Source organism: Dipodomys merriami, unplaced genomic scaffold, assembly GCF_024711535.1.
Source record: "Dipodomys merriami isolate MVZ:Mamm:240054 unplaced genomic scaffold, mDipMer1.0.p SCAF_17, whole genome shotgun sequence".
Classification (NCBI taxonomy): Eukaryota; Metazoa; Chordata; class Mammalia; order Rodentia; family Heteromyidae; genus Dipodomys; species Dipodomys merriami.
This window is the reverse complement of record NW_027203048.1, coordinates 3,244,123-3,316,211: the sequence shown is the minus strand read 5'-3', so window position 1 is coordinate 3,316,211 and position 72,089 is coordinate 3,244,123. Positions and strand designations below refer to the sequence as shown.

At 42.2% G+C, this 72,089-nt stretch overlaps 1 protein-coding gene and 1 long non-coding RNA gene across 2 annotated transcripts in view; one reads left to right on the top strand and one right to left on the bottom strand.

The window, feature by feature from the left end:
* Nucleotides 1–727, top strand: part of Osr1 (odd-skipped related transcription factor 1) — a 1,678-nt gene extending 951 nt beyond the window's left edge. Inside the window, exon 2 of the mRNA XM_070025044.1 lies at nucleotides 458–727. Coding sequence (XP_069881145.1) covers nucleotides 458–593 — 136 coding nt within the window. The 3' untranslated portion in view covers nucleotides 594–727. The remainder of the gene's footprint in view (nucleotides 1–457) is intronic.
* A 42,078-nt stretch (nucleotides 728–42,805) lies between these two features.
* On the bottom strand, nucleotides 42,806–47,486 carry LOC138828997 (uncharacterized). The gene is made up of 4 exons (XR_011372461.1): nucleotides 47,386–47,486; nucleotides 45,039–45,214; nucleotides 43,981–44,324; nucleotides 42,806–43,087 (listed from the first exon to the last, which is right to left on the bottom strand). It is a non-coding gene; the product is annotated as an uncharacterized lncRNA (long non-coding RNA).
* Between the last annotated feature and the right edge of the window lie 24,603 nt (nucleotides 47,487–72,089).

Here is a 72,089-nt window from a genome sequence, read left to right as displayed (position 1 = left end):
ATTGGATCATGGAAAATGTGCCATTTGAATCCTCCAAATGGGTTTTCAGCTTGTCAGAGAGTGTTACTTTCTTTTTAGTTTTATTTTTGTGAAATCTTAATTTTAACAACCATATGTGCTAGTGTTTCCAATCCCGGACATCAATGTTAGGAATTGTTGGTCTTCGGGTCTCTGTATTGACTCAGGCCTTATAAGGAGACAGAGGTGGACCCACAGGAGAGCAGGCAAAAGAGCAGGTGGTCTCTTCCCTTCCCCTGTCTAGGGATCAAAGGCTCAGCGATCATCTCCTTCATCTAGGTCGGTACAAACTGTATTTTGCCTGGCGCACATTGTGTACAACCCCTTTTCCTTTGCTGACAAGCACCTTTGTAGCAGGGGAGGGATCTCGGGTCAGCCTGGGGTAAATAAACAGCGTCACATCGCTTTGCAAGGATTAACTAACTGTTTCTGTCTTTAGATATATTCACTCCAAAGAGAAGCCTTTTAAGTGTCAAGAGTGTGGGAAAGGATTCTGCCAGTCCAGGACTCTAGCTGTCCACAAGACGCTACACTCACAGGTGAAGGAGCTCAAAAGCTCCAAGATCAAATGCTAAACAGAGCCTCCGGGGACACCCCCAGGACCCTGGGACATCGCCACCCCCTCCTCCAGAGGGACCCAAAGCTGCAGACCACTCGGGCTCGGCCGGCAGCAGGAGGGGCGCTCGCGATCTTCCCCTCACCCCAACCATGTCCCCCGGGTCTCCAGCACACGCGGCACTCCAGATCCCGCCCGGGGCCTTGACCCCGACCGCCGCGGGGGAGGGGGGGCGGCTCCCCCAGGACCAGGCTAAACTCTTGGCCAAAAGGCGGTACTCTCGTGGCAGAAGAGAGACTGTATTCAAAACAGAAAAGAAAAAAAAAAAAAGGAAAAGAATGAAAGCTCCACGGAGCCGCCGCGGCGCCTCTCCCAGAAGTATTACTTTTTCTATTGTTATTTTATACATTTCATTATTTCCCCCCTCCCTCCCTTTGACCATATAAGCTTGTAAAACTGTGACTGCAGTGGGGTGGGTGCGGGGAGGAAAAAGAAGTGCTCACCAGCCGCTTCCAGTCCTCCTCGGGGCCGCGTCCCCACCTCTCCCACCCCCCCCAAACACCTTGGGAGCCTGCGAAAAGTGTAATCCGTGTATCTGCTTCAGCCGCCGGCCCCAGGAAGCGCGGGGTCCCGGGCGCGCCCCCGACCCTGCGCTCCGACGCTCCAGGACACGGACAGCGGGCGGGACCCGGAGCGCAGGGACCCGGGCTAGCGGCCGGGCTCGGGTCCCCCTCGCTCCGCCGCGGCGTCCCCGCGAGCCACCAGCCCGCCAGGAGCCGGGCGTTGTATTGCGACTGGCACTTTATGCTGACCATCGGTAATGGACATTTATCACTGGAGGTTTTTTTTTTTTTTTTAACTAATAAACGGTCATTTTACAGGACTTGAAGGATGGGTCATTTCCCTCCCGCACTGCGGCAAATCCGCCCTTTTGCTTGGAAAGGCCACACACGAATCTCTAGGAGACTCCAGCTAGTCTGACACCCCTGGCCTCGGTGTCTTCGGGCGGTAGAGCTGGGGTGGTGGAGAAACCCTTCACCTCTCAGCATTCCTCGGTCCAGCCCCCACTGCGTAATTCTGGTTTTGCTTGTCTCCTTCTGCTTCCCCCCTGGCCAGGTAAGGGCTGCGAGTTTCACGTCTGATGCCTTGGGAGGAGTGGGATTGTTTAGGGATCGGAATGTCCCCGCCCCCCCTCCACCAAGGAGCAGTCTCCCCAGGGACCCATGGCAGGCTTTGGCTCAGGCGTCTGCCGATCAGCCGTCCTGCGCCGAGTCCCGCCCCTCAACACTCCAGTACATTCTCCTGCGCCCCTCAAAGGCCCTCCCTCCCTTCAGAACTCCCCAACGATTCTCCTACCCCCGGGCATCAAGGCTCCCCCCCCCCACCAGATCATCATGCCCCACCCCTCATCAAGATCATCTGCATTTCTAAAGTGTAGTGTTGGAGTGGTGGGCGCCCTGGGAGGAAAACGCCCCGCCCTCCCAGGGCCGCTAGTGTTCCCACAATTGCACTCCAGGCCTCGTAGCGCCTTCTTACTTAGGGGCGGACGGGGCTCCTCCCCCCCCCCCCCCAGCTCCGGTGCCCGGACTGAGGAACCTCGCAGAGGGTGGCGCCCTCGGCCTTGCCTTGCTCTCCGGGAGCGCACGGTGGCCAGGCTTTTTAGAGCCCCGTGTGCCTCGGACACGTAGAACGGTCGGTGGAGCTTCCATGCAGGACGGGACCTCCAACCCCAGCCTCCTGCAGGGCCAGGCCGGCTGAGAAAATTGGCCAGCGATGCACAAGTTCCAAATGCTCTTGTCTTTTAAAGCCAGACTCATCTCCCACCCCATCCCGCACCGCAGTGAACGAGCCCACGCCGTGAGGGCTAGAACTCCAAAGCCTAGCCTGGCACCACAGCCTTGGAGGGGGTCAGTCCAGAGGAACCCCATTTTCTGCGTTCCAAGCCGCGCTGCCCTCTGCTGGACAGAACTGGAGGGACCACCCGGGACCGGGGACCCTCCCTGTGTCCTGCCCACATTCCTGCTTAACTGTCTGTCACTCATTTTTGAATCTGGTGTCGCCCTCCAAAATCTTGAATGCTACCAGGAACCCCTCGAATGAGGGGTGTGGCGCTTCCAGCCTAGGCTTTGCCCTTGGGCTCTTCCAACCTGAGTCCATGAGGATGAGGCCCAAGAAAGAATGAAGTTCCTCTCTTGGAGATGGGGCTTCTGGCTTGTGTGGAAGGAAGGCAGTCAATGGATGGGTTTTCATCCTCCATGGCTTGGGCCAGCCACCCCAGGGTATGAAGAGCTTTGTGCTTGGCCTTGGCTTAGCAATGGACATATGGGTTTCTTTATTGGGCCTAGCCAGGTTGAGGGCCCTGGTTGGTCTAACAGAATTAGAGTGTCCGGATGTGCCCACAAGCACACCCATCCACCCACACATCCCCCCTCTCACACACACACCAGCTAAGGAGGGTGTTGGGTACTTCTGAAGACATGGAAGGGAACAAAAAAAGAACTGCCACCTAGTACCTTTGGTCTTATGAATTCTGTATTTCTTATTTACCACTGGGGGTTCCTCACTCCTTTCAGGACCACAGAGCCTCTGCAATTTTAGTTGTAGCTGGGACTCTGGAGACCATAAATACTGTGAAATGGGGAGGTTTTCTTCTCCACCCACTCAACCATTGGCTTGGTGAATCCTGGCCTGCCTTAAGTCCTAACACAGAACTTTTCAGTAGAGCTTTGGAAACAATGGCTTTCCAGGCCAGAATTTTTAGTAGGAGGTAAGCAATGAGGAAGGGGGCTAGGCAAAGGCCTCTCAGCCTGAGAAGACCTCAGCTTGCCCCATCTGGGTTTGCTGTCTCCAGAGTGGCCCCACAAATTCATTACTGCAGCTTGGAACAGAGATGCATAGACTGCACAGGTGCTGCAACTGCAGGCCAAAAGACAGGCGATAGGCACCGCCCATCAGGCCACTTCGAGGCTGCAATTCCCAGTGTGTTGGAGGGTAGCTTCCTGCTTGTTCCCAGGGTAGGCCCCACAAAACATGCAACTGAGAGGTCTGGAAATCAGTGGCTTTTTTTAAAGGCTCAAATTCTTCCTCTATGCTCCCAGAAACCTCCCTGCTTCTCCCTTCCCTTCCCCCACCTCCGAACTCTCTGTTCAAACCCTAACTATATAATCAGCTTCTCTGCTCTGAGTGTTTGTCTTTAAATCCCAGCTCAGCTGGGACAGGTTTTCAGGAGCAAAAGAAGACTTTGGTGCTAGACAGGTGGGGTTGAACTCCGCCTGTCCCAAAGCTGGTGGACCTGCAGGTCTCCTGTGGAGTGTCGGTGAGCTCCTCAGCCGTGGCTGGGGGTAGATGGCACAAGAGACTATGGAACTTGCTCTGGGAAGAGAGCTGAGGCTCTGCAGGGGAAAGAACAGCTTTCAAGGAGCTCTTGCTGCAGGCTCAGGTCTCACTCCCCCTTTCAGAATGTAGCTGCTTAAGGATCTGAAGCTCATTACAACAACGTTCTCCCCGCCCCCCCCCCTCGGCCAAGCCCGCACACGGCACACTTCCTCGCTGCTGGGTTTCTGTTCACAGGGGGATGGGAAGGATGCTGTGGGATGACCCGAGGGAGGGTCCTCGATGTCACTTCAGCTGCAAGGACGTGGGACCCGGGATGGCCCGATCCCCCTGGAGTCTGAGTGTCCAGCTCAAAGGCAAGTCTCATCCCGCCTTCCGGAATACCCGGGCGCTGTGACGTCACACGTGCCTCCTCCCTCAGACTCCAGGCAAGAAGGCCAGCCACCAGGTCACCTGCAACAGCCGTGACGTTGCTTTGTGACGTCACAGACCCGCTCCTCTCAGAGCAGGGGCACCCACACCTCCCAGCCCCCGCCCCGAGGATCCTGCCTCTTGTTGGGTCCCCATCCGTTACACCCGCAGACCCGAAGCGTTGGCCGATGTCATGGATGAGGGGCGGTGGCGGCAGCATCCTCCTCCCGAATTTGGGGATTCGCGATGGACTCGGTCCGCGGTGTTTCCAGCGGAGCTGGGCTGGGCAAATCGCCCACCGCTCAGTCCCCGCCTCCGCCCCGCCCACTGGCTGCCCTGGCCCCGCCCACTCCTTAGGCCTCCGGACCCGCTTTCAGCACCGCGCGCAAGCGCGCAAGCTGCTCGGCGGGCCTAGAGGCCGGTGTGGGGGTACGGCGTCCCCCGGAGATCCTGGGGGGGGGGTGTTGTTCGCTGCTGAATTCTGTGTTTTAGGGATTCTGGATTATGTTTCGAGAGATCGAAGTCTCAGGGAGACACTGGCCAATGTGAGCGCTAGAGTTGCCGACCCCGGAGCCGGTGATGTCCGCAGTGCGCTCGCCCGGGGTCAGACGGAAGCCTGCGGGCCCGGGTCCGCAGGGAGGGCGTGCGGGGCTCGGCCTGGCGACGCCGAGTCCGCTTCCATCCCGGACGCTCGGACCGCGGCTCCGAGGCTGAGCCCTCCCAGCCGATCTTTGGCCTTCTTCAGAGGCAAAACAGATCCAATTTGCATGTTTTGGATAAAAACCTCAAGGACTCGAGATCATAGGGTGGGATCAGATTTCGTGTCCGGGCTGAGAAAGGATTGGAAGCTGTGTTTTCTTTGGGGCCGCGAGACTGGGTTCTGGCTTTTCCCTGAGCACAGAACGAGCTTTTGGTCAAGCCCTGGCACCACTGTCCTGCGGATTAAGCTCTTTCTGCTTCCTGGATCAGCTGATGCAGAGGGCAAAGCCTTACACATTTCTTACTGTGTTCCTTACTTGAGCCGGAGCTCTGGGCCCTGGTGTGCTTAGAACGGCCGTTGACTTTTCTGCGTTATGTCGATGTATTCATCAGAAGTTCTTCAGCCAGCACTTTACGATAGTAAAATATAGTACCATCTTCACTTTCTCATAACCCAGGGGGCCTGCAATGAATGGGATGAGACAAGAAGACCATTTGGACAGACGGCCGCCTTGCAGCCTTTGAGGAAACTGAGAAACGTCCTTTTCAGGCTTAGAAGTACCAGTGGATTATCAACAGACAAATTATATTTGGTTGGCAAGGAGTCCTACCCATTACTAGCATTTGGCATATGCCCAGGGATTACAGATGAGCCTGGACAGGTGTGGGGTAAAGAGAGAGTTTATGCAGAGGGCAAAAGTGACTGCCTAGATAGATAGATACATTCTGCCTGCAGAGTGAAAGACCCCTGGGTTTGTACTTTAGCTTGTGCAAGAACACCCTCTCTTACAAAGAAACAACCACAGAAATCTTGATCCCAGTTACCCAATCTAACCCTAGCCCTAGCTATTCGCTACCATTGTGGGTCATTTTTCTTGGATGAACCAAAGAAATTCTCACGGATGGATGGATGGATGGATGGGTGGATGGAGGATTGAGAGGGTTCTCCCGCGCCTTTTCAAATGCTCTCAGCAGCTCAGCTCTCTCTGGGGATGTATAAAGTACAATTAATTTCTTTTTAAATGTTTGCTTTGATTAAACTATTCTACTAGTGAGATAAGATAAGGAGGTTTTTTTTTTGTCACGATAAGGGCAGTGATAGATTGCTTTCTGTCACTTGCAAGAGCGCAAGAGCGCGTGCAAGAGTGGTAGGGGATGGTATGGATGAGAAGCGATAGTGACATTTGAGAATGCCAGAAGAGATGGACCAGGGATGGCTAGGTTCTAACACTCAAGTAATTGTCACATGTATTTAACTGGGCCAAAGAGAATTGGAAGTGCCAGGCGAAGGGACTGTATTTTGGTACATCCTACCAACATCCCCTGCTCTGTTATATATATATATATATATATATATATATATGAAATTTATTTTTTGTCGGTCATGGGGCTTGAACTCTGGGCCTGGGTGCTGTCCCTCAGCTCTTCAGCTCAAGGCGAGCACTCTACCACTTGAGCTACAGCGCCACTTCCGGTTTTCTGGTGGTTTATTGGAAATAGGAGTCTCACGGTCTCTACTGCCTGGGCTGGCTTTGAACCATGATCCTCAGATCTCAGCCTCCTGAGTAGTTAGGATTACAGGCGTGAGCCACCAGCGCCCGGCTCCTGCTCTGATATTTTAAAGCATGTTTGAACCTGCAGAAAGACTGAATTTCATAGTGAATACTCTTACCCATAGTCTACAGCTTGCAATCAACATTACACTATAGTTGTTATGTCATATATACATCCACCAATCCATCCTTTCAACTTAAAAAAAAAGAAACTGACAAGCATATAGAATAATTGAAAGAATTGTACAAGAGGAAGGAATAATAATGGAAAGGAAAACACCTCTAGACCTTCCTCATACAGCCAATAGTTGACAATATTCTATTTAGGTTTGTCTCTTTGTAACTTTCTGAACTCTTTGAAAGTTCCAGAACTCATTATATTTCACCCCTAACACTTTAGTATATATGTTATGATTTGCCTTAGGTTGGTTCCCCAAAAGTTCATGTGATAGAAGAATGAACCCCAATGTGATAATCAAGGTAGTCTAGATAAGATTGAAATATGCAGTGTGGGCAGAAGGAAATGGGAGCAGAAAATTTTGGCCTATATATACATTTTATTGCAGAATTTTTCTGGGCTATCTTAACTCTAACAAACCTAAATCAAATCTGATAGCATCTCAGGGCCTCAAATCTCACCTTTGGTGAGAATAATAATACATTTCTTTCTAACTTCATCAATTTTAACCAGGAAAAATAAAGTTGCATCATAAATTTAGATAGTATTTCTAAAAAGTCTTTTTATGTAGTCTTAAAAATATCTGCAAACACTACCAGCTTTTAAGCTGCATTTGGTCCTTTAAAATATCTTGGGAGATAGATATAACAAAGAGAAAAGTTGGGATGGGTATAAAAAGTTTTTCAGATTTCATTTCCATGATTGGCTATGTCCATTTTGGCCATCAGCAAGAAATAATTTTGTTTTTCCCTCTTAGACCCTCTGGTTCTTTACCTCTCCTGAGGTAAGTTATATTACCCACGAGGACTTAGGCAGAAAGAAGCCTTGTACAGAGCTGAGACAATAGTGTAGCAAACAGACATGGATGAAAACATCTGTGATTTGTAATTCAATTTCACACTTAGGCACGTGGATCTTCTGCGTTGTCTCAGAAAAACAATAATGCCAAACCAACTGCCTTTAAACTAAGAACAATGGCAAACACAAAAAACAAATTTTGCAACAATTAACACAAAATTGGAAGTGAAAATGTTTCTAGAAAGACAAATGAAGCCTTGGTCATTTCAATTTCTGGAGTGAAAGGACTCATGGTAGTGAGGATGTACCCACTATACGTTAAAATGGAAATGCTTAATGTCAGACTGAGGAAATAGCTTCCCCTCCCCCACATTGGTGATGGCAGGGACTCTTCTCCATCTCTGGACTCCTTAAGAAAGGCTGCAGATTTGATCTTTGCTCATATTCTTCAGAAGTCAAAATTAGGCATTGAGACAAAGCCAAGGATCACATGGGCTTCAGCTGTGGATATTACAGGCATCTTACAATTGGTTGCTAAACATACTGGTAGGAAAAAATGGAATGGCTAGAGTTTTCTTTATGTGTTTAATATTGATTGACCTCCCTGCTATATCAATAATTCGAACAGTAAGATAAGGATGGGCCTGAAAGGGATGCAGAGCGAATTATCAACATGGGCCTGTGGAACACAAGGATGTCATCTTTAGAACAGAGAATGCCCCACCTGAAGAGGCCAAGTGAAACCCATTCAGGTGGTGTCCAGCTCATTTGTTTCACTTTCTGCAATGGGTTGACTGTCCTTGGCTACCTGGTTGATACTTTGGGCCTTTTGAGGTGCCAAGAACCTTTTTGGCAAACACACAGCAAGAGAATTGGGGTATAGCTGGTCTTGTGCCTTGGTTGACCCTCAAAGCACACTTACTTCTGGTCTGAGAGTGTGTCTCTGTAGTCTGTTGATAGGACAAGGCAATTTCACAAGCACTGAGAGGCTCTCTTCCTCTGAACATCAACTAGCCAACCAGCTCACAAGCTTCCTTTCCCTCCTCCACTGTTGCTTAGCATCCTTCACTTTCTCACCAGCTCCTCCCACTCAGTGAGAGATGCCAGTAAGACACATGGGGAAGGGGTGTCCTATGTGTAAAAGGTTGTCTCTTTACCCTCCCTCTCATTCTTTGTTTTGTTGGTATTGAGGATTAAACTCAAGGTTTCACATTTGTTAGTCAAGCACTCTACCCTTTGAGCCATGGCCCTCATTTCACTTCATTTTGTTTCTCGGGTAGGATCTTGTTCTTTTACCCAGGCCACAATTGAACTCCAGCCCTCCTACTTCTCACTCCTGAGTAGTGAGATTTACAAGGTTGTGCCAAGATGCCTGATTTGTTTGAGATAGGTTCTCACTAATTTTGGTTGGGTTGGCTACAATCCTATCTCTGCCTCCAAATAGCTAGGAATAGAGTTATGTAGCATCATGCTGGGCCCTCTCTCTCTCTCTCTCTCTCTTTCTCTCTCTCTCTCTCCCTCCCTCCCTCCCTCCCTCCCTCCCTCCCTTCCTTCCTTCCTTCCTTCCCTCTTTCTTTCCTCTTCCTCTCTTCCTTCCTCCCTCCCTCCCTCCCTCCCTCCCTCCCTCCCTCCCTCCCTCCCTTCCTTCCTTCCTTCCTTCCTTCCTTCCTTCCTTCCTTCCTTCCTTCCTTCCTTCTTTCCTCTTCCTCTCCTCCTCCCTCCTCCCTCTCCTCCCTCTCCTCTTCCTTCTCTTCCTCCTTCTCCTCCTCTTCTTTCTTCTGGCAGGGGAGAATTTGGTTTGGTAAAGAAATAGGCTCAGTCTACATTCACAAAAGGTGTAAATGTGCTCTGGAACGGATCCTATAGTGCTTTTTCAATTGTAAGGTTATCATGAAGGCTATACCTGCCATTTCCAGCCTGCCTTACTTAAAATGAAACAGGTGAAAGGATTCTGTTGACCATTTAGAAGCCAAATAGAGCAATCTTGTTAATTTGATGAAGCTGAAGTATAAACGTGGCTGTTGGCACTTGGAAGAAGAAATAAAGGAGGAGGAGATGTGACATCACCCGCGAAAGGGGTGGAGCCTCCCTCTTCTAGGGTCTATAGAGGAAAGGAGCAGGCTCTACTATTAAGGAATAATCCCACTCCCTTAACTCTGGGGGGCTTCTCCTTCAGTTTGCTTTCTTCTCTCATGACACAGAAGTGGTTTGACCAGCCCTTGGGGTAAGTGAACTTCTTTCTCTTGGCACCTCTGTGCTGAGGGGGTGGGTGCTGAAGACAAGCCTCTTTGATGCCCTCTGTGGTATGTGCTATCTCTGCAAAGCTGGTCAGAAGGTACTAGAGCGAGGGCACTGTCCTCCTGAGCAGTCTCCCAGTAATCCCCTCATCACTGCCACCTCCCAAGGCTGTTGCCCTCACTAGGTTTCGTGATGGGCAGCGTGACAGAGAGATTGTGAGCACATTAGCAGGATTAGAGCAAAGGCAAGTCCTGCAGTGTTTTCAAAGTTCAATGATAACAGCAGAGACCTGGCTGCCTGGATGCCAAATGGGGCAGGCTTCAGAATTAATATCACATTTGGGACGGGTCCTGAAGTGGTCGGAAGGCTCAGCGGTACCATTGTGTTTGACTCATGTTTATTCCATATCAGAGTTTAATGTATAATTTCAGTAGAAAGATGCTAAGCATTCTCCTCCATCTCACTGATAAATTAGCTGAAATTCTTCCATAGCCCTCAAAACCCAGATGCATTGTTCTTGGCAGTTGTTTTAAACATGGCTGATTTTATTTCTTCATGTTTGAATAATATATTCTTGTTTGGGAAAACTGGGTCAAAAAAAGTCTAAGGAAGAAATTTAAAATACTTAGAACTTTGGCCAAACATTACCTCTGCTGCCACTTTGATATATCTCCATCGTATTTCTTCTGTGCTTATATAATAAGGGAAAAATTGTAATCATACAATACATTCGGGCTTTTTTCACTTAGAAAGTTATTGTGTCAAACATCATTCAGTTTTCTTTTATGTTAGTGAAATATATTTAATCACTATGGAATATTTTCTGTCTATATTTGAAATAGTAGTCTATTCATGTTCAACAAATTACCATCCACCGATCCACTTAGAGCCATGCCCATTGCTTAACTCCCAGTTCTGTAGGTCACTAGAGTAGTGGACACTGTTCAGAGGCTCATAAGCCAGAAGCAAAGTGTCATCTCAGTGGACTTCCTATCTGAAGACTCTGGGAAGAATCTGCTTCCAAGATGATTTTCTTCACAGAATAAGTTCCTTGAGGGTATAGGTCTGAGGTCTTTGACACTTTGCCAGTTGTGTACTGGAAACTGCTTTGAGCAGGATCCCTGTCTTCCTTGCCATGTGAACCCTCTCTCTTGATGACTCACTGCTGAATTCTGATTCTTCATGTTCCTTCTTTGTGATATTCTGGAGAGAACTTTCTACTTCAAGGGGTTCAAACAATTAGGTCAGTCCCTGGAGCAATCTGCCATCTCTTTTAAAGGTTTACTCTGTAAGTGGATGTTAATAGGAGACTAAAATCCATCTCATTGATAGTTGCCAATATTAGACAGGGCATGTATGTAAGGGACAAGACATCTTGGAGGGCCATCTTCTACTTCTGCCTACTAGGACATTATAATTTGTTAAAAGTTTGCATGTTAAAAATTGTTTATTTCTATTTTTATTGGTATTTAAGTAATGTGTTTGGGTAGATATATAATCACTATTAACTTGATAGGTAGAAATTAAGTTCAACATTAATGGTATTATCTTTAAGTAGTTGCACAAAGAAGTTTCAATTCAATATCAGTTCAGGAGGCATAGACATTGGTCAAGGTGCTTGAACTCAACACTAATTTTTATATGATGATTGGCCATTTGTATTTTTTTTTTGGGTCTGGTCGTGGGGCCTGAACTCTGGGCCTGGGCGCTGTCCCTCAGCTTTTCAGCTCAAGGCTAGCACTCTACCTCTTGAGCCACAGCGCCACTTCTGGCTTTTTTCTTTTTGCTTATGTGGTGCTGAGGAATCGAACCCAGGGCCTCATGCATGCAAGGCAAGCGCTCTACCACTGAGCCACCTTCCCAGCCCCATTTGTATTTCTTATATGAATCATTCCTTGCTGTATATGTTGAGAGTATACTCTCTTTTCTACTTGATACACAATTTTCTTCCATTACTAAGGACTTGCATTAGATACATCGGCATTATTGTGACTAAAATATCCAAGGGAACAATTAAAGGAGAAAGCATTTATTTTGGCCATTGGTTCCAGAGAGGTCTCCCCACGGTCACTTGGATCCACATTTCCAGGTCTGCAGTGGGAAGAACATCATGGCAGCAAGAGGATTTGCAGGAGGAGTTTTTTCATCTTATGGTTGGCAGGAAGCAGAGATGAGACAGGAAGTGATCATGGCAAGATATTCCCTTCAGAGACACATCCTCAACCACCTCCCATTCTCCACAGTACTACCACCTATCAATAGTCTACATCGTATATTTGTTGGTGTGTGTATGTGTCAATACCTAGACTTGAACTTGTGCTTTCATTAAACTTGCTTGCTCATGGCTAGTGTTCTACTATTTCAGCCATGCCTCCAGTCCAGCCTTTTATTGGTTAATTGGAGATGGAATCTCACAAAGTTTACTGCTTGAGCTGGCTTTAAATTGTAATCCTGCAGATCTCATCTTCTGAAGTAGCTAGGATTAAAAGTGTGATCTTCTGGTACCCAGCTGTATTACAGTTTTGAAATCATGAATTAAGATATTTCTTCATTATGAGGGCCCTCATGAGCTAGTCCTCTTTGGAAATACTGTTTCAAGCATACCTAGGAATTTGATTTACCACTCTCTTAAGCATTTCTCAGTCCAGACTAGTTGACAGTCAAAATTAACCAGCCTAGGCTCCCCTAATGTGTGTGTGTGTGTGTGTGTGTGTGTGTGTGTGTGTGTGTGTGTGTGTGTGTGTGTGTGTTTGGTTTTCAGAAGTTACAGAAGTTTTCCAAACATATATACACAACTTTACCTGTACTTCCTTTTTTTGATTTCTGCCTTTGGTGTCATAGTTAGAAAGTCCTTTTTTTTACCCCAAGATTTTAGAAATACTGATTCACATTTCTGCTGCTTTGACAGGTTTTGTTATGTGTACTTAAACATGTTCATAGAAATTTAATATATAATATTACATACATTCTTAATTTCCCCTATTCTCAATTATTAATGGTTCTGCTATTTATTAAGTAACTCATCTCTTGTCCTTAGATTTTCCAACATTAATTTTCACATGACTTTTTTCTGGTGATTTTTATTCTGCTCAAGTGTTATATTTTATAGTCTAGTCTAAGTACCTTGCTATTAAGATTATTATAACTTTGAAATGCATTTAAATACCTTATGCAAACTTCTTGCTATCCTTAGTTTTTAGTATTTGATCATTCTTTCACTTTTATGCCTTCAAGAAGTTTAGAATGAATTCCAATTTCAGATGGTATTTTTGTGTCAAATTGTGTAAAAGTTTTTTAATGTCAAAGTATGTAAAAGTTAATTTGAAGAAATGAAATTTTTGCAATGGGTAGTTTAGTATGATGATTCTCCATTTATTTAAAAAACTGTGTGTTTCCCAGTAAAATTTTATTTCTTGTTTAGGAAGATTTCATGTTTGAAGCAAAGTTGCTAGAATAATAGAAATACTTTCTCCGAACCACTTGCCAATATGATGTTCTGCCATCAATGAATATTTTCATGTGTCTGAGAAACACGACCCTTGAGTACAACTATCCAAATTGAAATCAGGAAGTTAACATTGCTACATGACTTCTAGATAGAGCCAGAGAGCTCATTCAAGTTTTTGAAAGATGTGCTCTGTTCTCTTCCCTTGGGGATACAGTTCTGAGAACTGGAGTTCTAAACCATAATTTGGCTAATCTTAGATTTAGCATCTGTAACACCTTTAAGTAGTATTTAGTATTATGACATTCAATATTAGCTATTTTTCTATCATGAAGACATTACAAGTTAATTCTATAATCTGTAGTGAATGGAGACTACCTTCTCCAATGACCTGTAGAAGATATGGAAATCTCTAGCAAGTGGCAGAAGGAGATCTGCAATCTCACAAGGTGGAGGTTATGGGCTGCACAAGAGGCTCCGATTTTCCCAGAGCTCCCTGACGTGGAGAAGCGATTCTCTTCCTCCAGTTGACATGCTGCTTGGTGAGATAAGGTGGGCAATAAGCCCAGCTCCTGGTAGGGCTCAGAAAAATTGTTTACCCTTTTCTAAAATGTCCTCCTGTATGAATGCAGACCCCTTTGGTATTTTTTTAAACAAGTATAAATTAGGACACATTGGTTTTTTATCCATAGCTGGAAGGCCTGGTCCATGGACAGTAACAGAGGGAATCTGTAGGATGGATCGTTTGTGGTGTCTGGTGCAGAGCTATTTCCTGCCCATGTCCAGAGCAGGTGGTAGTAGAGAGTGGGTTTGGAGAGCTGTGCTGTCTCCTAAAAGCAGCTCACTCTGACAGGTTAGATTCTTCCTGAGGAACCATCATGTGAACTTATTCTCCTCTCAATATTTGGGTTATTTTGGACACATGCTGTCTTCTAATCCATTTTTCTAGTACTTGGCCTTACACTCAGCACCTGGAATTTAGGGATTCAGGAAAGAATTAGACACAGCCACTATTCCTAGGAAGACAGCTTTCAAATGATCAGAGAAGATGTCCTGTACATGCACATGCACCCATGTATGTGTATACATCTGCATATATGTAAACATAAGTGTGCATATACATATGGAAATGATATCCTAAGACAGGTGAAACACAATGAGATCTAAAGGGTAGAGTAATGGCTGTGTTAAAATAGAGACTCATGGTCCCACATGAGCACTAAGGACGTGGTTGTCCCAGAGCTGAAGCTGTCTCCTTAAGAGATGGTTCTTGTCCTAAATTCTCCACCTAGTTAGACAGTTTTTTGCCTATATGCTGATTAAAGAGAGTAATCTTTTTGTATGCCATAGAGGAGGGAAGAGGTCTGAGCAGACGGGAAGGCTGACCATAGCTGCAGAAGATGAGGAACCGGAGGGAGAGGCCTTGATGTCCCTAAACAGGGAAGGGATCAGGAGCAGGGGAATGCTGGGTTTGGAAGGGCCTTGTACAAAGTTCTGGCTACAACCTTATCCAAGACAAGGGATCAAAGATTTTTTTCCTGCTAGATTTAAGATGAGGTCCCCATCCTTGAGAGCCAGGGCTGCCAAGATCTTTGTAGCTTGTCTGGCTGGCTCTCAGACAAATGGTTGAGAATGGACATGTGGGACTTGTTAGGAAACTGCCATGCTTGGAGAAAAGGTAGACATTAGAGACATAAAAACACAAATATTTAAATGTTTGTAAATGGAAATTTGCCTGTCACTGTGGTTTACATGCCAGGTAGACCTGGTGGGCGTCCTGTAGTTTGCCTGGGAGGACGTGTGTTTAGAAGTCCCTCTCTGTCCATCCCACAGTGATACCTTTGCTCACATGCCCTGGGTGGCTGTGATGTTGTTACCACCACAAGACTTTCCTCCTTCTCATTCACTGGCTGTTGTACAAAAGTGAGCTAGAGGCTCAGGATGACTCGCTGGAGGAAAGTGTGTGTGTGTGTGTGTGTGTGTATGTGTATGTATGTGTATGTGCATGTGTAAAAAGGTAAAGGCCCCACAATCTAGTTTTATTAGTTTTTCATGTTTGGCAAGTTACTCTCTAATCTTAGATGTGTGACTCTTAGGGAAATAATGTATATTTTAGAGAGATATTGAAAGCTCTAAGCATACTAACAAATATATTAGTACAATGCTTAGCTTATAGTAAGATATATATATATATAAAATAGACTATATTATATAATATATTTTATTGTGTATTAATATATGGCTATATATGTAATATAATTATATATCATATAATAATATATTATAAAAATAATATATATATAATTATATTAAACCTTATATATTAGTATATATATTAATATATATATATATACATATATCTCACCTGTTATTTATCATTGCTAGTTTTTAACACACCCAGAGATATATTCTGGGTATTAGTATACTTGAGGTCTTCTGGGGGTGGGGGCACAAGGCCTACATATTGCTGTCCATAGTGCTGAACTCTGAGAGTAGACAAGGCTTGGCTGTTGCTCTGAGCCGCAGGCCCCACTGTTGACAGCTGATAAAGCTCACATTTGTGCCCTGTGTTGGAAAATTGGCCAAATGCTAATGTGAGTAATGAATTTGAGAAGTTTGCAGAACCTGGAGTTGGACATGTTGTTTAAGTAAGATGTCATTATCCATTGGATTAAACTGTTTAATGGATATTTAAAACTTCATGCCTAATAAAACCTTTGTGGCTTTCACTTTGTCAAAGGACAAATAAAACCATAACTTTACAATGTGTGGTCAACTTCATGTAGTATTAAAAATTCATCGGTGGTGTCAGTGGCTCACACTTATAATCCTAGCTACTCAGGAGGCTGAGATCTAAGGATCACAGTTTGAAGCCAGCCCAGATAGGAAAGTCAATGAGATTCTTATTTCCAATTAACTACCAGCAAACCAGAAGTGAATCTGTGGATCAATTGGTAGAATGCTTGCTCATGGAAAATGACTTAAACTGAGAGCACTCACCTTTCCCCTGTCCCTGAGAGCTCTATGTTAGAACTGTCTTTGCTGCCGACCCTTGGATTCCTGCTTCCTCCCTTTCCTGCTGAACAAATGCACCATGTACCATGTGGCTGTGGAAGAGAGCTTGAGGTCAAGGCCACGTCTGGTACAGATGCCCCTGGAGGACACAGATGCTGTTGGCCTTGCTCACTCACTCCACTACCTCTGTGTCAGCCCACTTCCACCTACCCTGCCTGACTTTTCTTCTTAATATTTAAAGAGACCCTAGTTGTAAGTCGATTGCCCCTTGTTAGGCTTTTCTCTGGAATAAAACCTGTTGGATTTTTTTTCTTTTTCTTTTCTTATACTAGCCTTGAGCAAAAAAAGCTCAGGGATAGTCCAGACCCTGAGTTCAAGCCACAGGACTGGCCTAGACACACACAATCAAAAACATTTCTGAGAATGGTAAATTTTATCTTGAGAGCTTGTAATCTTTGAAGGATGGGTGTTTTTCCTAGCTGTTACTGTCCTTTTCTTCTTTCTCCTCATCCTTGACCTCCTCCTCCTCCTCTTCTCTTTCTTCTCCTTCTTTTCCTCTTCTTCTTTCTTCTTTGCAAACTTCTCATTTTCCTCTTCCTCCCCTTCCCCTTCTCCGATTTGTCTTCTGACTCCCCTGTTCTCCTTCTTTTTCTTTACAGCGCTAGTGCTTGAGCTCAGAGCCACACACTTGCTAGGCAAGTGCTGTACCTCTTGAGCTACACTCCTAGTAATGAAAATTCCCTAACCTACTTCATGATTTTCAGAGAGCAGGCTAAGGGTAAACTATGGATATTTCCATTAGTGCTATGTTTTCCAAATACTGTATTAGCCCAAAGAGAACCAGGTATCAAGGTGTGAGAATCTCTTAAAAAAACTAGCTAGGAAGGTGTTAAGTCAGTCAAAAGCTGTTTGTGCCATTCCCAGTTCCTCTAGAAGTAACCAAGGTAGCAAAGACTCCTTAAAACAACAGTGACAACAGTGGAAACCAACAGTGAGTTCCAGTTCTTTACTGCTAAGCATCCATGGATTTTCTCATTTCATGGTCACAATTCAGCCAAATTAGTTTCACTGTCGTTTCTATGCTACAGACATAGATGCCTGCAGGCAGAGCTGTAGTCCTGAAAATTAGATGAGATGTTGAGTTTAGAAACAGTTTTTCATATGGCATTATTTGAAATTCCTGTCAAACAGCAAGGATGTGTAATGATTCTTCACATGTGGATAAGCAAAGGCTGCTTTTCCTCCCAGGACTACAAAGATAAGTAAGTCTAGTAAGATCATACTCTATGGGATTTGAACTCAAGGTCTGGCCTTGCTGGAAACTTGCTTTACCCATGGTCCCATTTGCCTATATGTATGATCTTTGCTCTGGACTGGCCTCAGACAGCACTTCTCCTTACGCCCCTTAAATAGCTGGAATGACAGGCATCCACCAACATACCTTGTTTGTTTGTTGATATGGGGCCTCACTAACTTTTTGCTTTGGCCAGCCAGTCGTAAACCAGGTCTCAAATCAATCTCTGTCTGCTGATGAGCTGGCACTACAGGTGTGAGTTACCATGCTTGGCTTAGATGTCATTTTAATGGAGGTTGCTAGACCATCAATAGACAAAACAGGGTATCGTCAAGGGCCTGAACTGGATTTGATCCTCATTGCGGTCTGACTCTCTGAGCCCCCTCTTTGATGCCCATCGTCCTTCCTGTCCCTCAGTGAAGGACTTCCTTTACTGAGGAGGAAGTGAGTTGAAATGTGGGCTCAGTCTTCTGTTCTTGCTAACACTGTGGACCTTAACTTCCAGAAACATTTCAGAAATATTTCCTTAGCATTTACAAGAGACAAGAGGTATTTTGATAGGCATATAAATGATATTCACTTTTCACAAATACTGAAGTTACTGCTTTATGATGCCAATAGGAATTGCATGTTGTGCTATAAAATCAAAGGGCGAAATAGTTCAAGACAGCTAAGATTGTAATTAAGGCTTCAGCGCACATGGGAGTGTGGGGAAAGGACAGCTACCTGTTGTTTTCAGAAACAGTTGAACTCCTCAAGTTCCACCTAAACAAACAAACAAACAAACAAACAAACAAGAGCCCTTTATGGAAAGCATAGAAAAGGCCAACTTCTTTAACACAAATTGTAGGTTTCCATGAAAAGCAGACAAACTTGTTGGAAAGGCCAACAAACAAGAACGGAAGACGATCTTCAGAAGTTAGGGGTTGAAGTCTGTGAGTGTGTGATTAATTCAAAAGCTTGAATCCTTGCATGGAATTATGTTCTCACGTTCTCACCTTAATTCTTGATTTCCCCTTATCTCCTACTTGCATGCACACATTTATACTCAGCATTTCACCTGTGGTCCTACAGTAAAATTGTCTCTTTACTACTGATATTATTGCCTTTATTATAGTGCCAGGGATTAATTGAATCCAGAGCCTTGTGCATCCTAGGAAACTGCTCTACCACTGAGCTATATCTCAGTCCTCTTCACTTGTCTCTCAACATATGGTTTGTTTCCTCTATCTTGTTGTTATTGGTATCAATAGTAATGGAACCGTGTCTTTGGGGAGACTGTCTTCTCCCAGTCCTCCTAATGCCTACCCGAGACTTCAGATTCCATCTAACTCAGCAGGAACAACACTGGAGCGTCACTAAGATGGATAAGGGGGTTCTCTGTATTTCTTCTCATGGTGAAAACTTTCCCAAGATTAAACTAATTACAATCATTGAGGAAATAAATAAAGGCTTGAGAGATAATAGTTTCCTGTTATGGAATCCTTAGGGATTTCCAGCAGTTAAGAGATGCTCATTATGAAAATAATGGAATAAATATTCTTTTTCTGCCTTTTCTTTCTACTCTTTCTTTTCTCCTTTGCTTCACAGCCATGTGAAACTAACATGCTGTGGCTCTTTGACTTCAGTTTTATGAAGATTTTTTTTGGTCTTTGTTGTTGATTAAACACATTTCCTTTGCCTTTAATAACTTTAAAAACTTTAATAACTGTAGCCCCTTCTTGTGTGTTTCCACTTCCCTTAGCTCCCAGTAATGGATGCACTTTATTTAGTTCCTTATTTATTGATTTGATGCTGTTATTGGGGCTTGAATGCAGGGCCTTAAACTCTTCCTTACATTTTTGGCTCAAGGCTGATGATCTACTGCTAGAGCCACACCTCCACTTCCAGTCTTTTGCTTGTTTATTGCAAATAAAACTCTCTCTGATTCATTTGCCCCCACTGTCTTAAAATCAGAATCCTCAGATCTGAGTAGTTAGGATTATAAGCATGAGTCACCGGTGCCTAGTTGTATATTACTGTTTTGAAAATGTTCTGAGGCTCAAGAAGGTGTGAGGTCTTGGTTATTAGTTACCTAATCTTATTAGGCATCTAGTATTAACTAATTCATTTGACCTTGCTTAGTGTTTTTCTTTATCTATAAAATGGGGTTAATAATCTCTCATATATTTAAATTGATTACATGAGATAGATTTGACATGAGCAAAACTTATTAAATGTGGAGCCCTAGTTAATAGTAACATATAGCTTATACTAATAACAGGAATTATATTTGAAAGGAAAACCATCTCTATGTACAATAGGGCTTTTTGTCTTAATGTGACAAAGGCTATTTGAAGTGAGATGATACAGTGAGACCACAATTTCTTAACCCCTTTCAAAACTTGGGCAACTATGTCATTTTAGATTTGGGGCTCTAAAGCCCTGTAATTGCTTCTGCAACGATGATTTATCTCCATTTCTGAATCTGTTTTGGAGCTTGGTCACAGAAGGCCAGTTGCTTTCTTGCAGGGCTGACCTCTGCTCTGTTCTCTGGAAGCTCTTGCTTCTCCCTTCATTTCTTTTTGAACTCCACCAGGTTCCACAGAAAGCCCCTGCTATGTGAGTGGCGTTGCAGTGGACATGTGAATTTCGTGATTGCTTACTGGATGGTTAAGTAGGATCACAAATTCCCTTTTGCTTGGGAACTTGGTGTATGGAAAGAGTAGGAAGGAGAGCTAGATGGGCCAAGGGGAGAACTCCAGGTGAGGCTACTTAGAGTCTTTATATACTTGTTCCTGCTTGGAGGCTGTTGGGGTCCCCTGAGCTCTCCACAGTGGAGGGGGAGTGTGGAGAGGGGAGGGGAGTTTATAGGATTAGACTTGAATTCTTCACTCAGTCTCAGCCCAAGAGGGATTCTGTCTACACCCTCAAAAGCCCCCAATGTTGTCTCTGAAGTGAGGAACAGGGAAAGCAACTCTCCAGGCTGGTAGCAGCTCTATCTTTGAGTGGATGGTCTGTGAAATGTTCGAGAAGACCCGAAACCTTCCTCCCCTGGTGGGTATCACCTTCTTCCTTTGGATTTTATAAAGAATCTGATCCTCTTTGCCTGAACTGAGCCAAATAAACGGCTGTCTCAGAGGAGGTTGACGGCTCAGCCATAGAAGTCCCTCAGCGACGTCTGGTTTTGATGTATTGCTGAAGGATACGATCAGGCCTGGAGAACGGATTTTTTTTTTTTTTTTGCCAGTTTGAGAGAAAGGTCATGTTTTTAATTTAACTTAATTTCCTACACCAAAGAGAATTTTCAGTAGGATATTCGACTTTTGCACCTTTAATGAGACCAGATGCTCGGGGGCCTGCAGCAAACTGATTTTCTAGTTTACACGTGTGTTCCTGTGCTTTCTAAATAGGGCATGCGCAGTTCATTAAGGACAGCATTCTCATTTGAAGTTTCTTCCCTCCCTCACTCCCTCCCTCCCTCTCTGACTTCCTTCCTTCCCCAACTTGCTTCTTTTCTATCTTGCAGTCCTTTCTTCCTGCCTTCTTCCCTCCTAGTCCTTCTCCTTCTTAGTGTTATCCTTCATTCAGTACTGTACGTAGTGCTTTTTAAGCATATGTTTAATTTCCCTTTGTCAAATGAAGATCTCTGATGTGGTGAGTTGAAGGAAGAAGTTTAAAAGAAATTATGTAGAAAATGCAAAGTCAAAGAACAAAGTGACTGAACGTTCTGAATCTCTGAAAGTTGATTATCTGTGCTCAAGTTCGGTTGGATTATTTACTCATGGTAAACTCGGTAATTTTTTTGGGGGGGGGATGGGAAGAGCTATTTTATGTAACTGATCACTGGTCTATATTTATTTATCTTAAAGTTGCTGGATTAATTTGATATTTAATGACAAGTATAGATTCAAAAGGGCATATATATATTTATATTGTTCATAGAAAGAAAAAAATATGTTAAATATTGGTTATCAATGCCTATGTGTACAATGTCATCCGAACCCCTATATGTTGGGGTTATCAGTTTGTGTCTTTTGGAGGTGATTAGTTTATAAAAGTAGAAACCCACATGAATAACTTACTGTCCTTATAAATGAGATTCCAAAATGCTAGCTAGTCCTTTCCAGGTTCAAAATCCAGAAGTCACCATCTGATGATATTGGAATCCTGACCTTAAACTTTCCTGTCTCCAGAACTGTGAGAAATAAGTCCCTTCCTATTGTTTGTAAGTCACCAAGTCTAATGTGTTTTGTGATAGTAACCTGAACAGATGAAGACAGGTTGCCTCTGCAGACTTTTATCTAAGGTATAGGTCTCAAAATGGGATAGCAAAGTTATGTGTGCTCAACTTTATATCCAACTGCTTTCTAAAACTTAATGGAATTCATTTATTTCTGACTGGAACAGTAGAGAACTTTAATTTCTCTACTTCTCTGCTAATAAGTGGTATTGTCAGACTTCAAGATTGTGTCAAAATAATGAGTGTAAAATATAATCTTCTGTTGTTTGAACTTGCAACTTATGAAATTGATTGATTGTATACATGTTGACAGTTATGTGAGCTGTCTCTTAGGAAAAGTGCCTGTCCCCTGGAAAAAGAAAATCATATTGTGTTGGGTCAATGATTACCTAGGAGATTTGTTTCTTTTGTAGTCTCGGTCAATGTTTCTAAAGTTTTAGTGAGCAACACCTGGAGAATATTTGCCTACAACACATTCCTGAGCCCTATTCCCAGGTAGTAGGTATGGTAGGACGGAGTCAAAAGTTTCCCTTTCTTACAAGATAGAGGCTATACTAATGTGGTTTGTTTGGAGGCCTTAATTTGATCAGTACTGTCGTAGATGAAAGTTTTAAAACGAGCAGAATCTATTTACATGTTTACTGTAACTGAAGCTTTGAAAGTGGTTGTTTTGTGGTTTCAGTCGAAATTATAATTTATATTATTAGCATCCTTTAAGGCCACTGCTTATTTCTTACAAGGAATTGGCATATTGGGAACCCACTATTATAGTCAGATTTTTGTCCCTTGTAAAGTCAATTCACATCATTTTCAGGAAGTATATGCCAAGTGAATAAAAAAGTTAGGAAAAACAATCCCCAAATGATTGGTGGGTGGAAGGTTCAGGTGAATGGGGGCTTCAGGTTGACCCCTCATACATCCTTCTGCCACATTTCATCCAAATGCTGGAAACTGTAATCTCTCTGACTTTCTGCTACAATTCACTGGCAGCATTGGGACCACCCTGTCTTAGGTTGCGAAGTGAGAAATTCTGAAAGCAATCGAACACTGTAAATTTTCACAGCAGTTCAGCAGAAAGCTGTTGGGCACAGATGTTTCTGTAATTGTGATATGCTGGGAACATTCTCTGGGCTCCAACACAGAGGGCCTGTGCCTCCCTCTCCACCTGGGTGCCTCAGTGGGCGAGTCTCACTAGATTGAAGCTATAATGAAAACCACGTGCCTATCTTAAAAGAGCGAAGCCTGATTCATGTCCCAGATCCAGTCTTTCTTTCCATTCAGCCCAGATCATTTCTTCCAGAGCTGGGCTCGGTGATGGTTGACCCTTCTGCTTATACTCCGAAGTTGAAATGGCTTTTGGCTACTTGTCCAAAATGGGAATAGCATCTCACGTTTGCTGCTGGGTGGAGCCGCAGCGGCCTTCCAGCTGCTCTTTGATGGGCTGTAAGGAAAGAATCAGGAAAAGGCTTTGGTGGTGTGAAAGAATATGACTCTTCCAAATGACCTCCGTGTGATCCGGGTCACTACCAACATTTAAAAATTCACAGAAGGATTTTCAAACTTGTGACATATTCCTTCCAAATGGAATTGTCTTTCAGGATGTAATAACCCTGCCTCTAGCCAGCCATCAGCCTCATTTCCACCCCAGGGGAACAGGAGGGGGACTATGAATAGCACAGGGGAAACATCTGCCTTTGTTTGAAACACACACTGCAAAACTGACAAAAGTTCAGTGAACTTGGAACAGTTTTCTTGAACACTTTTAGTTGAGAGGATTTGACCTGTGCATATTGTATTCACCAGTGTAAGGTGGATCGAGGACGGGACATGTAGAACTGTAGAGAAAGGAAGACAATACGGTGTCTGCATTTAAAAGTAAATATTCCTCCTGATCTCTCAGCTCTGTGAATAATGTTTAGAATAAACCACGGTTTTTTATAGTTGTCACTCAACATAAGTGACCAAATTTAAAAAGGAAGTTTACACTGGAATTTAAAATCAAATATTTATCAAGATTATGTTAAGCAAATGTTTCATATGAAAAAGTGGGAGAGTATTTGTTATGTTAGCAGCAACACTAACAGTTGTTTGCATGAGTGTTTCTTATTCTGACTCCCCAGGACTCAATATTAACCACAGCATATTCTCCTATTAAGATATCACCAAACTGAGGAATCAGCTGACTTGCCCAACAACTGAAAAATGGATAAAGAAAAATGTACACACACACACACACACACACACACACACACACACACACACAATACAACTTAGGATATTATTCAGCCATAAAGAAAAATTGAAAAGCATAGATCTGGAGATTATCATATTGGGTAAGACAAGCCAAATTCAAGAAGGCAAATATTGTATAGAAATAAAGTTAACAGTTTAAAATTTGAGATAATTATTTTGCAATGTCCAACACAGACAGGACATTGATATGGAGGTCATTTAAAGAACTCTTGGGAGGGGCTGGGAAGTTGGCTCAGTGGTAGAGCACTTGCCTTGCATGCATGAGGCCCTGGGTTCGATTCCTCAGCACCACATAAGCAAAAAGAAAAAAGCCAGAAGTGGCGCTGTGGCTCAAGTGGTAGAGCACTAGCCTTGAGCCTTGAGCTGAGGGACAGCGCCCAGGCCCAGAGTTCAGACCCCACGACCCGACCCCCCCCCAAAAAAAAAAACTCTTGGGAATCAATATGCAAAGGAGAGGAACCACAGCAGAACCATGAGCCAAGGACATGTATAACCAGATTTCATTATAAAGGGCTAACAGGTGAAAAGATATAGGTGAAAGGCAGAATTAACCACCATGAAATATTATAGTATTATCCCCGCTCTTCTAATTAAAATGACAGAATTTTAGAGTGTCAAGTGTTTGGAGATGCAGGCATATGAAATAACCCTCAAGCTCAGCAGAGGGGAGGGTGAACTGATACAGGTGTTCTGAGAGTAATTTGGCCATCCTTGGTTAAATTAAATACACACAATGCTCTATACTCTGGTACAAAATGCCTCAGCAGATCCCCAGGCATCATATGCAAGGATGGATATCACAGCATTAGTTCTAGTGGAAATGTTAGAGGTAAAGCAGTAGTCCATGATGAAGGGATTCGGTTTCTTAATTTCTCATAGGGAGCTTGAACTTTGGACTTGTGGACAATTCTAGGCAAAGGAGGACCCAAGAGAGGAAATCGGATCTATAGATGTCTTACTCATTCTGAGTACTAGGAAGAAAAGTGTCAGTATAGTGTTGCAATGGGCAATACTGGTTATGCAACAAAATTCTGGTACTTCCATGAACAATTTAGAGAATGCAGTGTGAAAGGCAGTGTGCTGGATCATAACATGGATTTGATGACTGAGTCATCACCTTCATCTAGAGGTCATGATGGAATAATCCGTTACTCTGAGTTCATGGTGATAGTCTTGTTTGCATAAGGAGGAGAAGCATGGCCTTGAGGATAGACTCCCATGTGGAGTGTTCTGTAGGTGTAGGTCAGGTCCATCTTAGACATCGGACAACCACAATCATCTCGCTTCTTTATACTTGATTAAGTCTACAGAGTTTTGTGCCTGGTGTTCTGAGACACCTGGAAGGTGATGTGGCTTTCTTCTGCTTAGGTTCTTCTGGGACACAGGGTCAGGGAAACAGTTGGAAGAACACAGCTATAATGTCCTCTCTAGTCTGTTTGTTGTCCTGTCATCACCATATGTATGCGCTGCCCAACCTTTCTCTTAAAAAGGACAGAGATGTTGGGGCTCTAGTGAATCACACTCTAAGCATCTAAGTCACAATAATCAATTAGGACTCTGTGTCACTAGGACAATGATTGCTATGAATCAGTGTTCTTTGCATAGGCTTGTTGAGAGATCCATTAGGAGGGGTGTGGACTCTGCTTTCTCTCATGAATTATCCTAGCAAGAAGCAACTTGCCTTTCACACCCACAGCACTTGAGCCTTTGAGTCACAGATTGCTAGTGGGATGAGAGAGGACCTCTGGGATTCAATGAGATCTGCCAGAGAGCAGGTAGCCGATGGAGTTAAATATGTAGCCTAGAGCAAAGTAAAAACAAGGATCCTGTACAAGGATGAGATCCATGATGGGGTGGAGTATAGGAAGCAAGTTCTTTAGGAGTGTTGTAAGTGAATAGGGGCAATTGGCTACTTTAAGATGAGCTGTGATGAGTTTGACCTTGAACAGGGAAGAGGTACCCCGAACTTTCATGAATGAAATTCTCTTGCATGTTTAAGGCACAAGGCAAGGGATGACACTTCAAGTGGCCGTGCCTTGGTGTGTATCCTTCCTGCTAGGTCTCCAGTACAGTCTTGTGTGGCTGCTGCTATCTCTCTGCTGGGAGATCTCATGGCTGAGTTTTGGAAGGAGGGTGCTGTTGCTCTGTTGGAAGGTTTGTTGCTATAGACATCTACACTCAGTGGAATTCCAGAAGAAGACTAACCACTGGAGTATAAAGATTCACCCTGGACTTTCAATAGGTGTAGTCTGCCTGTCCTGATCTGTGGCTTTAGCCTCTACCATCTGCAGCTCCTCCTTTGGGCTCTAGTCTGGCCCTGCAGAGGCAGGAAGAACCAAATGTGCCTTGCTCTTAACTCCCTCTTCACACCTGATAAGGCCTATCCTTGATACCCTCCCAGGTCTGGATCAGGCTCCCCAGAGATGACCCTTGGGCAGCTATATGTCTCTCTCCCTCAGATCAATATGGCTACACCCTTGGTACTTAAGATGGCTGGGCCTGTATACAATACCTGTCATTTAATGTACATATCACAATCCATTCTAAGAAAATTAGCATGCCAGTTTTAGAGATGAGAAAACTCGGGTTTAGAAATCCTAGGTTGCACTGAGAGAGAGCGATGGAAGGGGTGACATTGTCCAAAAAGAAATGTACTTTTTACCTGACTTATGTAACTATAACCCCTTTGTACAGCACCTTTATAATAACAAGAAAAATAAAGAAATCCTAGTTTGTCTATGGTCACAACATCAGTGACACAGCTGGGGCTTTGTCTTGAATCTGTTGATTCTATTTTTTTTTTCCTTTCTTCTATCCTTTTAAGCTATTTGATGGGTGGATTATCTTCTTTTTAACTTACTTCTTCTTTTTCTTTCTCCTCTTCCTCCCTCTTCAACTTCTTTGTCCTAGAACTTGAACTCAAGGCCTAGGCACTGTCCCTGAGGCTAGTGACTTGACATATAGCTTCACTTCTGTCTTTTTCGATAGCTAATTGGAAATAAGTCTCACAGACTTTCTTGCTGGGGCTGGCTTCCAACAACATTCCTCGGATCTCAGCTTCCTGAGTAGCTAAAATTATAGGCATAAGCCACTGGCACTTGGATTTACTCTTTAAATTTTCTTATTCTGCTTCTTTATTTCTTATTTTATAATTCTGCTCCTTCCTTCCTTCCTTCCATCCTTCCTTCTTTCCTTCCTTCCTTGCTTTGCTTTCTTTTTCCTTTCTTTCCCTTTTTCTTTTTTCTTATCTTTCTTCCTCCTCCCTTCCCTTTCCCCTTCCTTTGCCTTTTCCTCTCTTTGTACTACCCTCTCCTCCCCCTTTCCCTCCCTTCTACTTCCCTTTCCCAGTCCATCCTCCCTCCTTCCCCCTTCATTTTCCCTTTCTCCTTCCCCCTTCTCCCTTCTCTTTTCCCTTCTCCTTCCCTTTCCCTCCCTCCTACTAAGTGAGAAAAAGTTCTTTATAGGCTATTTAAATGTGTACTTTTATGACAAGAGTATTTCTGACTCTATGCCATGCTCTGTGCTGGGTGGTTTTTCATGCACTTACTACTGTTATTGCTATCATTATTTGCCTCAGACTTGAACTTAATGGAATAAACAAAGCAAAGAACCTATTAGAGAGCACTTGTGAAATAAGATTGGAGAATTTGCTTTTATAGGAGAAGAAGTAAAGGGAAGTATTTGCCACCAGGGTAGGGATTTATTTACTCTGCTGGTGATTCTCAGATTACACTTAAGAGCTCTATGCCTCTGGAAAGCGCTCCAAGATTCTATGTACATGGATGAGACATTGGCACTTTGAACAGAGCCAGGGGGATGATTTCTGTGAATGTTCAGGTCACTCATCTTCAAGGAGATCTTAGGCTGCATACGAAGAAAGCCCTGGTATATGAAAGAACATCGATGACATTCAATAGCACATGGAGAATGAATGGTTCCTCGAAGAGCTGTGTTCTGGAAGACACGTTCTGGACACAATCTGTGTGATGAATAGTTCATGTCCTCTGGTTTACATATTCTCAGTGCCTTGTGTATATTCTTTGCCTCCGGAGTGCTTTCTGGCCCTGCTTTAAGGATCAAAGACTCAGCCTTATACTCTAAGTCATGTGTGGATAGAGGACACTACAGGGTTTATTTTAAAGAATGGGGTGGAACAATGAGGGCAATAATAAGTTCATGGTATTTAATCCTCCCATGACTGGATTTCCTCTTGGGCTTTTGTAAAAACAATAAAATAATACATGTACAGCATTGAGCTCAGTGGGTAGTATATACTAGGCCTTTGATACGTGCAATTTTATTACTAATAGATTTTGATTTTTAATACCTGTTAGGCCCAATGTCTCCAATTGGATATTCCACAAGTTCAATCCCCATTTGGCCACTTGCCTCTCCTAAACAAGCTCTTTTTAGGAGACACCGAAAGTGATTTACAGACTCATTCTTGCCCTGCCTGAAGTACCCCTTTGAAAGAGTCTGTCTGTTAATCTTCACAATAAGTTTGTCAATCACTATTATTTCCAGTTGACAGCTGAGAAAACTGAGGTTCATAGAGGTTAGACTGCATCTCAGAAATTGACTGGTCAGATCAGAAGCAAGTCAACCCATGCAGCTTGACTCCAGGCCTCGACTCTATCACCACCATCCGGTGGAATCTCTCTCCTGTTTTCCCATCACAAGGGAGCTTACTTATTGTATAGGCCCAGATCTGATACCTTGCCTATGATATTTCCCTGATGACTCTTCCTCACTCTCAAGCCACTCTGTCAGATGAGTCATTCCACAGGGATTTGCTCATTTTAATAATAGAATTTAGCCAGGCACTAGTGGCTCACACCTGTAATTCTAGCTACCCAAGAGGACAAGATCTGAGGACTGTGGTTTGAAGCCAGCCTGGGCAGGAAAGTCCTTGAGACTTGTATCTCCAATTAACCACCAAAACACCTGGAAGTGGAGCTGTGGCTCAAATGGTAGAGTGCTAATCTTGCCCCAGAAAGATCAGGGACAGCACCCAGGCCATGAGTTTAAGCCCTAGGATCAATACACAAAATTAAAATAATAAAATAGAATTGAATATCCCCTATTAGAGTTCATTTTTGTGCAGCCCTTTGGTTCTGTATCAAATGTATTCTCTAGAAATTCATGTCAGATCCCTGATGGCCAGTTTCACTGACCTTGGAGTTATAACCTTTATATAGGTAAAACCAAGGTTTAACAAAGGGTTAAGGGTGGCACTATGATCAACAGGATCTGGGTCCCCAGACGAGATAACCACTTTGCTCTCTTACCATATAAGTACACAGCAAGAGAGTAGCAGAAAGAGAACCACTTACAGAGATGAACCCTTCAGGACCTTGATGTGGGAATTCTAGCCTCCTGAATAACTTGTCTTATTTTTCCCTACTTAGTCTGTGGTATTTTGTTAAGGAGTAATCAAGCTCTTTCTTTGCTAAATGAGTCTTTTATTTAAATGTGGCCTTCTGACTTGCAGGGATTCCTCTCAGTAGCCATGTGCTCCCAGTATCGGGCTTCAAACTTATGGTCAAGAATTCAATGTACAATCGCACAAAATTAAGAAAAGTAAGAGAAGTGGGGGTGAGAATGTTGAACGGGGTGACACAGATCAAGATGCCTTGTATTCATAACTGCTTTGTTAAGTGACACCCCCTTTGTACAACTACTTAAAGCTAATAGTAAAACAAAATGAAGAAGTTTGGCACAGAGAAGGCTCTTGGAAAGAATCTGAGTTTGTGGAATTATTCTTTATTGTACTCTCACAGACCTGGATCCCAGGATCCTACAGCAACAGGTTGATAACAAAGCAAACTCCTTGCCTACTGCCTACATCCTGTTCTCTGGGCCCCCTGGGACTCTGGAGGTGGAGCAGTCTTTTCTGCACACACCTTCCATTGCCTGCTGATTTACTGCCTTCTCCAGGAAGACTGTCATCTCCTCTGGCCCTCATTAAGTCCCCCTCAACCCCTCCTTTGCTCTGAGCCAGCAGCTGCCACCCTGACTGCATGGGCTGAATTTATGACAAGGAATCATCAGCTTAGTAGGGACGGGACGGGGTCCTTTTCCCATCGCATGCAGAATGTAGTGGAGCAACATTGCAGGCTCTCATAGCTACTGAGCACAGCCACGTTGTCATGATGAAAATTTTCTGACTTGAGGAATCATTTGGATGCGTTTCATTCTGATAAGAAATAACTGGAAGATTTTCGGGACCTGAATATGAATTTAACTCTTTCAGGCTCCACTTGGCCTCAAAGTGTCTTCTGGTCAAGCTTGGGAAGCTTCAAATGGTAACGTGTCCAAAACAATTTGCTCTATCAAGATCCTAGGATAGCTTTGGATTTAGCTCACCTGTAGCTTCATTGGAAGCATCTAGAAGAAAAGGTTTTGCTTTAGTTGAGTTTCAGTGCTCCTGAGCTGCTCAGCCATCAAATCTGAGGGTATATTGGGTTTGGGAGGGATAAGATAAAGGCAATTAGACTCTGCTGCAGATCATAAAGACTTTACCAAATCAACTTCTCAAAGTTTTAAATATAAGCTTCTACTTGATTAAAAAAACAAAAACAAAAACAGACACACTGAAAAAAATGAGTTAGATATGAGACAAGAGAAGACCCACAAGGAAGGGGAAACTTTTTGAGAAAGGAAGAAGGAAAGAAGGAAGGAAGGAAGGAAGGAAAGAAGGAAAGTAGGAAGGAAGGAAGGAAACGTAGATGGCTCTTGAGGAACAAGGTAGCAATTCTGTGTGCCCTCTTAAGGGACCAAGATCATTGGGGTCCAGAAGTGACTTCCTGATTACTTAGGGTTGGCTCTAAGCCCCAATAGCTTTCCCTACCTTATTTTAATTCTTCTTGGTGTTCCACAGAGTGGGAAAACCAGGTCTTGACTTCAATTCTTTTGACACCCAGGCCTGTAGTTTTCCACAACACATATGGCCTCAGTTTTCACTGGCTCCCTGGCAGCCATGCTATGATTTTTATGCGCCTCTGGTCAGATATTTCTGTTCACTGGGCTAAGGACTCATTACACTCCACTTTAGTTTAAAACAACAAAACAAAGCAATCTTAAATTTTGGTATGCCATTCCTCTCCACCTCTCATCCTCTGTCTTTCTGATTTGTTCCAGAATGCCTCTGATTCATTTTTTTGGTGGTATTTAATAAATTTAGCTTGAGGTTGAATTCATAACAATATTTGGAAGCTACCTTAATTTTATAATTAAAGATGAAATGACTCATCCAACCTTCTCTTTCTTTCTGTATGAGTAATCGGGCATGAAAACAAATCTGTGCTATTAAGTGGTATTTATTTAATTATGATTTGCTGTAGAGCTGTTTAAGAGGAGGTCATTAGGTTAAAACCATTGCGCTCCTGCTCAGAGCGGAAGAGGTTTTTTGTGCTGACTTACATTTGGGTGTGCTTTCTCTTGATGCTGAGCTAACACAGCCGTGTTTACATTACACACATTCTCAAGCTGCTGACATTATTTTTTGTTCCTCCAGAAGGAAAAAAGATGCAACACAGATAAATGAGTCTATTTGATGTGATAGGTCAGGTCAAACTGGATCGATGGTTAATACTTTCCACTTGAATTAACTGCAGTGTTTTCCTGTCCTTTCTACTTGTTCTTACCCCTAAATCATTGAAGAAACCACCAATCATTTCAGTAGACCTAGAGCCTTTGGAATGTCTACCAAGTCTTTTAGGGGTGAAATCAATGGATTCCATGCACACCAAAAGGCCCTAGTTGTTTCTAAAAGTGTAGAAATTTGGAATTCCCCCCCCCAACCTGTTTGACACGTGGAAACAAGGCAGTTTACATATTATAAACACTAATATGAAGAATAGAATAAGGGTCATCACAAAACTTCCATTGGAACCTTGCTTCAGCTAGTTTTTCCAAAATATCTCTTCTCCTTTTCCATTCAGAGGCCTCCTGGCTTTGCATTTTCTGGGCAAATGTGAGAAAGGTCACCATTATTTTGTAGGAGGAACACTGAGCAAGATAGATAGTCTCTACCCCAGCAGGACACCTGGATGGCAGTCTTATCTCGACTCAAGATGGTGCTGCATGTGCCTGCCTGTTTATTTATTCTCCTCCTGTTTGGAGACTTTCCCTGATTAATTACTATCTAGTAATCGAAGCTGCTAACGAATGTCTCATCTGATTAACCTGTACTTTAGCCCTGGGTCCCAGAGGGTGGGCTAACTATCCCTCTTAGGGAATGAAGGAGGTCATTGGCCAGGGGCCTCTGGGATGCCAGTTCTGGGCTGGTTTATTTGCTTTTAGTCTTGTTTGCTATTCCTACTGCAATGACTGGAGACAGCTCCCTCCAAGTTCCATCCACTCTAATACGCCTGCTGAAACAGCAGTGAACACCAGATTTAAGAAATGTTTTCTTTGAAAACTTCTGGTCTGACAGACACTTTGAGCTCATGTTTCATTCTGTTTCTATTGCACACCATTCCCTGGGACTTCTGGGAGATCTCTTGCAAGGGAGTCGTACAGGAGAACCGCTGCCCCGTGGGTTGGGAGGCGGGAGCCGGGACTGATGCGCTGTTAAGTTTGGAGGAGAGGCTGTGTTGAGACAGCCTCACATCTTTAGAATCTCAAGACCATGCCAACGTTAACACATCCGAGGAGGTATTCAGTATCAAAGTCGCTAATATTTGGCTCCATAAACACGATACCGGTTGCAAAAACAAAGCTAAGGAGCTCATGCTGATTACTTCAATAAAAGCTGTTTAATTATGAACGTTTGGGAAATGAAGTTACCAACAGGACCAGGAGTGCTCTGGAGTCCTAGTGTGCCTGCCCCCAGCATCCTGCTGTTAAGCCAGATTGTCCACTCAGCTGAAAAAGTCTGACACTGAGGAGGGCAGACCTCAGCCCTGCGGGAGGCCACTTGCTTGCCAGGAAGACGTCCTCCTACTACAGTGGCAGGTTTCAGAAACCTATTAGTGATAGGGCCATCAACCTTTATCAGTATGATTCACAGGCCATCCAAGGGTTATTGGGATGGGGATCAGAGCTCCCCAAGAGATTTGCACTTAGAAAACCAGTTACTGTTTGGAGGTAGTTAGATGACCTTTCCCTTCAGAAGTCAGGGTTCCAGGATTGAGTAATGGGGAACTCAATTGAAGAGCAGGGAGTTAGCGGATCTGACTCTGACTGTGTAATGTTTTTGGAGTTCTCAAATGACTTTTTTTTCTTAGTAATACTTGAGGAAATAGAATCTTATTAATCTTTCTGCATAATTCTCCTCTTTTCTTCTATGGTGATGGCTATTTGACAGCAAATGGAATAGGGAGAACTATCCATAGAGATTTTCATGGTCAAAAACTAAGCGTGGAAGTTGTATATGCGAGAAATGAGCTCAAAAGCACACAAATTGTGAAAGAAGAAGTTGTTTCGGGATTTTTTATATCAATGATTTTTCCCCCTCTAATATTCCAAAGTCTTTATATTTAGTGAGCTTTGATACTTTTGAACTCACTCATGAGCATCAGCAGATGTTGAATACTAATTAATCATTCTTCCTCATCAACTCCAACAATATGGTAATACCTTCAGAAGCTACAAAAGGACTCTGGACCATTGTATCCATTCATAAAAACCTAACTGCAATCATTTCATTTCTTATTTATAAATCAGGATATTTTTAACTGCTTTATGGAGTAAGAATAAGGACAGTGATAACAGACATGATAAGTGTAAAAGCAAATAAGAAAATGCTAGCTATATTTTTTGTTTTTTAAATTAAGTTGCTACTTTGAAGATGCTTACATGGCTGCATAGTTGTGTTGTATTTTATAATAGAGAATTAAGAGCAAACTTGAGGAAACTAGTCAAGTAATAGGATTTTTGAGTCACTGGATATTTTGCACAAAACATGGGAAAGAGGCCAGGTGCTGGTGGTTCACTCTTGTAATCCTAACTACTCAGGAGGCTGAGTTCTGAGGATTGTAGTTCAAAGCCAAACTGAGCAGAAAAGCTAGTGGGACTTTTATCTCCCATTAACAAACAAAAAATAGGAGTGGAGCTGTGGCTCAAGTGGTATAATACCAATCTTGAGAGAAAAAGAAATCAAGCAAAAGCATGATACCTTGACTTCAAACTCCAGCTCTAGCACAAAAACAAATGAATGAACAGAGAAAAGACCATAGATTGGATCCAAGCCATCCTATTGAAAGCTGGGTACCCCTAGGAAATGTTACTTAACATTTCTGAGCTTAGTTTTTCTATCTGATAAAACAGGAAGGGTAATGGCTTTTTGAAAATTCTGTGAGGTTTAAATTTTATAGTTTGGCACCTAAAGATTAGTGCCAAAGACAAGCAGGCATCTGACCTACTGGAAGATTCCTCCTCCAGCAGATGAATGGTTGTGCCATGGGTGGTTGGGGTCACTAACATTCTGAGTACATGGTAAACCAAATGTCCGTGACCACCTGTGTATATAAACGCGCATGCATCTGTGACTGGGTATTATGATTTGTATGTTGAGGATGCTCTATGCTCCTGCGGTGACTGAATGTCTCCTTGATTTTGATTTCCTTATTAGTGGTACAATGGTTCTCTTCTTTCAGGGAACAGGAAAGAGATAAGCCAGAAAGAAATTGTGATTGTTAGCTGGACACTGGTGGCTCATGCCTATAATTCTAGCTACTCAGGAGACTGAAATCTGAGGCTTGTGGTTCAAAGCCAGTCCGGGCAGCAAAGTCAGTGAGACTCTTACCTTCAATTAGCCCCTAGAAAACCAGAAATGGTGCTGTAGCTGAAAGTGGTAGAGTGCTAGCTTGAGTGATAAAGCTCAAGGACAGTGCTCAGGCCCTCAGTTCAAGCCCCATGGCTAACAGAGAGAGAGAGGTGGGGTTGGGGGGGCAGAAATTGTAATTGCTGGGGCAAAGCTCTTGTTTTTAAGCTCATATTCCTTTCTGTGAGTCCCCAAAGTCTGGTGATAAAGACTTGGTCCTCAACCTGGCATTACTGGGAGGTAGTAGAAACTAAGAAGTGAGGCCTACCAGCAGTCTTTAGAAGGCAGTGGTACTTCAGCCCCCTTCTCCTCCTTTCTCTTTTACTTCCTGTCCGTGAGGTGAGGAGCTTTGTACCACACTTGGTCCATCTGCCATGATATGCTTCCTGTCACAGGACTAAAACTAACTGGGAGAATCGAGCTTGGACCAGGGCCTCCAAAACTGTGAGCTGATTATCTCAGATGTTTGAAAACAGCAATGAAAATCAGGCTAATATACTATCCACAGAACTCCTGAGATTCACACATGACTAAAGAGATAAAGGAGTGAAAGGGGGAAAAGCTGGGGTTTGGGAGACACAGAAGACCAGACAGCCAGAGGAGAAAGTTTGACATTTTGAGGGATCCTAGAGTTAAACTTCAGGCCTAAAAGCATTCACCTGGAAAATGTATGCCAAGAGCTTTGCTTTTGCCCAGCTTACTTAAAAATTCAGGTTCCCGGGCTGGGAAGGTGGCTCAGTGGTAGAGCACTTGCCTTGCATGCATGAGGCCCTGGGTTCGATTCCTCAGCACCACATAAGAAAAAAGCCAGAAGTGGTGCTGTGGCTCAAGTGGTAGAGCGCCAGCCTTGAGCTGAAGAGCTGAGGAACAGCGCCCAGGCCCAGAGTTCAGACCCCACGACTGGACCCCTCCCCCCCAAAAAAAATCGGGTTCCCTTAACTTTCTATACATGGTGTACTAAGGTAAAAATAATACCTTGAATTCCTCTGTGAATGGATTTGTTTTCTCTAAATGATAGGAGTTGCTGAGAGAAGCTTAGATAGAAGGGAGGTTTTTTGAAGTTCCAAAGACCTTCTGGGAAGAGCTATCATAGTCAGACCAGCTACTGAGATGTAGAGAAATGCCAATGGGATGTTCTTGCTTGGGAGTGGGAAGGAATATTACCTGGTTCTCAGGAGTTGCTTGTGCCATGACTAACTGCAAACATTACAACTAACCTGTGGAGACAAAAACAAACAAACAAAACAAACAAAAACAAAGCCCAAAAGACCAGGAGGTGCCAGGCTGGGTGTCAAGATACCTTACTTCTTTATCAATATCTTTTGGGTTTGAAGTCTGAGCCTTCCAAATGCTAGGAAGGCACTCCCAACCTCTTTGTTTTGCTTTGTTTTTGTTAATAGTTTATTTTTTAAAAAAGGCTCTCATACAGTTTTTTTCCTGGGACTAACTTTGGAAGATGATCCTAACTCAGTTTCCTTTCACATGTAGCTGGTACTTCTGACAGATTTCTATACAACCATTGCTATTTCTTCCTTACATGTCTGATTGAGCTGGAGCCACAGGGCCACTTCCAGTTTTCTAGTGGTTTATTGGAGATAAGAATCTCACAGACTTTCCTGCCCCAGCTGGCTTTGAACCGTGATCCTCAGATCTCAGCCTCCTGAGTAGTTAGGATTACAGGCATGAGCCATTGGCACCTGGCCAATGTGATGGTACTTTAAATGGGTATTTCTACTTTTACTATTCTGTAGAATATTTTATTTGCAAAAACTTCTGTAGTATTTTTTCTTTTTTAAGTCTATATCTTTTTCTTATTTAGGATATTGAAGAGTTTGTATTCTACATTCTTTCTTGATGATTTTTATTTGGAATTTTTGTTTGAGGGTTTTCTGTTTTAAAGTTTTCTATTTATTAATATCTATTTTTATATTTATTATTTATCCATTGTACTTTCTTAGTTTAGTTTGTTTTCTCTTCTAATTTCACTTCTATTTGTATTTAGTTTACACTTCTTTCTCTAATTTCTCTTCCACTTGCCTAAAACTAGTTTTATTTCAGCCAGGTGCCAGTGGCTCATACCTGTCATCATAGCTATTTGGGAGGCTGAGATCTGAGGATTACTGTTCAAAGCCAGCTGAGGCAGCCAAGTCCATGAGATTCTTATCTACTGTTAACTGCCAAAAAATCCAGAAGTGGAGCTATGGTTCAAGTGTTAAAGTGCTAGCTTTGAACAAACAACCTCAGGGACAGTGCTCAATCCCTGAGTTCAAGATCCACTATCATCACAAAAAAATGAAAAAACCCCACACACCTAGTTTTTATTTCATTTTGATAGCATTTTTATTATGCATGTTTTTTTCCCTTTATTTCGGATTAGCAGTGATGGTGTGATAAGGCAATTTAGAGTTGTACATTCAAAATAGCTTTAAAATGTGGGATATATAAATCTCATGAGAACGTCCCTTTGCAGAGTAGAGTCTTTGCACTCAGACAAATGATGCACCCTGTAGTTGTTGGCCATCCTCCTCCTGCTCTGCAGTTCTTGCATGGTAGAGACAACCATTTACAGCCTGGTGGCTGATGATGATTATGCATGGATTGATCGACACAAGTGTCCTTATCAGGGCTGATTTGGCTGCTGCTACTGCCCATCATTCAGTCTTCCCCGCACGCATCTGAGCACCGGCCACAGCACCGTACTGGGCATTGGTGCTGAGTTGTCGCTAGCTAGCTGTCTGGTGGCAGCTCAACACCCTTAAACCTCGCCAGTCATAGAATAAAGAACACTGTCTCCAATGGAATGGAAAGCTTGGTCACACATGGATTGGCCTTCTTCTTGCACTATTAGTAGCACTGTCCTTAGGCTGGCTGAATGCCTACTTTGCTGCAATGGACTGCAGTGCTACTTACTGTACTTCTATCCAAATCTTGAAGAAATGGGGAAGTATTTGTGGGCAACAGGCTCTTCTGCATCTTTTCCATTGGCTTTTCCAGATGGGATTTCTTTTCACTTTGCTCTGTGGCTTGGAAGGCCCACTTGATAGACTGCTCCAGCAGGATACCTTCCCACTCTAGCTCTCAGCTGGATTCTGAGGATTCCCTAATGATACCCCTTTGCTGGGAGATTAGCTACTGTTTCCTTAGCACAGTTGATGTTTCTTCAAGTTGGACACTTAATAGTTCAGCTACTGATGTCCAACTTTTTTCTTTTATTGTCAGTCATGGAGCTTCAAGTGAGGACCTGGGTGTTGTCCCTGAGCATTTTTGCTCAAGGCTAGTACTCTACCACTTTGAGCTACCACTCCACTCTGGTTTGGGGGAGGTTAACTGGAGGTAAGAGTCTCATGGATTTTCCTACCAGAGCTGGCTTCAAAATGCTATCCTCAGATCTCAGTCTCCTGAGGAGCTAGGGTTACAAACGTGAGCCACCAGTGCCTGGCCGATGTCCAACCTTTTTAGGGGATGTCTTGGCTAGAAGGTCTTCTTGGGCAGTTTTTCCATAACATAGTGCATTTTGGTATCTTTGTTCAGTGTCTGTCCAGAATCTAAAGGAAATTCTGAACTCAGGGCATTATCAGCAGAGGTTATCATTTCTTCAAGGTTTTTAGATAGCCAGCTCATCATAGGCTTTTCCTTTTGAGATTCTCTAAGTTGGAGTTTCTTTAGACCTTGCATTCAAAACTGTTCTGTAGCCTTCTCTCCCTCTCTATGCACCTGGTTTGAGGTAAGCAGAATACAATGGCTTCCTGTCTTCAGGGAACATATGTAGTGGTGATGGTAATACTGAGCATTCTAACAGGGAAATTACTTTCCTCTAGGGTCTTGAGTAGGTATATGAGAGACTAAGAATTGCAAATGAAACTTCTGAGAGATTCCTTTTATAGTCCTACTTGGGTGGGGTATCATCTCATTTTAGAATGTATTCTTAGGAGAAATTCCACTTGAACTCTTTAAAAAATATTACTTTTTTCAATTACTTATACCAAAGATGGCCATTTATTCTGAATACATTATGGATGCATATGTTGATCAATGTCACCTCTTTCGACATTCTCGCCCATCCCTCCCCTCCCCACCTTTTGTCCTATTTGAGTGGAGGCAAGTTATGGTGGAGTCTACCACCATGGAATCAATGTAGGGGACCCCAAAGGGAGTCATGGGAAAGAAGGGCATTCATATTTAAAATGTAAATCAGAAAATAAAATGTATAGAACAAATAATTTTCCAAAATCTTCTGGATATCGGCTGGGGATTTGAACAGCAAAGCAAAATTTATTAGCCAACAGCGATTTCCAAGTTCAGGCAGGTTCAAACTCCACATACTTTTCTCTTTAACAGAGAAATTCTATTTTATGAATTCCTGATTGTCTTCATGTTCTGTAGTGGGGGCCTCCAGTGACTCATTGGCAGAGACAAGGAATATTTTCCTGTGGCCTTCAGTAGGAACTGTTGGTACTTTACAAAGAGTGATATTGCCTTTTGGTCCCATTGTTGGCCAACATCTGCTCTTTCTTGGTAATGGCCATTCTAATTGGAGTGAGATGGAATTTCACTGTTGTTTTGATTTGCATTTCTTTTATGGCCAGATATGTTGAACATTTTTTCACGTGTCTATTGGCCATTCTTAATTCTTCTTCGGAGAAGTCTCTCTTTAAATCTTTAGTTCATTTACTAATTGGTTTGTTGTTTCTTTGAGGGACTTTTTTTGGGGAGGTGGTGGTGGTTTATGAGGCCCTTGTCCAATACGTAGTAAAAATCTCCCATTGTGTGGGATTTCTATTTATCTTGCTGGCTATGTCTTTGCCATACAGAAACTCTTCAGCTTGATGCAATCCCATTTATCCAGTCTTTCTTTGACTTGTTGTGATTCTAGATATTTACTTAGGAAGTTTTGACCAATGCCTAGGAGCCCTAGTGTTTCCCCTACCCTTTCCTGTAATATTTTCTTGGTATCTGTATAGAAAGTTCTGTCAGGACCATTTGTTGAAGAGGCTGTCCTTCCATTCTGTGTTTTTGGCTCACTTATCAAGTATTAGGTGGCTATAGGTCTGTGGGTTCATATCTGGGTCTTCTATTCCATTGGTCCTTAGGCCTATTCTTGTGCCAGTATCAAGCTGGTTTTATTATTATGGCTTTGTGATAGAGTTTAAAGTTTGGTATTGATGCAACACTGTTCTTCCTGCTAAAGATTGTTTTTGCTGTTCGGGTCTTTTATTATTCCACATGAATTGAAGAATGTTGGAATTTTGATGGATATTGCATTGAATTTGTAGATAGCTTTGGATAGGATTGCCATTTTCACAATGCTGGAAAATATGTTTTGTATAGTAATTCCAGACCTTTATGAACACCAATGAGACACTTACATAAAATGATCCTTCAGTTTAGTCTTTAACAATCTAGTGTCTGTTAAGTAAGTTTGGGAAACATCTACAAGCAACTAAGTCTTACGATTTGAAAGTGTAAGGTATCTATTGGTAAGTGGGATTAGCATGAAAGTCATCTTACCCTTTCTGTTTTCTCTGTATTTTATTTTGATAATTTACCAAATATTAAGCCAACAACAACAAAACAGATAGAAAAAAAGAATTAAATCAATGCTTCTAATCCCTAATTTTTAAAGTCCATTTGGAGTTTCAAGTTATTATTAAAGATACTTATTTCATAGTATACTTCTATCATCAATATGTAATCTCTCAGGATGAATACTCAGGTGAGGGTCTTGGCTCTTTTTTGATCTTTCTAGATTATATTTACCATATACAATATCATATCTTACATTTCTTCTTTACCTATAGTATGGCCTGGAAAACCTGACTATGTATGTGCATCTTTTCTTTTTCTTTTTTTGTTGGCTTTAGTTTTTGTTATTATGCAGTTGTAGGAAGAGATTAGTTATATTTCCATGTCAGATTATGAGTACAATATATCTTGATCTATGCCAACCCTTCTATAGTTTTCTACATTATTTCCTCTCCTATCCCTGCCCTCAAGTTGCATAGTTCAGTCTTTACAATGTACATTGATTATAATGACTGCACTTGTGTCTTTTCCTATGGATATAAAAAGAGAAAGAAGGGAGTGTGGAGGCTAATTCTACTCAATGTTGGCATACAGGATTTATCATGTGCCCTCCCCCCCAACAAATATTTCAACAACCATTTATTCTGGAATTCTGTTAGTGGCTGAGTCTATATAGTTAATTGCATTCTGCTCCCTCCAGGTGCTTACATTGGAGTAGAATCCATTCTGCTTTGTGTATGGAACATAGGGTTAGAAAATTATTCACTTCTATACACATTTACACAAACAATGAAATAATCCTTGTTTAAATGTTATTTTTTTAGAACTTTCAATTGGAAGGACTTTTTCCATGCAACATTCCTATATGTAGAGATCTTAGTTTTATGAGGAATGAGAATGTTTCTTATGCAGATTTTCTTTATAAAGTTGGACTCACTGATGAAGTGGCAAGTTTGGGGGGAATTAGTTAGTGGTGAGAAGATATACACAACATCTCTAGAAGTGGCCAAAATCAATATGAACAAGATGTTCACTGTCACAGCTTTTAAATTTTGGATCTATAAAAGTACTGTGGTTATGTCTAAGACCAAAAGCAATGATTTTTTTTTATTTCATTATAATATTGTGGATTTGGCCATTGGCAGCAGAACTTATCATACCATTGTTTTGGCAAGATAAAATCAAGTCTGGTTCTACTTCACTCTACTATTGGCTCGTCTATGGATCTGGTGTAGATTAACAGAATTGGTGAGAGGTCTAGGGCCAATGAGTCTTATTTACAGCTCTGCTTTGCTTATTAGCTAGACACAAATCACTTTCACACAAATGAAAAGAAGACTCCCCTTCACCAATAGATGCCTCACAGATGGGCAACCATAGTTAATCTATGAAGGCATCAGAAGTTATGGGGAGGAAGTGGTGTGAGAATGTTTGGCTTCTCCAACTACCTCTTCCAAAGTGATGTCAATGCACTTTATGCAGTGACTGTATAATTTCCAAAGAAGTAAACCTTGAAAATATGGTAGAACAATTCTGCCCAAATCCTCATTCAACCTATCTAGTTGCCACATAGCAATGTTTTGCTTAAAACAGCTTCATCGAGATACAATCTGCATATAACACAAGTCACCCATTAAAAGTGCACAGTCTAAATCTTAGTTTGATCATAGAGTTGTACAACCAATATCACACTCAATTTTCAAGTATTTTTGTCATCTAAAAAGGAAACTTTATAATCATAGTAAATCATTCCTTATTTTCTTTCCTCTCACCTATTTTCTTTTTCCCTCTCCTCTTTATTTCCACCTGTGGACCCAGGCAATTGATTACCTATTTTCAGGCTCTTTATAGCTGTCCACTGAAGTGAACTTTTATCAGTGGAAGTGAACCAGTCTTGCCCCAAGGGCTCTTTACTTGGTTTGTTATGAAGTATCTGGTCTTCACACTGCCAAAATAGGTTGAATCATCATCAGGATATGATGTTAACTTGTGTTTGATTCTTCTGGCCTGGATATACTGTAAACTGAACCCTTTTATTTGGAAGAGGGAAGGAAATTCTTCTCAGGAAGTAGACTGCTAGACCCTACTTCCCCAAATATCACCCAAAGCTGTAGTTATGCCCTCAGGCAGGTTAATTTTTTTTTTTTTTTTTGGTCCAGACATGGGGCCTGGGCGCTGTCCCTCAGCTCTTCAGCTCAAGGCTAGTGCTCTACCACTTGAGCCACAGCGCCACTTCCGGCTTTTTTCTTTTTGCTTATGTGGTGCTGAGGAATCGAACCCAGGGCCTCAAGCATGCAAGGCAAGCGCTCTACCACTGAGCCACCTTCCCAAGGCAGGTTAATTTTTTAAACTTCGAAATTTTTGCAACATTCTAGGTAGAGGAAGTGACATTCCTTTGTCCTAACCAGCTTCTTGCCAAATTACCTCATAAAATGCACAATAAAGTTGCCTTGAAAAGATGAACATGTTTATTGGTTTTTTTGTGTTGGTAGAATAATTACTGAAGGTCTGAATTTTTCCTCTAGGAAAGATCGAAAATGAAAAGATGATGCTCTGATGGCAACACTGAATTGAGATGGGGAGAACTAATAGATACAGATATTAGAAATCCACACAAAAAATGTCAGGCACTGGTTGGCTCTGCAGATGAGGGTGTAGGAGATTCTTGAGATGTTGATGTTCTTCTTGAATGCAGTTATGGTTGGGAGCCTCTTGGGAGAGGAAATGTCTTGAGGATAAATCACAGCAACGGAATGTCACCCATTGACTTAGTATGCACAGGTCTGTATAGGGTTTATATAGAGGATGAGGGCTCCTTGTAGCCATGCTTAACTAGAATGATCACAAACACACATGTATGTTGTGCATGCATATATGTGTACACACAGAGTTTTCTACAGAAAACTCATATCCTTTTCACTAAAGATAAAGACCCCTGGCTCAGTACAAATTACTTCGTTAGCATTCCTTTGGGAGTGATTATTCATTTTTACCATCTGCCAAAACCCAGCAATCATATCTATATCTGTCCTTTTGAGATTAGGCTGTATCTAAGGATAACTAACCTCTTTTATGTCTCCCAGCTTGGGGCCTGGTCTACTTCCAGAGAGGATTTTTTTTTTAAAGAATTGCATTTGTCACATGAAAGTTCCCTCATTAATAGGTGTTTCCATTACCCAAATCTCAGTACAGCAGGTATGAAATGACTGCGGGAGACGCCTCGGCCACTGGGATATGGTATTCCAGAAGAAGCAGTGGCCATTAAGGTTTTGCTTTTTCCCCCATGGGTTGGAGCGGGGGCTGGATCTTGTAAAGGCTTTAGTCATATGAGGAAGGGAAGGGAAGGCTCTGGATATGAACGAGCCATGGTCTTTCAAGCAAGCCTAACTTATCTTTGGGGGCTATTCTCACGGGCAATTGTTTTTACATAGGTACCACTAGGCGATTTACGTCTTCAGAGTGACCCTCACCAGGAAGCCCTCAAGAGACAGGAAATCCCAGATAAAGATGGGAAGCAAGGGGATGCATCTTTTAAGGGTTCTCTCTAAGGACGGTGGGAAAGGTAAGGTCATGTTAGTAAGAGGAGGTCTGGGTTTCTTTTACATCATGATCCTTTGTTAACCCAGTGAACATTAGTCCACTTCAAACAACACAGGCCTGCCACTTCACTTTTTACCTCTTCTCTTCTGACCTCCGGCAATCTTCTTGGGCACGTTTTCTAGGAAGACTGAGTAGAGTGAAGTGGAGAATCCATCTTGCATCAGTCAGTTCTTGGCAGAGTCCTCTCCATATCTCAGGGGCAAGCTTTTATAGAGCAATGGGCCCACTCTTAACTGTTCTTCTCCTTTGAGCAGAGAAGGCCTGGAAGACACTCCAGGTTCTGGAAAGTAATTTCGGACAGTTTCTGATCTGTACAAAGCTCCAGCGTTTGCTGTCTTTGGAAGTGGAGCCCAGTGCTGACAGGGTGCCATGCAGCTCAGCTCAGCCAGGTCCAAAGGAGATCCCTAAGATGGAGGATATCTGGAAACCAAAAACCCAGCTTGTGGCAATCTCATGACATATATATGGCATGCTTTGGAACTGATTTTCCAAATAGATGAGCCCCTCTCCTTATCTGACCCAGACAGCTCTTCCTCTCCTCAGAATATGACATTAGGGTGTAGAAATCTCTGCCTCTGCACAATTGACATTTTCAATGTTGTGTTGTGTGTGAAGCATTCATGTTTCTGTATGCACAAGCCTGGAGATTTACTTCATGGACCTGCATTTATTAAACACCTACAGTGTGCAGGGAAACACATATATCATCATGGGGCCTGTCCTCAAGTAGATTAGAGGGACAAGTGGAAAGCTGCAAGTTCTCCTTTCATCTTGACCAATAGAAGGGATGGATCACCAGAGACAGCAATTATTGGGGAAGAGTTCAGGAGAGGTGTTGTTTAAGACACAACACAGGGGGCTGGGAAGGTGGCTCAGTGGTAGAGCGCTTGCCTTGCATGCTCGAGGCCCTGGGTTCGATTCCTTAGCACCACATAAGCAAAAAGAAAAAAGCCGGAAGTGGCGCTGTGGCTCAAGTGGTAGAGCACTAGCCTTGAGCTGAAGAGCTGAGGGACAGTGCCCAGGCCCAGAGTTCAGGCCCCACGACCGGACCCCCCCCCCCCCCCAAAAAAAAAAAGACACAACACAGGAAACAAAGGCCTTGGTGATGGGACAGGGTGGGTTTGGGATGCTCACCTGGATTGCACATCTGGATTCATGTGGATGAGTGCTCATCCGGAGGCCCCCTCCCTCGCAGTGATGGCTTCTGATAGTCCTCAGGCCCTCCCTGCTGCTGCGGGCCTGGGGGACACTCAGGCCGCCTCCTCCACTGCTCTCCTTGAACTGTCACTTTTGATCTCTCCAGGGCTTTCCTGGACCATTCCCGTGACAAAAGAGAATTTCTTGGAGAGCGTGGGAGGATCTTTTTAGAATGTAAGGATATTAAAGGACAGAGGGAGAGAGAGAGAGAGAGAGAGGGAGAGAGAGGAAGAGAGAGAAAGAGGGAGGGAGGGAGGAAGAGAGAGAGAGAGAGAGAGAGAGAGAGAGAGAGAGAGAGAGAGAGAGAGAGAGAGGACAACTACTGCAAGATTTTGAAATTTGACAGAAACAGACAACATTCTCCATCCCCATCATGAAACTTTGCTCTCTTTCTCAAGTCTTTGAATACCACAGATAAGCTTCAGTTTCTGGCCGGCGGGGAAGGGGCTCACACCGGCCTGTGGAGACTCAAAGTGACACCTATGCGGAGGCTGCCAGGGACCACGGTGTTTCCAGCCCAGACTCCCTTTCCCTCTAATTAGGTAGAGGCTAGCCCACTACTGGAGGATTTGGCTCCAGAAAACTTAGTTATAAATTTTAGCCTCAATCATCTCACTTGCTGGGCAACCAGATGCATGCGAATTTGTTTCTCTGAGGCTCTGTTCCTTGATTTTAAAAGTTGGGATTAAATATGATTTATATAGTGTTGTATTTACATTAAATTCTAAATTATAATTGTACATGATATAAATTATAATGATAAAGTGTAATTATCATATATAATGAATATAACATATCACTATAATCTATATCATGTATGATTATATAATTTATACAATTATAATTTATAATGATAAATTATGATATTGTGATGTATATAATATTATGCATTATCTTTATATAATTTTAAGTCCTGTAGGCTTTTTGAGTCTCACCGTTGACCAGGAACTCAGTTGATGAAGTTCTGAGATTTATGACTTGTGACTCAGTCTGCTTCCAGATCAACAAAACCTACCACCAGGCTGGCACTCGGAGCTGGAACTATTGGAATAGTAGCTAACACTCATTGGGAATTAGTTATGCACGTCATTGTTTTAAGAGACTTCAGAGCTCCACAGCTTCTGTCAATGATTCCCAGAGCAATTTCACATTCTGAAGATCCTCTGAAGCATAGCTCCATAAACTTCCATGTACTTCGTGAACAGAGAGGACCACGCTGGTGAGCACAGGTGACAGAGTATTTTCTGTGCTCCCCCAGTATGACCTCTCATTGCATGCGTTCAGAGCTTTCAAATGCTCTATGCAGGTTTTCTCCAGCCCCTGAACTGAGTAACTTAATTTAGTAGATGCATCACAAATCTGATGAGCCAATTCAAAATGTGCTGATTTGATGGCACTAGTAAAGATTTCTCAGTGGTCTTGGCCTAACGAGAATCTTTCTGGGACATTTCAGGAAGAATTTTATTGAGCTGTTATTAACATGTGTAAAAGCATGATAATTATGGGGGACATATTTCCTATATTATATTAATAGAAAGGTTGAAAATACAGTACTCTTTCCTTTTTATGGGAAAGAAACAGAAATCCAGCAATGGATGCTAATGGACTGCAGGTCAGACACTCTGGGGTATGACCCTGGTTCTGCTTCTGACTAAATATGACTTTAGTGTTGTTCTTTTCTCTCATGTAGGAGGTAGGCTTTGTTTCCTGAATCTCTTATTAGCTCTGAAATTCTGTAGTTTATTAAGATCAAAGAAAGTTGATTGCTAACTGATGTTTTATTGATGACACAGCTCAAAAAATGGATTTGAGGTGCTTTAGAGGCCTAAAATATACCTAAATCAAGAGTTAAGAATAATTTAAAAAATGGAAGAGATATTTTGGGTACCAAGTTTGAGTAATCATTGATGTAATTACCATGCTCAGAATCATAAAATCCCCAGAATTCATAGCTAAAACTGACCTGAGGAGTTTGAGACCATTCACATGTGTTGTATAGCTTCTTAAGTCTCCCCCTCTGGAACCTTCTGCTAGTTAAACCATGTGATTTCCAAAGGAAAGAGACTTGGACATAACTCTCTGAGCACAGGATTGGTGAGCACAGAGAATCCTGGCTGTTAGGACAGTCAGAGATTTGGCAGCTCAGCCTGGAGTGGAGCTCTGTGTGTCCTGACTTTCTAGCTGGGTCTTTTCCTCCTAGCACATCACCTCCACCTATGACAGTCACTCAGGGGTTAAGACAAAGGTTTGTCTTAACCTGACGTTTCCATAAGTATGATCTCACCTAATCCCCTGATGAAGAGGTAAGACAGTGCTCTTTTACTTCATGGTGTCAGGAGTCTCAATCCACAGCCATTTGTCTGTTATTTCTGGGCCTGTATTAGGCTGTATAATATAACAACAGGGCATAGTGGTAGCCCAAAAAGGAAGTAGGAAGGAAATGAGGAGAGAGGATAAAGAGAGAAGATGATGAGAGGAGGAGGAAATGGAGGAGAAGGAGGAGGGAAGGGAAGGGAAGAAAAAAGAAGGAAAGGAAAGGAAAAGAAAGGAAAGGAAAGGAAGGAAAGGGTGAAATATGGTATCCAAAAGCATGCCTTAAAAATCCCACACTCTCTAGCTATGCCTTTCCAAGTTTCTATAACTGCTTGTTAGTCCAATCAACTCTCTTTCAATGGATTAATCCATTCATTGTTGAAGTCTGAGCCTCCCTAATCCCATCACCTCCCGAAGGCCCTCTGAACACAGCACCAAGCCTCCCACACCTGAAGCTTTGCAGAACATTTCAGATCCAAACTGTAACAACCCAGTTTGTTGACTGTAGCGCATGGAACACTTGGCTTGTGCTGTCATGGTGCCCAGGGATTCTAAGTTCCATGTATTCTACTGTTAATGTGCCAATGGCCAACTTACCAAGAGATGAGGTCACACAAGATAGCTCAACGAGTATGTAGCTGGAAAACCTCTGGAAGTAGAGTCTAGTGAATGCACCAGGATGTCATTCTTTTCCTGGACAGGAAGGCTTGGGTTAAACTCTGCCACCTCAGACATTTTATTTTTGAGCTCTGCTTCATTTGTGAAGATTCACCTTATGTGTATTGCATAGGTTGGGAGACGGAGACCGAGACTGATGATTTTGTCAGAGAACTGGAGTTTTGGAGCAGTCTGAGCCTCTCGGAGCCCAGCAGGGGCCTTTCATCAAGTTCAGCTGTGGGAAACGCTTCCATTGCTACTGGAAATGTCATCAATCAGTCAACGGGCATTTTCTGAGACAGTAATGTGAGAATCTAGTGAGGTCATTGGAGCAGCAGTGTTAGGGAAGGCAGCATGGTACAAAAGAAGCAAAGCGTGAACTTCAAGACATTCAGAAGTAGATTTGAAGATGGATGGTCTTATTTATGAGCTATGTCATTTTGGCCAAATTGCCTAAAATTCACTAAGCCTCTGTTCATCCAGCTGTAAAATTGGAAAATCAGCTACCTTACCAAGATTTTGGGAAAACACTACTAATTTCCTATCCCTTGTCCAACATTTAAATAATTCTAAAGTGATAAATCATTGATGGTTGTCAGTGAGTCGCTCTTAGGTACTTGACATCGCACAAAGCAATAGTCGAGTCAGGGAAGAGAGAGTCATGACTCTTACCTTATAGAGGAAAGAAGTTACCAAGGAAGGCCAGGTAAAGGGAAGGGAAATTATTGAAGGTTTCTGAATGAACAAAAATGGAAAATCTCTTCTATTACCATCTTTGTGTGTGTGTGCACGCACATGTGTATGTGTGTGTGTTTGTGTGATGATCCTAGGGCTTGAAGTCAGGGCCTGGGTGTTGTCCCTGAGCTTTCTTTATTCAAGGATAACACTCTAACTCTTGTGCCACAGCTCCACTTCTGGCTTTTTTTGATAGTTAACTGGAAATAAAAGTCCCACAGACTTTCTTGCCCTGGCTGACTTTGAAGTGAGATACACAATCTCAGCCGCCTGGACAGGATTAAAAGAATGAGCTGCCAGCGCCTGGCTTTATACCTATCATTAACATTTTAGCGAATATTTTCTCAGACTTGATTCTTCAAACTCCAATTGTGTAGTCAAAAATGTTGAAGTTTGGGGGTGGGAAGGTGGCTCAGTGGTAGAGTGCTTGCCTTGCATGCCTAAGACCCTGGGTTCATTCCTCAGCACCACATAAGCAAAAAGAAAAAAGCCAGAAGTGGCGCTGTGGCTCAAAAAAAAATGTTGAAGTTTAACAATAATGGAAGCTGAAAATTATCTTCAGAAGAGGTTTTAACAGTTAAAGAATTATGGTATTAGAAAATATGCTTTTTTCCCCCAACATTGGTTTTCCATTTTGGAGTTTACCAATTTTTATTATTATTATTATTATTTTTGGGGTCCGGTCGTGGGGCCTGAACTCTGGGCCTGGGCGCTGTCCCTCAGCTCTTCAGCACAAGGCTAGCGCTCTACCACTTGAGCCAGAGAGCCACTTCAGGCTTTTTTCTCTTTGCTTATGTGGTGATGAGGAATCGAACCCAGGGCCTCTGGCATGCAAGGCATGTGCTCTACTACTGAGCCACCTTCCCAGCCCGAGTTTACCAATTTTTGAAACCTTTGCCAATCTGACAGGTGAAAAATGCTATTATACTCTGCTTTAATTAGACTAGATGGTTATTTATTTATGGTTTTTGTTCATTTACCTTTCATCTGGGAATAGCCTGTTCTTACATTTCATCTTTTCAAATCGATTTTTCTTTGTCTTAGTTATTGGTTGAAAATTATTTGTTATTTTTTTTTTTTTTTTTTTTTTTGCCAGTCATGGGGCCTGAGCTCTGGGCCTTCAGCTCTTCAGCTCAAGGCTAGTACTCTACCACTTGAGCCACAGTGCCACTTCTGGCTTTTTCTGCTTATGTGGTGCTGAGGAATCAAACCCAGGGCCTCATGCATGCAAGGCAAGCACTCTACCACGGAGCCACCTTCCCAGCCCTTGTTATATTTGTTATATATAATATTTGTCACATTTGTTTTATGACATCATTCCCCCATTAGGCATTCAAATTAATATGTTTGATGCAGTACGGTGCGGCTATGCCCATAGTACAGTGGAACTGTGCACATCTCAATGTACATAGGTACCCCTCAGAGGCATGGAGAATTTTGTACAGTGGCTCAGAACAGGGTTGGGAATCCACATTTCTAACAATATCAAAAATTTCCAGTGTCAATGGTCCCTACACCATACTTTGGGTTCATTAATTTTTGTCAGTATTCCACCAGGCTGAAGAGCAATGTATCAGAGGTTTCTCTTTTAAATAAAAGCACTAAGAAATGATCAATGAATGTGATCTGGGGGAAATCAGGAACCAACAGTTGTAGAGATAGCCAAAGTCATAGTGTTTCTTGAAAACCGATGTGATGCTGTGATGGTAGGATAATGACTTGGGTTGTGAGTTCACATTTCATCTCTGCTTACTTCTAAGCCCTTGCAGAGAAAAAATATGATAGTGATATTGCTCTGATTGTTATCCAGGGTTATTTTTATTTTGTTTATATTTTGGTGCTTGGGATTAAAAGCAGGGCCATGTGTATACTAGGTAATTATCATTGAGCCCACAGAGTGGTTTTTGGAGATCAAAAGAAAGTGATTGATATGTTCTATAAGCTCTAACAAATGAAACTCATGATTATTGCTCCTCTCCCTGAAAAGCCTTTGGTTCTGAATAGTATAAAATATGGGGTTGTGTACCTGGCCAATGCACACATTGAAGGAAAAGTGGTTAGCAAACTTTTGTATTACTCCTCAAAGTCTTACTTATGGAAGCTACCTGCCTCAGAATTTAGTTCATTCATCTTGAACTTGAGTTTTACAGTAAGAAACAAATTCAAAAATTATCTTCTTAGGATATCTTAACATTTTTCCCTGGCAAGTGTTCCATTTTGAATCCTGCATGACTCTGAAGCTAGACCATCATGGCCCAGTTATCTGGATAACACACACACACGCATACATATATGTACACACACGTACACACACATATACATATACTCACATGCTTCTGGAGCCAAACTACGATTACTCAATGAGCATGGTGATTCTAATACAAGTAGAATTTAAAATGTGAATTCTTTTCCCATTGGCTGGCTGTGGCAGACAAAGGCAAACCTTTTACGACATGTCTTTCTACTTCATCCAAAACACACAACCAGACAGTGTCTCCCAATCTCCTTTGCAGTTGGGCAATTAAGTTCTACCCACTGCACTATGGGTGAACGTTATATGCCTCTTTCTGCACTGAGGTTTAAAAAGCATGTTTTCCTTTGTCCCACTTTTATCATCTGTCCCTGGCTGAATGCAGAGGACTTCATCGTGCTGCAGAGAACTAAACACATAAAAAGGCCACATTTCTTTCCTCCTTACCAATGTCTACCATTTATTTAAATTTCAGTAGGTGTGTTAGTATCCATGAGAATTGTGTTTATTGCATGTTTGGAGCTCATTCCCTATAGTAGTTAAGAGTTCCCTTAAACTAATGCATTTTCTAATTTGTATAGATCATTAGGACTCTGATAGGTAGCATACATATTTTAGTCTCTGAGTAATCTACTAAATGCTAATATGGGACAGCTGAGTAAAAGAACAAAGGTAAGAGGGCTTGATGAGGACATAGTAAATCTTAGTTTCAGAAACAGAGCATTTGACTTATGGAAAACTTCTAGTTAATTTTCTGCTGACAATTATTACGAAACTTAGAAATCAGACAGTGAGAAATAGTTAAAAATGGTTCATGTGGTCTCTCGCTACCCGATCTCTCTCTAATTCCTCTCTTTCTGCTCAGGCCTGGAACAAGATGGCTATTCTTTGGAGAGTAAAAACTGAGTGAAAGTCATGTAATGTTTCTATTTGATGTTTTTGGCAGGGATGATGAAAATTCTAGACTGAAATGACATTGTATGAAGTCTGGACCAATTGCTGTGTTAAAGTAGAGTGGATTTCCTCTCTTTGTGCTGTCTGGATCAATTCTTGGAGGAGTTACAGAATTTGGTCTCTCAGTTGAAGCCACATATTGTATTGATAACATACGAGAGTGTAGTCTGATTTGACGCATCAGGCTTTCCCAAGTTACTGCTAATGGGAGCATTAGGAGGGCTTTTGAAAAATAAATAGGACTTGCTGAAGTTTGTTAAGAAAGGTTCCAGATTCCATTGAGCAAAAGTGAAATGTTTAATACCACACTGTAAAAGTAAAATAAAATAAAAATCAAAAACCTTCTTGGAATTCTGAGTCCCACCTGTTAAATTATTTGTCCTTCTAATAGAAGCAGGAATGAAAGGCGTATGTTCAACATCATTTTGGACCCATTTTGGGTGGCGGGAAACCAAGGTAAACACATTTTTCCTGATGTAATTGTTGATATTAGTTCAGCTCATGTGATGCAGGCGGAGCTGTGTGAACCGTTTCATTTGGACCTGTCCACAGCTGGAGTTGGATATAATAGCGGGAAAGCCCAAAGCCAGTGAAACTCAGCAGTCAGGGGGCCTAGTGTATTTTAAGGAGCTCTGAAAAGGTATCCTTCAGTTCCCTGGCCTTCGTTATTGTTTCTTCCTATTTCTATTCAGGAGCATTCATCTCATTTGCTTACTTGCATGATCATTTCTCATTTTTCCTGTGTAAGAGCATTACCAGTCTCTTTTCTACTTTTATATAGATACACACTATGGTTGTTTGCAAATGCTACATTTTTTCCCTTTTAACTTTTCCCTTGTCTAGCTTTCTTTTTCCTCTGGGCTTCCTTCGAATATGCTAATGAAGTAGTATGTTTTCTTTTCCAGTTATCTCTCTGCTTGCATACTTCTATGCACATATACTCATATATATTTTTTGCTTTTCCCATGTCAATTTAAAACCCTTTCTTTGTGGGTATAGTTTAACAATAGTTCTCAGGGTAGCGTATGGGTTTTGTTCTCATGTTCAGTCTCCTTGAACACATTGAGCCCATAATATGGTTTGTTCTTTTATTTGTTTAATCCCACATTTTTGGACAATTTTGTACCCTGGCTACAAATAGAAACTAGATACAATCCTTGATGTCTGAGAGTTAGTGCACTTAGCGCAATGAGAAAGGGCTCATGGGAGAGGCCAGCCTGCAGGACTCAGAGCCTGCTGATTGCCACAAAGCCCGTTATTGCTTCAGTGGAAGCACACGCTGTAAGTCCCAGCCTCAGGCTGATTATGGGCAGGGATCTGGCATGATCAGGAAGAGTGAGATCAGGGGAATGGCACCCCCCTTTCAGAGGTGGGACCATAGTGGGGGCACTGCCAATGGCCCCTTGACAACTGTGGTAGGGAATGAGGTCAGATGGAAAATGGTTGTCGTGTATGGCATAGCTTTGAGAGAAATGCCTACATTTGCACAGTGTTCATCGTTCACAAATCATTTTCCAGAACCCCATGAGATCTTCACAGTGAACCTGTGGGTGCAGACATCTTTATTATCATTTGAGCTTTGGGTGATCACAACTTCTTCTGAAGGTAAGGCTTCTAATGCTCCAAGATATCAGAGGTAGCCATCATTGGGAAGACCTAGGACTTAAATCCTGGTCTGTCCCCAACATCGAATCCTCCAGCTGTGATTTGCCAGTGAAACAGAACACTCAGAGGAGGAAACAGTTCTTAAGGCCCTGATTTGATGCAGAGAGCCTACCGAGATCTCAGCCTTAACTGCTGTTCATACCGGCAGTCGTTATTCGGGTGATGATACTATGCACTGAAGCTCCAGAGGTCTTTAGACACTACCTTGTGTTCCAACACAGTGCCAGAAATCCCACCATCCACAAAGACATCTGTTAATCTGCATCAGTCTTCTGGTATGTCTGTAAGAGAGAAAAACCGGTACAATTGAAGCCATAGGTTCATGTCTTAGCAGGACTGGTTGGGTTGTGAATTAATCTTCTCTGAGGCCATAGGGAAAAGCCCACAATGTGCTTCAAGAGAACAGAACTGTTGGCCATATTGGAGAGGATTCAGGAGGCATTCTCGGGCTCCTGGGCTTTGAGGTGTATGATTCTGCATAACTTTTTCTTGAAACATCCCTTAGATTATCATCTTTACATTTCTGGGTCTACTCTGGAAGGAAGCACAACAGGACAAGTACTTTACTCTCTAGTGAGGGAGTATGAGTGTTAGCTGGGCTAAAGGCAGCTATAAGAGAACAGGATAGAACAGGGCTGTGTGGTTACTTTGCAGAGCTAGAGATGCAACAGGCAGTAGATGCCCTCCTGTGACAAGGGACCCACCATCTTCAACCCACGGTGGACTCTATGGTACTCATTGGCTGTTTTGCCGTTACTCACATGAAAAAATGAAACAATCCTTGTTTCCAAAGTTCAGACACATGGTTCCTGTCTGATCCTTAACATGACGCAGGTGGGCCTTCATTGGAAACACGTCTGTCTCTCAGTTTTGTTCTCATGAAAACAAACAACAGTGCAAGGTGGTCTGAAGTCCCCATGAGCTTCCTGTGTGTTCTGCAGCTTTAAGCACACTCTCCCGCTGTGGAGAGGGCTTCGACATTCACCTTGGGGTTCACATCTTAGAGTTGCCCTGGACAGGGACAGTGCTTGGTCTGGCTCTCCCCATATGCTGACCAGTGTGGTGTCAGAGCCCCTCCACACAGGCTCCATGGCAGCTGTAACTGTGAAGTCTCCTGGTCTTTGCTCAGGAGACCCTCTTCCCAAGGCAGGCTCTGAATTATTCACCTCTCTTCATAGTTCAACTCCTACTCTAAGGCAGAGTGCAGCATAATTCATGGGAGACAGTGGAGGAAATTCAGGATCTGGAGCCAGACTCCAGACCTGGAAGAAAGCTAGAAGCTGTGTAACTTTACACAGTGTTAAACCACTGTGTGCTATACCATTTTCTAGTCAAATGAAAGCAAGACTCCTAGGGCTCTTTTGAAGATGCAATAATATAATGTATGCACAAGATTTAATGTCTGCTATTAAGCAAATGCATAATGAGAACATTTCATTAGTAAGGTTATCAAGGCTTATTATTTTCTGTAGGCATCATAATTTTAGATTCACAATTTTAGGTTCACAGCAAAATTGCAAGGAAAGTCCAGAGAATTTTCACATGCCCCCTGCCTTCACAGAATAAACTATGATCAATACCCAACCAGAGTAGTAGACTTGCTACAACTGACAAATCAACATCGAAACATCAACCTACACAAGTCTGCAGTTTGCAGCACAGCCCATTCTTGATGTTTAATTCTTTGTGTTTGGACAAAATGTATCCAGCACTGTTGTATAGACAGAGCATTTTCACATCCCTAAAACTCCTTTCTTTAGGATATGCAAATTCATATCTTGGCATCCATTGATCTTTCTTCTGTCCTTGCTGTTTTGTCCTTTCCACATGGTCATATAATTGGACTTACGCAGTATGAACTTTCTAGATTGCCTTCCTTCACTTCGTCACATGCTTGTAAATTCTCTCCATGTCTTTCATGGCTTAATAGCTAACTTCTTTTCAATGCTGTATCATATTTCATTATCTATATATACTACTGTTCACCAGTATGTCCTGGTAAAGGACATATTGGTTGTTCACCAATATGTCCTGTTAAAGGACATATTGGTTGTTGCTTCAATGTTCTGGCAATTAGGGATAAAGCTGTTGCTCTGTGTGTGTGTGTGTGTGTGTGTGTGTGTGTGTGTGTGTGTGTGTGTGTGTGTGTGTGGTGTAGAAAAGTTTGTTTTCTATTATATGAAACCTACAGTATGTGACACTTGCTTATGTAATCTCAGAGTGCACAATGTATGGCAACATTGAAACCCCTTTCCAGGGTTGAGTGCCCAGTTGATAACTGGTGGATCTCTAAGACCCCCAGCTGTTGGCCTGTCATTCTTTTCACACATCTGGCCAGTAGAGCTCATTCCTTTGTATCTGCTTGTGCTCTTTATGCCAATGAAAAGCCCGGGCATAGTTTTATTGAGGTCGTTCATACTTTTCACCATAGCACTAAGTTTTATTTTTTTTAAAGTACATCATTAAATGATGGCTGCTTACTATAATAATAATAGAGGATTTACATAAGCTCCCCTAAGGCATACATAAAAGCTATATGCATTTAAAACACTGTAAAAATGGTCCAAGATACAAAGTTGGCAATGCTGATTGAAGTGAATTTAAATTACATCAAAACACAAAATGGGCTTAGGGTGTGCTTAATGTATAATGAAGTTGATGTATTAGCTTTGAGAGTCCACAGGTCTACTGAATGTGAAGTAGTGTTTTCAAACATTCATTTTGACCTATTTGTTTTAAAGGATGTAGTTGGAGATGAGGCTCTATTAAAAAAACATGAAATATTATCAAGAGTATATAAACATTTGATACATGATAGAGGTGCTCAGTAATGGGGATCATTTAGAATGGCGTGTCTTCTTGTTCAAGGCAGTGTTGAGTCGTGTTATATGATGGAATGATTAGAAAACACAATCTGCAACCATGGAATGCTCCCACTCTAGCCCTCTCTAAGTATGTGAAGTATATTGGATGATATCTGGCAACATCCACCTATCATTAGAGTTATATCTAAGAAGGGAGAATGGGGATTGGGGACTAGTAGAAGTGATGAGCAATGATGTGTCCATCTTGACAAAGAAAATATTTTTGTGTTGCCTAGTGAGCTACAGTGGACCAAAGATGTCCATTTATTTGGATCCCCCGTAAATACTGTACTGTACAGATTATAAAACAGGCCTAGAGAGTGAAATTAATATACCAAATCTTTCCTCACTATCTTAGTATGTAAGCAAGCATATGTACTGAGTATTTGTTCTGAACCATCCCTTTCCCAAAGTCCTTCCTAATGCAATATATCCTGCAGCGCTGCGTGCAGGCCAAAGTAACTTGAGAGCAGGTGGCAGTCTTCCAAGAAGTTGCTGGTTCCCCTAAGTCTCATGTTCCTTGCTTGTGTGAATATTAAGGCAGATCGAGTGGGGGGATTGCTACACTGGGTTTATCACTCACATAGTAACTTGCATGGGAAAATCTCTCCCCTGCCCTGATTAATTAAGAACCAACCCTTTGGAATTCTATGTATTGGAGTGTATTTCTGGTAGTCTCGTGAAGTTAAAGGGACAGAAACTCATTTTGTGGTTGCTAACTGGAACTGTAGAGGAGTCTAAGCGGTCAGTTGCAGCTGCATTTGTGGAAAGACAGGTTGTTTTTAATTTGTGCCACATGACACATCTTACCACAGCACCCCCTCCCCATTTGATGATATCTGTAGGTATGGCAACCTAGAATTTCCCAAATGATTCCCAGGCTGTGGAGCACATGATTGAGTACCACTATAGAGGATGACTGGGATAATAGGTCCCTCATCAGTCAGCTGAGAACATGTGGAGAGTAGATTGAGGTGAAAAGGGAAGGCCTAATTCATGGCTGATTCCAGAGCAATTGATGCTCTTCCAGAAGTAAGCAGGAAATCAAGGTTTACTCCTGACATTCTCGTGGCCCTGACAGAGAAATGCTTCTGAATTCAGAGGCCAGGGAGAGCTAGATCTGGACTGTAGAAGCACCCGTTTTTATTAGCCCTTTCACAGATGAGAGTCCAGGAGGCACCCGAGGTTACCCAGTGGTTTGAGGTCCCAAGGTCGCAGATCCTGCCGCTGCTTCTCTGGCTCACAGAGTCCATCCCAGCCTTGCAGTGGCAAGTTTACATGATTGCAAAGTACAGAACAATACTCAAGTGTAATGTCACACTGAGCTGACTAGAAAAGGCCTTGAGAAGTAGGCGGTCAAAGGAAATGGATAGACTAGAGATGCATTTGGTGTTAGTATATATAAAATGCCCACTAAATGAATATTGAAAGGTCATCTCAATGCTTTAAAATGTCTTTTTGTGTGGTATTGGTTATGGGGCTTGAATTCAAAGCCTGGGTGCTGTCCCTGAGCTTTCTTGTTCAAGGCTAGCACTCTACCACCCAAGGTACAGCTCCACTTTCATTCCTTTGGGAGTTAATTGGAGATGAGTCTTATGGATTTTCCCTCTCAGGCTGGCTTTAAACTACAATCTCCAGCTCAAAGCCTCCTGTGTAACTAGGATTACAGGCATGAGCCACTACCCCCTGGTTGTTTTGTTGTACTTTTGTTGTTGTTTTTCTCAGTCATGAGGCTTGAACTCTGGGCCTGGGTGCTGTTCCTGAGCTCTTCAGCTCAAGGCAAACATTCCAGCACTTGAGCCACAGCACCACATCTGGTTTTCAAGTGGCTAATTGGAGATAAGAGTCTCACGGACTTTCCTGCCTGGGCTGGCTTTGAACTGTGATTTTCAGATCCTCAGATCTCTGAGAAGCTAGGATTACAAGTGTGAGACACTGGTGCTTGACCTACCACCTGGTTTTAAAATGTCTTTTTAAAAAAGTATAGGTTGCCAAGTACTCATGGAACATGCTTGCAATTTCAGTTACCGAGGAAGGAGACATGGGGAGGATTATAGTTTGAGGCCAGCCCACAAAATCATTCCTGAGATCTAATCGCAATCAAGTACTTGGTGTGATGGTATGCACCTGTCATTTCAGCTATGGTGGAAAGCATAAATAGGAAGACTGCAGTCCTGACCTGCCCAGGAAAACAGTGAGACTCTACTTCCAATATATTTGGACAAAAAAAGGCTGTGGGTGTTGCTCAAGTGGTAAAGCACCCATCTGCCAAGCAAAAGCCCTGAGTTCAAAACTCTAATACTGGTCCCCTTCAAAAAGCTGGTTGAATATATGCAATGCTAGCCACTTTTCACTATTGTTTACTTCTTAAATAGTTTTTTTGTATTATTATATTTTATTTTGTTGTAAAGATGCTATATTGTAAAGATAAATCTAAGATTATGTTTGCAATAAATTGTTAGAAATGTAGATTAAGGGAATCTGGATCAGGTATGAAATGATATATGATAAAAGCAAGGGCTCATTGCAATGGGTTCAGATAGAAGGCTTTGGAAGATAGGCACATAAAATAAAATTCAAGTCTTTAATGGTATCTACTATGACTGAAAAATTGTGCAAGGTTTTAGCGGTGCTGTGCAGAAAAGCAGAGATCACAATTTTATAAAGAATATGCATATCTGTCATGTAAAAGTCCATGGTTATGGCAAATGGTGACAATGGAGATAAGGATGATTTGGTTAGATTTGGGTGCTGGTTTGAAGAGGTCATGAGGAGACAAAGGTAGTTTTCAAACAGGGGAGTGGCAAGACCAGAGATACGTTGAATCTGAACAGGTAGGGAGGAAACTGATGCACAAGCTGAATATGAAGGAAAGTCTCAGAATCATAAATCATGGTTATTAATTGCATGCGAGGAAGAAAGAAAATGGTCTCCAAAGGAAGACTTAGGGGATATTGGTGTGATGATAATAGGTCACTCATGTGACCCAGGGGAGAACCTTAAAGACTGGGTGTTGGATGGTTGTCTGAATCTCCAGATCAGAGAGTCTACTCACTGTATAAAGGTAAGAGCTGAATGTGGGAACTGGAGGGAGAGTGGGGTAAAAGCAAATAAGTGAGGTCTGGACTTTGAGTAATTCGTCCTATGGTTAGAGAGTGTCACACGGGGTCTGGTTATTCTCTGTATTTCCAACCTCAGGGAGTATGACACCATACCGAAGTGACTGAGGATGAGTATGGGGCAGCTCAGGTTTCTTGTAGGGAACTGTATCATTACACTGTGCAGCCAGTGGCTAGCTTTCCTCCATGCGGACAGATGATCTACACCTCACAATATAAATGACCCTACTGGTCATTCCCAGCCTTTGCTTTTTCTTTTCCCCGTTCTTTCCTAAATGCACATTTGACTCTTGATTTACTGTTAGAAATTTCCTGTGTAGTTTGGAGCTGAGACCTAGGGGGTCAGGTTTTGTGGGGATTGAAACACAAACAAACCATTCACTACTTCCTACAATATTCTCAAATTCATTTAGGGGTCAGAGCATGTCCTATGAAACTACCAAGAACACCCCCTCCTTCTATTTTTGCATAGAACCCAAAGGAAAGCATATTTGAAGAACATGAAATGCCTCCTGGAATTATTGAATCCTACTGTTGACCAAGAACATTAATGTCCTCAAACTTAAGAATTATATTTAAAAGTAAACATTTAAAAAGATAAGTAAGGTTAACTTTGGGAAAGAAGTTATGGAATATAAGTACAGAATAGCAAAACAGAGTCTAGATCAAGTATAAAGCCATCAACAAAATAAGGTCCTTTATCAGTGAGCATTCCAATTCAACTAATGCTGGTCAAACGCCTCTGTGGATGGAACACAGAAAGCATGGCCAGGATGTAGGAAAGCATTCTATAACTTGAACATGATTCCTGCACTCAGGAAATGAGAATATGCACCAAGGGGTGAGCTTCTGTAAAAAAGTAATAACCACCACCATGACATTGATTGACCACAATAGCCCGAGTCTATATTGCAAAGTAAAATGAAATGTTGATGAGTTGGGAAAAGCAGTAGAAAGAGGCAATGCAGTTGATTCTGCCTAGAAGATCAGTTTTCTCAAAAGGGATATTTGAAAATTAAAAAAAAAAGAAGTGATATTTGAATGACCCCTTGAGGGTAATAATTGGGAGCACAGGGCTGATGGTGATGGTGATGAGTATGAAGAAGAGGAAAGTTAGCATCTAACGAGTGTTTATGATTTACCTGACTGTGTAATATGTGCTGAACGTGTTCTTAGTTCCTAGCATTTTAGGAGTTAAGGCAGAAGAAGGGGACTTCAGTTGATGAGAGAGCATGAGGAGCACGTTGCGTGTCTGTGCACATGGAAAAGGGCCCTTTGGGTGTGTTCAAGGTTGAGTATGCATGGGGGGGGGTGTTTAGGTGGCATAATTCCTTAGAAAGCCAACATCAAAGTTCAGCAAAATAAAACACGAGCGAGCGGGTCCTCGAAAGGATTGGGGTAGGGGACAAGGGGAAAGGGTTAGGCGAATGGAGAGAAGAAAAATGAAGAAGTGCAGAAGCAAAACAATACCCCCACAAAACAGGGGAGGGGTGAGCAGGGGAAGGATGGGTGAGAATGGTAAAAAGGGGTGAAAATGTTCAAAATACATTGTATTCATAGACTGCTTTGTTAAAGGGCAACTCCTTTGTACAACTACTTAAAGATAATTTTTAAAAGATCAGAAGAGGCTTCGATCCCCAGTACCAAAAAAGAAAAGACAAAAAAAAAAAAAAGATCAGAAGAGGGATAGAGCTCTCTAACTACAGCATGAATTAAGGCTCACTGGGTATTTGTGGAAAGCTGACCCTGTTTAAGCAGGACAGAAATTGAGATGTGTGCATCTCAAAACCCTAGAAAAATACTTTCTCCCATTGTCTAACCTTACATTTACAGTTTATGATGGAGAGAAGTAGCTCAGTGTTTGGGTGACTCCAGGAAAGATGGATTTGGTGAGGGGCCGGTATAACCATCACAAGCAAAGGATGGTTGGTTCTTCATGGGCAAAGGAAGTACCAGATAGAACTTTCTTGGATGTGATATTCTTTTCCACTTTAATTCACATGCTACCTAAGGCTTCTGGGATTCATTTATTTTTTCCCTGGGAATTCCACATAGGTTTGAAATAGCCTATAAATAACAACAACATTTTGCTAACAAGGACATTTTTTTTTTTTTTTTTTTTGTCGGTCGTGGGGCTTGAACTCTGGGCCTGGGCGCTGTCCCTCAGCTCTTCAGCTCAAGGCGAGCGCTCTACCACTTGAGCTACAGCGCCACTTCCGGTTTTCTGGTGGTTTATTGGAGATAGGAGTCTCACAGTCTCTCCTGCCCGGGCTGGCTTTGAACCGCGATCCTCAGATCTCAGCCTCCTGAGTAGCTAGGATTACAGGCGTGAGCCACCAGCGCCCGGCTAACAAGGACATTTTTAAAAATTGTTTTTAAGATTGTTTCGAAAGTCTATTAGGCAGTGAGAGGGGAAAAAGCCTATTTGTGCTGTAGGTATCTTTGTGGGAAAAAATTTGGAGAATTCTAATAGCTTTGAAAGAGATAGAAAAAAAAACCAAGAGAAAAATAATGATCCCAGAAAGTGATATTACATTTTTAAATCAAGCTGAAATGTCTAAGAGATACTGGTTGTGGTCTTTTTCTTTAAAGTATGCAGTCATTTGGGGAATGGGGAGGGAATGTATGTGTGTGGCAAGAAGGTTCAATCTGCTTGATAAAGCTCACTAACTACTTTATTCCCGTTGGGCTGAGTCCAGGGGAGATTAGAAAGGAACAGAAAGGTTTGTCTGTAAAACAATTAGCAACTTACGAGGAATATTATGTTCTGGTTTTTAGTTTTTTTGGGGAAACTCAAGCAAAATGATGAAATAACAATGACAAACAAGTCAAACCTTGAAAAATTCGTATTTCCATCTGTGCTTGATTTTAGAGATAGCGTAAGCAGATATTTGAGACTTTAGGCCATGGTATAAAGAGTATTTGATCCAACATGCTGAAGTCAAGGTATTTTCTTGACATCCTTAAACTTTCTGGAAACAGAAGAACATTAAGTTACCGAGACCAGACCAGTTCCCCAAGTGTTCAGATATCCATGATGTTGGATGTGTCACAAAAAGTTGTCTCAAAAGATTCTAGAGATTTCTCTGCAAGCTGTTAGTATAAAAATCAATGAAAAAAAAGAATCAATGTTCATCTGTTCCCTCTCATATTCACATTTTTAATCGATTTACTTATTTATGTATTTATTTTTTGTGTCTGTATTGGGGCTTTAACTCAGAGCCTGGGCATTATTCCTTAGCTTTTTCATTCAACTCTGGGCTCTACCACTTGATCTACAGCTCTGGCATTTTGGTGGTTACTTGGAGATAAGAGTCTCACAGACTTTCCTGCCTGGGCTGGCTTTGAACTGTGATCTTCCGATGGCAGCCTCCTGAGTAACTACCGGTGTGAGCCACTGGCAGCTGAGTAACTACAGGTGTGAGCCACTGGCGCCTGGCTTTCAAAGTATTCTCCTTTAAACAACAGAATATGCCAAAAGGACAAAAGGAAGCCCTTATCAACATGAGGAAACAGTATCTTCCCCTTGCTGAACACTTGGACAATTTAGGTAAATATAGGAGATTTAGTTAAATGTAATAGAAATATTTTATCATGTGTCAGGGGTCATCCATTTTGGATGTTTTGAGTTCCCTTATATTTCCTTGAAAGCCCAGAAGTTTTCCCCCTCTGGAACCCTTGACACGTCCCACAATATAGCAAATAACAAGAGAATACTCTGCATAGTAGAAATTCCCCTCCCCTCCCCAGTCTAGCTCAGTGTTGTGTCTAATGTCCATATCCATTGCTATACCGTATTATTGATTAAGCAGTTTGAAGATCCATGCTGTTGATATGTCAGTCAAGATAGCATGCTGAAGGTTGTTATTGCCAATTACTGTATATTTTCTCAAATCAGTGGCCCCTCCATTTTTGTGGGAACATCTCTTCCTAACACCAAAATTGTGGTTCTGATGGAAGATGACAAACAGCTCTCGATTCCTAGGACTCTCCTGATTGCATCAGGCATGAACATATAACTCAAGCCAGGGCAAATTTTTTTGTCTGCTTATTCTTATTTTTTAAACAGTAGTTGCCACTCTTATGAGTTTGCAGCTCTCTGGAAATACTGCCCCTCGCACATGGGGGAATCTTGTCTAAGAGGACAATCTATAGAAGTGTACAGAATGTGGGTTAGTTGTTTATGAAGCTCTCATTCTATCTCCATCTTTATAATGTTTACCAACCTATTGATGTAGTTTGACTAGGATCTGTGTTATTTGAAACCAGAGTCTTGAGACTAGAAGCCGGTGAATGATAATTCTGGAAGGCACCCTGTGAATGTTCTACATAGAGAGAGAAAGGGCACCAGCCGGAAGGCGGTCCACGGAGAGAGAGTCTGGTTTTCTTCCCATCAGCAATTTGCAGAAGCACAGAGAGGAAGTAGTTGGGAAGATGGTCACCCCTCTCTGAAACCAGACTGGTGGATCCTGCCTGTCTCTACCCTCCATTCTTCCAACTCTAATTCAGTTGTGGCACTTTCTACTTCCTGATGCTAGATATATGAATTATTCATCTGTTATTAGAGTGAACTTTTCCCCTCTTTTGTTTCTTTAACTTGTCTGTAGTTCCTTTTGTTTGTTTCTATCACTAAGATGTAAACAAGGTTCTCAAAAATCCCATCCTAAATTCTGTCTTCATTTGAGTTAACGTCACATAACTTTTATCATACTTGTTATGTGCTAGACACAGTAATATGCATAAGGAGCCCTTATTTCTTTCCTGCAACAATTTTATAAAGTCAGTACTGGTATGGCAATGATTTTATAGATGGAAAAACAGAGGTCACAAAGGATCAAGTGATGGTACAGGTATTATTTGAGTCCCAAGCAATCAGATGTTTAATTTGATAGTTACACTGAACAAAATGCTATGTGGTCGTTAGACAGCCCTAAAAGTCTAGAGCCTGCTCCTCACCAAAGCCGCCTTCTGACCTCATTATTCTGCTGCATTCCCCATGACTTTCTTTAATCTAATATGAACTGGATTTTTTTTGGCCATTTTGAACTTCTAACCACAGAGCATTGACTAAAGAGTAAGAACAAGAAGACCCTGGGAAGCCTCTGGGCATGTAGGACAGACAGACAAGCAGCAGATACAAAGCAACATGCAGAGATGTGCTGCAAGTGACCTGACAGGAAGGAGACGGGAAGCCTCAGGAACATTTTTGAATGTTCGGAGAGAGCTGCTGAAGTCTCTGTCACTCAGAACTGTTTGCATGGAAATAGCTTCAATGAAAGATACTATTTTGAAAATGAATGTTACAACTTTGGGGGTGGGGAGGGAGGAGTTGGGGAGGGAAGGGATGGTAGGGGAAAAACAAAGGAGGGGGGAACAATGCTAAATAGAAAAAGGCTCATTACCTTACTCATGTAACTGTAACCCCTCTGTACAGTATACAATAAAAATACATTAAAAAATGAACACCTAAGTCACCACATCCAAATTAAATCTTATTTTGCTATAAAATAAGAAATAGAACATTTGAGAATGTTTCCTTACTCTCAGTAGCAAACCGGGGGCTGTGAGTTCGACCACTAAGAGTTCAAATCTATATAGATACTTACCTGGATGAAGTATTTTATGGCAAAATTATAACAAATTTTGAAATAAGACAGGAACTTGATATAGTAGAAGACAATGGGTAATGAAACTATGCTCGAAATAGTTCCAGAACTCCAAGGTCAAAGAAAAAGGATGATAAAAGATTGGTGAATACCTTTGGGAAATGAACCACGGAGAATAAAGTATGCAGAATATGAATTCTGAAAAAGAGAAATCAGTGAAGATGTAGCCAATGAAAACATCAGTAAAATAAGGAAACTGGCTGGTGGAGAGAAATAAGAAAATAGAAAAAAAAAAAGATGTACCTCTGCTTGTATATTCAAGGTTTCCAACACCATTTGTTGAAGAATGTTGTTTTGTTTGTTTTGTTTTCCAGTGTCAGAACATGTAACAGGTCCCACAAATCAAACACCAAAAATTCAAATAATTAAATATACTTAATGGACAAATGAATTTTTTTTTGGGGGGGGGGTCCAGTCGTGGGGCCTGAACTCTGGGCCTGGGTGCTGTCCCTCAGCTCTTCAGCTCAAGGCTAGCACTCTACCACTTGAGCCACAGCTCCACTTCCGGCTTTTTTTTCTTTTTGCTTATGTGGTGCTGAGGAATCGAACCCAGGGCCTCATGCATGCAAGGCAAGCGCTCTACCACTGAGCCACCTTCCCAGCCCTGGACAAATGAATTTGACAGGCAGTTTTCAAAAGAAGTAAAAGTGGACAATAAATGCTCAAAGAAATATTCAACATTCTTATAAATGAAATATAAATCAAAATGATATTGATATTCCATATATCCTTATCAGAATAACTGTCATCAAGAAAATAGACAAGAAATTCTGGTGAGGATGCATGTGAAAAAGGAACCTTTATTCACTGTTGATAGGAACTGAAGTTAAAGTCTATGGAAATCAGTATGGAGATTCCTCAAAACACTAAAAATGGAACTATTATATATCCCTGCTAAATCACTCCTGGCTTGGTGTCTAAAAGAATGTAAGTCAGCATACTTAGAGATACCTGCTCATTCATGTTTATTGTAGCATGATTTACAATAGTCAAAATACTGAATAACCCTAGGTATGCATCAAACTATGAATAAAGAAAATGTGGTATATACTCCCAATAGAATATTATTCAGCCCTAAAGAAGAATAAAATTATGTTTCTCAAAGGAAAATGAATAGAAATAGAGATCATTGTGTTAAGGGACATAAGCCAGACAAAAAGAAAAATATCAAATATCTTCTGTCAAACGTGGACACTAGACTTTAAAACGAATAACAAGAGGATTGACCATACCTTGCTGGGGCTGGATACAGTGGAAGTGGGGAGGGTAGGAGAGATGAAAGAGTGTGGTGAATGTGATAAAAAATACATAACATTCATGTGTGAAAACCTAGCAGAATCTGTTAAAATTGTTTTAAAAAGCTGGGCACTGGTGGTTCACACCTGAAATCCTAGCTACTCAGGAGGCTGAGATCTGAGGATCATGGTTCAAAACCAGCCCCAGCAGGAGACTCTTATCTCCAATAAACCACTCAGAAGTGAGACTCTTATCTCCAATAAACCACTCAGAAAACCAATAGTGGCGCTGTGGTTCAAGTGGTAGAGCACTAACCTTGAGCTGAAGAACTGAGGGACATGCCCAGGCCCAGAGCTCAAGCCCCACGATCAACAACAACAACAACAAAAAATTGTTTAAAAGAAAAGAGTAAGGGGCTGGGAAGGTGGCTCAGTGGTAGAGTGCTTGCCTTGCATGCCTGAGGCCCTGGGTTCGATTCCCCAGCACCACATAAGCAAAAAGAAAAAAGCTGGAAGTGGCACTATGGCACAAGTGGTAGAGCACTAGCCTTGAGCTGAAGAGCTGAGGGACAGCGCCCAGGCCCAGAGTTCAGGCCCCATGACTGGACCCCCCCAAAAAAATAAAAAAAAAAAACAAATAAAAGAGTAAGAAAAAGTAACAGAGAGGGTCAATTTGACTAGAGCATTATAATCGTCTATGGAAATATTGCAACTAAATCTCTTTGTACAATAATAAAAAACCCAAATTGTACTCTGTAAGGAAAAGGAGACATCCTTTGAAAACAAGTTGATAATAGCAAGCATAACTTTAATAGATTCATATTACAAGAGAAATATCACTCAGATTGGTTTAAATTAACTAGAATGTTAATAAGACATCCAGTGAAAGCAAAACAAGAGGATTCCAAATAAAGCAATGGGCAGCAAAATGAGAGGGGAACATAAACAAGAAGAAACTAAGTAGCTGACACTGGTAGCCAAAAAAGTAGAAATTAAGGCAAAAACAGCCCCCAAAGATAATTCTGCATTGATGAAGACTTGGTTCAGATAATGAAGATAGAAAGGAATAAGCCTATAGGTTGTAGATAACATCTTCATAAGTATGGTTCAAACTTGGAACTCCAAGGAGAAATCATCAACAAAAGTGTACTAGATTAGAACATGTTACTATCTCTTTGTTAAAATTTAAATAGACAGCCATGGAAAAGGAAAAGGAAAACATGACTAAGGTCCAAGAGGCACGGGGTAAATAACAAGTTGAACTTCTTAATTAGTGTTACACTCCATGTGCTTACAGATGTGGTACCTTCTTTTCAAGTGACCTTGGAGCAGTTGTAAATATTGACTTTATTCCTCTTCTAAACCACAAAGAACATCTCAACCAGAAACAACCCCTGGGACCAAACAAAAAAAATGTACTGACCACTGCATCTGCTACAAAAACTCTAATAAAAAATACCTAATAAAGCATCGAGTCTTTAGCTGAGCTCTGGGTGGGCTCTGATGCTCCTTTCTGTCCAGGAGATCACGGCCTTGACTCCGAGAAAAGGCATTTTGTACTCTCTGCTGTTAGAATTTTCATCACAAGAAGAACAATCTGAAATCACATATCCTAATAGGGGAGCAAAGAAATTTACTGCAGGCAACTTTCGTTAGTTATATTAGACAGAAAGAAACACACCAAATGTTTTAAAAAAATATGTACAACTATGGCTTTAGAAAGAATCTTATAACCATCGTTCTACCCAGGTCTTGTTTGACAGAAGAAAGAGTGGACACATAGAGAGGAGAAGGTTTGCTCCTGAGTAATGCAGAGAGTAGTACTAGAGTCTCTCTGATTCTGGAAGCTTCTACTTGAGGGTGTATCCTAGAGCAAGAACCAGAACATCCCATTGTACATCAGGATCGTGTGATTAGTGTCAGGTTTGGGTGACCTTGTTGTGTTCATTTGCCTTGCAGAGCTAAGGCTGGCTGCTCTCAGCAGGGCAGGTCCCATTCCTCTGGTGAGCCGAGCAAGAACAATGTGGTTGTCATTACCAGAACCACAGGCTCTCCACTTTCCACCTCTGCCAGGTTACCTGCGCGACAACCTCTGACATCATTAAATGCTGAAATCTCTAAACTGTAAACATGTGTTAGGGTCTGTTTTCTGGCACGCTCTCATGACCTCTTTTTGTCGAGGCTCATTTTGTTGCTATTTCTCCCCAGGATCTCTGACCAGTCTCCCCCTTTGCTCGGTTCCATCACCTGGGATTGGTCACAGCCCCGGCCTCCTCTCTTTGGTTGGTATGATGGAGATCTCTCTGTGTGAGAGACAGTCACACTAGGTAGGCAGTTACTTTCTCACATCACCAGGCCAGATTATATTTTCATAACTGTTGTTCAAGTAGACTTCAGTTGAGTACCACACTGTATGTACAGAGCAGAGAAAGCAAAGATGTAAAAGTTGCATCTGCTTTTCAAGGCCCTGATCAACTGTTTTGAGGTGTGTGTGTATGTGTGGGGGGGTGACCTTGTTTTCAGTCATGAAATTATTAGCTGAGAATTTTTACGAAATCCAGTCCCTGTTGTGATCAGAAAAATCCTCATTCAGTTACTTACCCTATTTTCCCCGTAACAACCATTTCTTTCTTCCTTCTATGTCAGGAGATTCTGGGCACCTATGTTGTGGATAAGCATCCACTGTTTTCCTCTTCCTGGTGAAAGGCAACAGGTGAAACTCACAGATGTCCGCTGAGTCAGCTGTCTGTGCAGAGCATGGTGTGATACCTGTACAGCCTCTCTGGGGGTAGAGGTGCAGGGATATCTTCTAAAAGTAAGTCTGTCTTACTTTTGGTAACTTTCAGATGAGACTTCCTGCTGTGGAATAATTAAAAGCCAGGGAAAACAGGATGAAAAGGGAGCTTAGAAATCACCTCTAGCCTCTGTGTTTCAGTTGCCTTTGGTGCATCACAAATCAGTGCAAAACACAATGGCTAAACAACTATGCTTCACTGGCTCATGATCCTGTGATTTGGATGGGGTTTGGTGACATGGTCTCTTTCTTCCCCCTGGTAGTTTTGGCTGAGAGCCTTGATTCTCTTCCAGATGGACTGTCCTCCACATGGCCTTCCTCTCCATGTGGTTGCTCATTAGTCAGCTGTGTAACTCAAGCACCTTTCCTTGGATGGTAGATTCAAGCAACAACTGTACAGCCACTGCATTTGACTGGTTGCAGCCAGTCACCATAGGTCAGCCTCACCTGTAGGGAAAAGGAAATAGATTCCAGTGTAGATGTGGAAGAGGAAAGGAATGATGCCATCATTGCAGATAATCCATCCTCCTGTGTGTTTTCCAAAGAGCTTCAACTCTATACTCTCACTATAGTGATGCCAGGAATTGGGAGCATAGTTCTGGACTCTCCTTAGAATCAGCAGATAAGAACTTTCCTTGTCCTACTTTTGATGAAAGAATTGAGGGTTCTGCTCAGATTATTTGGACGGAGAGAGGAGCAGAGGCAATGTGATATTTAGATGTTAGGTATTAGAGTAACAAGAGAGGTATATATAGTTGTGAGCTCTTCCAGCTCACAACTCAGTTCTAACCAGGTAAGCCAAGTTCATGTTTCCATTTCGACTTCTTGTAAGTCTCTCAGGACTGCTTTTTATTTTACTTTTTTACAATTGTTAAGTGATTATTACTAAGCCACTTCATGAAGACTAGTTTTGATCTGGCCATATAGAGGGTACCAAAAAGTAAAGAACAAAGGAATTCCAGTCCCATCTCTAGAAGCAATGTGATCAGAGTTCCCTAATGGGCAAGAGTGGTAGAGTGGTAGCAAGGTAAAGGAAGCCATGCTAGCACACTAGAGCTATTTGTTCAGGGAATGCTGTGACCACTGAGGTCAGTCAATACAGCCCTGGGGACATCCTCAGGGATGAGCTGCATCCCTGGTCAGGTACGGTAGAAGGCTGATGGAGCTGCTTTAAGAATGATACTTGTGATAGACATTGTGTTTTGCTTGCTTTTGTAAGCTCTGGTCCAGGAAAGTAAAAACATTTGAAGATTGGTCTTATTTTGAACTAACAAGGTGAAGTTGGTACTGGTGGTACCTCCAAGTTTGGGGCTCCCTGTGTAGCCAGTCTAAAAGTGAGGCTCCTTTTTATGCCTTGTGGTAGTTTTTGTGGATAATAGTAATGCACAGTTTTGGAGGTGCACAAAACAGTTCTTTGAGACTAAGGGGGAAGTGAGTTCAAGCCCTCTAATATCTGTTATGCATGCAATTGTTTCTAAGACCAGGAAGTCAATAGCTAGACTCACTAGCTATTGATGTCATGATGGAAATGTGACTCTGGTGGTACAGCTTGAGGTCCTGAGTTCAAACCCTAGTACTTTTTAAAAAAGTCAATAGCTACAATTCAAAATGCAAGACCTTGAAAAAGTGTTCAACTTAGAGTTTCAGAGAAATGGCAGTGATGGATCCAATACCTAATTTATTATTTATCACTTTAGTTGCTCCATTGTTTGAACACATGAGCCTCTGCTACGAGGAGAAAATAACCATGAAGCTCAAAGGTGGCAGGCTTATGGCAAAAAAAATTCTTCTAATGCTGCTGCGATTGAGAAGCTGGAGAGATCTGAGGGCCAGTGGGGTAAACCAAGCAATGATGACTAAGATGACCTTCCCGTGGGGGCTCTGCTGTTTGGACTAGCTTCTTGGGGCTGCTGTGACAAATCACCAGCAATGTAGTGGTTTAGAACAACACCAATATATTCTATTACAATTCTGGAGGTCAGCCAAGTCTAAAATGGGCTGGCAGGGCTGTTTTCTTTTGGAGACCCTGGAGGAAGATCCATTTCTTTGGCTTTTCTAGCTTCCGGAGACTGCCTGCATTCATTGCTGCTCGGTCTCTGTCACCCCAGAGTCTACAGTGGTATATCTTCTCTGTGAGTTGGAATCTCTTGACCTCCCTTGAAGGACCCTGGTGACTTTCTTGGGCCTACCTAGGAAAATCAGGACAGTCTTTCCATCTTTGGTTGCTTAGCTTCATCATGCCTGAAAAATCCTTTTTGCTACTTAAGTCACAGATATTGCGGATTAGAATGTGGACATTGGGGGGAAGGTGATGTTATTCTATCATACCACTGATAAGGGAAACAGTTGTATTCATTGCAAATGTCCATTTAGTCTCTTTGCTAGACCACACATATCTTTTAGTAGAAGCAATCGTGCCAATAGGGTGATGATCATTAACTCCACATTTTAATCTTAATTTGCCAGATTGTGCTAGTCATTTCCCAATATGAAATGAGTCAAGTTATCAGCGGCTGCCCAAGAAAGCTGAGATCCAGAGTGCAAACTGCAATAACACCAAAGAGAAACAAAACAATCACATCTTAATTCTATGATTTTTATAAAAATATAATAAGGGTATAAATAAATGTCACTGGAGTGCAAATATCAACATTGAAAATAAGCCCCCAAAACAAAGGAGGAGGTAACAATGCTCGACAGGAACTGTACTCATTACCTTACTCATGTAACTGTAA